This window comes from Strongylocentrotus purpuratus, unplaced genomic scaffold (genome assembly GCF_000002235.5).
Source record: "Strongylocentrotus purpuratus isolate Spur 01 unplaced genomic scaffold, Spur_5.0 spur5_contig_812, whole genome shotgun sequence".
NCBI classification, from domain to species: domain Eukaryota; kingdom Metazoa; phylum Echinodermata; class Echinoidea; order Camarodonta; family Strongylocentrotidae; genus Strongylocentrotus; species Strongylocentrotus purpuratus.
In genome coordinates this window covers 1,021,257-1,093,345 of record NW_022145516.1, presented here as the reverse complement: position 1 = coordinate 1,093,345, position 72,089 = coordinate 1,021,257, and the positions used below count along the sequence as shown (strand labels likewise).

The window sequence follows — 72,089 nt, the reverse complement described above, 5'->3', positions numbered from 1 at the left end:
GCTATTTTTTTGCATACATAATGAGCCCCATGACCTTTGACCTTGACCTTATGACCCCCCAAATCTAATGAGTTCATTGCCTCAGCAAGATACATACATGTCCTGAGTTTCATGGTAACCTGCCTATCTGTTCTAATGATGTGATCACAAGCTATTTTTGCATACATAATGAGCCCTGTGACCTTTGACCTATGACCTTGTGACCCCAAAATCTAATCAATTAATTGGCTTTGCAAGATACATACACGACATAAGTTTGGCCGGAATCCATCAATCAGTTCTTGTAATAACGCGATCACGAGCTATTTTTGCATACATAATGAGCCCTATGACCTTTGACCTTGGATCTCGTGACCCCAAAATCTAATCAGTTCATTGGCTCTGCAAGATACATACCTGACTTAAGTAGGGCAGGAATCCATCGATCAGTTCTTGAGATAACGCGATCACAAGCTATTTTGCATACATAATGAGCCCTGTGACCTTTGACCTTTGACCCCATGATCCCAAAATCTAATTATTTCATTGGCTCTGCAAGTTACATACATGACCAAAGGGCCTCAGTCGTCTTATGTGAGTCTGAACCCTTCATATTTCAATTCATTTTTCATATTGGTTTCCTAAACCATATGAATCATAAATCTACCTGGTAAGCATTGTGTCAGGTATCTAAAGGAGATCATTGTTTTCAATGTGGAAGGCAACTCAATCATACTTTTCTTTAAAAAAGACACTTGGATGGCTCTTTGTAATTCCCGTTATTCTTCAACCATGCAGTAGGATGAGAATTTTAAATGATTTTCTCCTTAACAAGTTGATCCTGGCAATACAAGTAATTGACCTAATATTATATATTTTAGTAGTGAGCACATTTTTTTTTTTTTTTGGTCCTCGAAATTTTAAAATTTGCACCCCCCCCCCTTGGGTGCTAGGGGGGGGGGGGGGCCCAATCCCCCAAAAAGGTAAAAAATCACGTGTTTTTACATGATTTTTTTTCTCAAGGGTCGAGGGGGAGAGGGAGGGGGCCCGGGCCCCCCGGCCCCCCTGGATACACCACTGGTGTCTTTGAGCCAGACATTTTCTGCCGTTTTTTTCACATACCTACATGTATAACTGAATATTTTATGCTACTTTTCCCAAAGGCTAGACAATTTCATATTTTCAGTTCAATAACAAGTTACAAAATAATTTTGCACGCTACTAGAAGCAGTGCATTTGATTGGCTGTGACATGATTTGTCATATCACTATGGCAATTGTTATTCAAAATCAGTTTTTATTTACAAAACAGGGCCCTTGGCCCGTCTTATAGACATTTGCGATTGATCCTATAATCAATCGCAAGTTTGCAGTCTCCTATTTCTCATTTGCATACATGTGATACATGCATTTGTTGATATCAATCACAATTAGGTTGCACTTAATATCAGTTCTATATAAGACGGCGCCCTGATGAACATATCATATGAGATTTATTGAATAAACGAATTGTAATAAAGTCTGGAAATGCTGAAGAGCTTGAGTGTTAACAAGTAACATATGTTCGCTATAAATACATGACAGTAAGATATCGAGCTTAAATCTGAAAATGCTGCAAAGTGGTGGTGGGGGTGCATGAAATTGATACAGTGCTGTCACCTTCTTTGGTTATAAACTATTGTCTATTACACTGTTACATGATTTAAAGGACTACAAATGTGGAAAGATAGACAAAACGTTGAAGAAAAAAAAATCAAAATCAACAGCATTCAATGGCTACAGGTTATGCATACAAACCTCGTCGTGTATACTTCCGTAACCAGATGAGTAACCTGACCTTCGCGGGTGGGTTGGCTCTCTCATCTAAAAGAGTGAGAAAGGATTTAAGAGTATTTTTAAAGCATGTGGTCCAAATATGACATGGTGAACCAAAGGAGGGTTGTTTTGGATTTGTTTAATCCCCTAAGGGGATATTACAGGAATGGGAAATTTGTGCGATTGCATTTTGATATGGAAACATAGATTTTCTGTGCTCCCATTACTTTAGAAATTAGTTTCAAGAGGTTGTGGTTCAATTATTCAGTCTAGAGTATTTTCGAACCGTTCATGTCCAGGCTTTGAGGGTATCTTTCAGGCGCGGATCCAGAATTTCTTAGGGGACAGGGCCCAACTTTTTTTTTTTTGCTCCCGAAAATTTGAAAAACGCGCCGGCTGAAAATTCGCTCAATTAGGGGGGGGGGGGGGGGGGGGTAGGGGGTCAGTGAGCACTTATTTTTGCTCCCGAAAATTTGAAAAACGCGCCGGTCGAAAAGTCACTTAGTGGGGGGGGGGGGATCAGTGAGCACATTTTTTTTGTTGGTCCTCACAATTTTTTATTTTGCACCCCCCTCCTTCTTGGGCGTCAGGGGGGGGGGGCCAATTCCCCAGAAAGGTAAAATATCACGTGTTTTTACATGATTTTTTCCCAAAGGGGGGGGGGGGATGGGGGCCCGGGCCCCCGGGCCCCCCCCCTGGATACGCCACTGGTGTCTTTGAGCCAGACATTTTCTGCCGTTTTCACATACCTACATGTATAACTGAATATTTTATGCTACTTTTCCCAAAGGCTAGAAAATTTCATATTTTCAGTTCAATAACAAGTTACAAAATAATTTTGTACGCTACTAGAAGCAGTGCATTTGATTGGCTGTGACATGATTTGTCATATCACTATGGCAAATGTTATTCAAAATCAGTTTTTATTTACAAAACAGGGCCTGGGCCCTTCTTATAGACAGTTGCGATTGATCCTATAATCAATCGCAAGTTTGCAGTCTCCTTTTTCTCAATTGCATACATGTGATACATGCATTTGTTGATATCAATCACAATTAGGTTGCAATTAATATCAGCTCTATATAAGACGGCGCCCTGATGAACATATCATATGAGATTTATTGAATAAACGAATTGTAATAAAGTCTGGAAATGCTGAAGAGCTTGAGTGTTAACAAGTAACATATGTTCGCTAATACATGACAGTAAGATATCGAGCTTAAATCTGAAAATGCTGCAAAGTGGTGGTGGGGGTGCATGAAATTGATTCAGTGCTGTCACCTTCTTTGGTTATAAACTATTGTCTATTACACTGTTACATGATTTAAAGGACTACAAATGTGGAAAGATAGAAAAAACGTTGAAAAAAAAATCAAAATCAACAGTATTCAATGGCTACAGGTTATGCATACAAACCTCGTCGCGTATACTTTCGTACACAGGCTCAGACGACTCTTGCGCTAAGAATAGCTTCATCATCTAAAAGAGTGAGAGAGGATTTAAGAGTATTTTTTAAAGCATGTGGTCCAAATATGACATGGTGAACCAAAAGAGGGTTGTTTTGGATTTGTTTACAGGAATGGGAAATTTGTGCCATTGCATTTTGATATGGAAACATACATTTTCTGTGCTCCCATTACCTCAGAAATTTGTTTCAAGAAGTCCTCTACTTTTGTGAGTAGCCGTATCAGGACAATCACGCCCTGGAAAATTCTGCTTTGGCATCAAGTTGACTTAAACATAAGCATGCAATGTATAGCAAACAAGAGAAGCAGGTTAGTGACATCCAGTTTGAGGAAAATCTAAAATTGATTTACTTATTAACAATGTTATGGGTTTCAAAGTTGCCATTGTCACTGATCAAACACACATTGGCAGCTCCATGACATACTAGTTTAGTTTGCGGTATATACATATCAGCAATTATTGTATGTTCATATTGATGTTACGTATAACAACATCAGCATAATGTGAAAGTTTATCATTTCAAAATTGCAGTTTTCCTGCAAATACTTTCTTAATTCCCGTAAATAACATCAGATTTCTTGTTTTTTTCTTGGCCTACTGTCATGACTGTAGTCCCAAGACAAAAATACTATCCAAGACAAAAATCCCCATTGAATGTCCCCATTGAAAACCAATTGAATATGTTAAGTATTGGCTGAGATATGACCTTTTGAATGAATATATTTCATATAGGAACTCAGTGTCATTTGCTCTGGCTCCTAACCATTCAATTGGTTTTCGACATTTGGACATTATTTTTGATGCTCTTTCGGAAAATGAAGAAAAAATTGAGAAATTCTAAAAGAGATTTTTGATGGCGTCACACTTCACCACTCTCATATAGAAAAAGGAAAGAACAAACCTCGGATGTGAGAGCAACTGCTAAATTTGTAGGTGAATCATCCGATCCCCGTCCTTCTTTCTGTTTTATCAACTGAAAATAAATTAAAGCATTTACATCATAATGTTATGTCCTTCCAAGTTTATTAAAAATTAAAGTACGTAGAAGATTTTAAGCATCTACGTCCATTGGTAGAGGTCATAACTTTACTTCTCATAGTCTCATAATGATACAGATGACAACTGTAGGTTCAATATAAAATAAAGTTCACTGCCTCACAAATATAATGTTCAGAACTTCAGACACCTTTCAAATCTGCAAATTTAATTAAATTGGCACTACATGGGTATGAATATCTTCAGCTGCTTTTCTAACTTGAAAAGTTGTATAATCAATCAAGCCTTTCTTCTACGAACCAAACGTAGAGAGTTGAGATAAAACAGTTGGTATTATCTGGTTCCATTCACAAACCTTGGCCTGCTCTTTAGGCTTCGTAGCTGGATCGTCATCCATCTTTGATGAAAAACCTACTAGATGACGTAACTGCATAATAGATAAGCATAAGCATGCAATGTATAACAAACAAGAAAAGCAGGTTAGTGACATCCAGTTTGAGGAAAATCTAAAATTGATTTACTTATTAACAATGGTATGGGTTTCAAAGTTGCCATTGTCACTGATCAAACACACATTGGCAGCTCCATGACATACTAGTTTAGTTTGCGGTATATACATATCAGCAATTATTGTATGTTCATATTGATGTTACGTATAACAACATCAGCATAATGTAAAGGTTTATCATTTCAAAATTGTAGTTTTCCTGCAAATACTTTCTTAATTCTCGTAAATAACATCAGATTTCTTGTTTTTTTCTTGGCCTACTGTCATGACTGTAGTCCCAAGACAAAAATCCAATCCAAGACAAAAATCCCCATTGAATGTCCCCATTGAAAACCAATTGAATATGTTGAGTATTGGCTGAGATATGACCTTTTGAATGAATATATTTCATATAGGAACTCAGTGTCATTTGCTCTGGCTCCTAACCATTCAATTGGTTTTCGACATTTGGACATTATTTTTGATGCTCTTTCGGAAAATGAAGAAAAAATTGAGAAATTCTAAAAGAGATTTTTGATGGCGTCACACTTCACCACTCTCATATAGAAAAAGGAAAGAACAAACCTCGGATGTGAGAGCAACTGCTAAATCTGTAGGTGAATCATCCGATCCCCGTCCTTCTTTCTGTTTTATCAACTGAAAATAAATTAAAGCATTTACATCATAATGTTATGTCCTTCCAAGTTTATTAAAAATTAAAGTACGTAGAAGATTTTAAGCATCTACGTCCATTGGTAGAAGTCATAACTTTACTTCTCATAGTCTCATAATGATACAGATGACAACTGTAGGTTCAGTATAAAATAAAGTTCACTGCCTCACAAATATAATGTTCAGAACTTCAGACACCTTTTAAATCTGCAAATTTAATTAAATTGGCACTACATGGGTATGAATATCTTCAGCTGCTTTTTTAACTTGAAAAGTTGTATAATCAATCAAGCCTTTCTTCTACGAACCAAACGTAGAGAGTTGAGATAAAACAGTTGGTATTATCTGGTTCCATTCACAAACCTTGGCCTGCTCTTTAGGCTTCGTAGCTGGATCGTCATCCATCTTTGATGAAAAACCTACTAGATGACGTAACTGCATAATAGATAAGCATAAGCATGCAATGTATAACAAACAAGAAAAGCAGGTTAGTGACATCCAGTTTGAGGAAAATCTAAAATTGATTTACTTATTAACAATGGTATGGGTTTCAAAGTTGCCATTGTCACTGATCAAACACACATTGGCAGCTCCATGACATACTAGTTTAGTTTGCGGTATATACATATCAGCAATTATTGTATGTTCATATTGATGTTACGTATAACAACATCAGCATAATGTAAAGGTTTATCATTTCAAAATTGTAGTTTTCCTGCAAATACTTTCTTAATTCTCGTAAATAACATCAGATTTCTTGTTTTTATCTCGGCCTACTGTCATGACTGTAGTCCTAACACGAAAATCCAATTGAATCCCCATTGAATGTCCCCATTGAAAACAAATTTAATATGTTAAGTATTGTCTGAGATATGACCATCTGAATGAATATATTTCATATAGGAACTCAGTGTTATATGCTCTGGCTCCTAACCATTAAAAGAGGGTTGTTTTGGATTTGTTTAATCCCCTAAGGGGATATTACAGGAATGGGAAATTTGTGCCATTGCATTTTGATATGGAAACATAGATTTTCTGTGCGCCCAATCCCCAAAAGGTAAAAAATCACGTGTTTTTATATGATTTTTTTTCTCAAGGGAGAGGAGGGGAGGGGGGGGGGGGGGGGCTCGGGCCCCCGGGCCCCCGGCCCCCTGGATACGCCACTGGTGTCTTTGAGCCAGACATTTTCTGCCGTTTTCACTCACCTACATGTATAACTGAATATTTTATGCTCCTTGTCCCAAAGGCTAGACAATTTCATATTTTCAGTTCAATAACAAGTTACAAAATAATTTTGTACGCTACTAAAAGCAGTGCATTTGATTGGCTGTGACATGATTTGTCATATCACTATGGCAATTGTTATTCAAAATCAGTTTTTTTATTTACAAAACAGGGCCCTCGGCCCGTCTTATAAACAGTTCCGATTGATCCTATAATCAATCGCAAGTTTGCAGTCTCCTATTTCTCATTTGCATACATGTAATACATGCATGTGTTGATATCCATCACAATTAGGTTGCAATTAATATCAGCTCTATATAAGACGGCGCCCTGATGAACATATCATATGAGATTTATTGAATAAAGAACATAAAGGAATTGTAATAAAGTCTGGAAACGCTGAAGAGCTTGACTGTTAACAAGTAACATATGTTCGCTAATACGTAAGATATAGTAGTAAGATATCGAGCTTAAATCTGAAAAAGCTGCAAAATGGTGGTGGGGGTGCATGACATTGATACAGTGCTTTCACCTTCTTTGGTTATAAACTATTGTCTATTAATCTGTTACATGATTTAAAGGACTACAAATGTGGAAAGATAGACAAAACGTTGAAGAAAAAAATAAATCAAAATCAATAGTATTCAATGGCTACAAGTTATGCATACAAACCTCGTCTTGTATACTTCCGTAACCAGACCACCCTCGGTCAGGTAGCTCGGTCATCTGAAAGAGTGAGAAAGGATTTAAGAGTATTTTTACAGCATGTGGTCCAAACATGATATGGTGAACCAAAGGAGGGTTGTTTTGGATTTGTTTAATCCCTAAGGGGATATTACAGGAATGGGAAATTTGTGCCATTGCATTTTGATATGGAAACATAGATTTTCTGTGCTCCCATTACCTCAGAAATTAGTTTCAAGCAGTCATCTACTTTTGTGAGTAGCCGTATCAGGACAATCACGCCCTGGAAAATTCTCCTCCCTAGGATAATTACCCCCATCCCTCAAAATTGCATTTGCTCTTCTTTGGAGATGTTTTGATATGCCTACATTTAGACATAGGAAGATACAAAGAATCAAGTTTTCTGTAGCATACCAACATAATAAATGGACTTGGGCAACAAATGATCGATGGCTACAAGTTATGCATACAACCCTTGAGTGATTGTAATGTTTCTTTTCTAGATCTGTGAAGCTTGATCATATGAAAAAAGTTGAGGAAGGATTTAAAGGCATTTATAAAGCATGTGATCAAAATATAATGTTTTGACCCTAAATTCCCCCTCCCCGGCGCCCCCCCCCCCCACAAAGGGGATAGTGAAGGTATGGGGGGGGGGGAGGGGGGAGTGTTTTGGAATTATGAAACTTCAGAAGAATAAATCTTTGGAAAGACAAGTAATCCCCATATGATCATATATCTAAATATTGTGCCGGGTATCTAGGTCCCAAAAGAGATCATTGTTTTCCATGGGGGAAGACTAATTTTTTTCTGACAAGGCAGACTACACAAGTATAACAATCAAATACATGGATTAGGCAGCAATGACAGATGGCTACAAGTTATGCATACAACCTCCCAATCTGTAATTCCGTAACCAGGTGACTCTTGGTCTGCTGTCTTGCTTATCTGGAAAGAGTTGAGGAAGAATTCAAGAGCATTTAAGCATGTGATCCCAACAGGACATTGTGAACCAAAAGAGGGTTGTTTTGCAGTTGTTTCCCTAAGGGGAAATTAAAGGTATGGGAAATCTTTTTTGGGAATATATGAACCTTCAGAAAAATAAACCTTTGGAAAGACAAGCACTATATGACCATTCATCTAAATATTGTGCCTGGAATGTAAATGTATTTATTCCTGTTATTTTCTGCAGACCCAAAACCATCTGTGGATCGGGAGCTAGCGGATGGGGGGGGGGGGAGCTGACGAGAAATACTATATTATATTATGAGACATTTCAATTTATGACGCATGTTAAATGTAGGCAATAGGAATTGAGGGGCATATGCACACTATAAATAATTATCCATATTTATGTACATAGATTTCTATTGTTAAATGTTATATTGTATGTTCTATCACTTGTATTTTCACTGTCAAAAAAGCCACTGGAAGCAAAATTTCTATGTAATGTTTGCATGCATGGACCAATAAAATAATCTTGAGTCTTGAATCTTGAATCTTGGTATCTAGGTACCAAAAGAGATCATCGCTTTCCATCGGAAAGACTGAAATTTCTGACAAGGCAGACTACACAAGCTTTTTGCCTCCTTATTACATAGCTTTCACAGCTTTTTAAGTGAAGGCATTCTTTATAACTATAGTCATTGCAGTGAAAAACTTGCCAGTTTATAAAGTAAAAGATCATGTTGGGTATAAACTTTGACCAGAGGTAAGAAATATAACTGAAAGTCTCAAGCACACAACCTCGAATGGGCCAGCCAGTTTTGTAGTTGAAACATCAGACCATTTTCCTCCTTTCTGCTCTATCGACTGAAAAGAAATTAAAGCATATTAATATTATAACGAGAAATACTATGTTGTAATATTTATTTTACATGCGTCATTAATTGAAATGTCTCATAATTATGAGACATTTCAATTTATGACGCATGTTAAATGTAGGCAATATGAATTGAGGGGCATATGCACACTATAAATAATTATCCATATTTATGTACATAGGTTTCTATTATTAAATGTTATATTGTATTTTCTATCACTTGTATTTTCACTGTCAAAAAAGCCATTGGAAGCAAAATTTCTATGTAATGTTTGCATGCATGGACCAATAAAATAATATTGAGTCTTGAATCTTGAATCTTGGTATCTAGGTACCAAAAGAGATCATCGCTTTCCATTGGAAAGACTGAAATTTCAGACAAGGCAGACTACACAAGCTTTTTGCCTCCTTATTATATAGCTTTCACAGCTTTTAAAGTGAAGGCATTCTTTATAACTATAGTCATTGCAGTGAAAAACTTGCCAGTTTATATAGTAAAAGATCATGTTGGGTATAAACTTTGACCAGAGGTAAGAAATATAACTGAAAGTCTCAAGCACACAACCTTGAATGGGCCAGCCAGTTTTGTAGTTGAAACATCAGACCTTTTTCCTCCTTTCTGCTCTATCGACTGAAAAGAAATTAAAGCATATTTATATTATAATGTAGCTTTCTCCCAACTCTATTTACAAGTACGAATGAGAGTTTAAGCATCTACGTCCATGAGTAGAGGCCATAACTAAGCTTCTCATGATCTCCGAAAGATATCTTGAACACACAAACAGTGGGTTCCTCATTTCATAAAGATCGTTGCCTCATATGATGTTCAGAACATCAGACATCTTCAAAATCCATGAATTCAATTCAATTTGCACTAAATGGGTATGGATATTTTCAGATGCTTTTCGAACTTGAAATGTTGTATAATCAAACCTGCTTTTCTTCTATTAACCGAGCCAAGAGAGTTTAGATGAAAAAATATTTCATCAAATGTTGGTTATACCCTATTATACACTGTTATATGCCTTAAAAAAACTAAAACTTGTGAAAAGAGGGAACAAAGCAAATGAGGAACTAATTAAAATCTAGTTTGTTCTTGTTTGGAGGTGTTGCGTAATCAGACAACTCTGGGTTGAACATCTGAAATGAGTTGAGAAAATATGGTTGTTACAGGGGTTTTTTCCCCCTGGAGATATTAAAGGTATGGGAAAATTTGTATTTTGGAATTATGAACCTTAATAAAAATTAACCTTTAAAAAGATAGAGAGAAGATCATTGTTTTAAATGGGGAAGACTGATTTCTCATACAAAGCGGATTACCCAGGGTCTTTGATTTCTTAATTTATAGCCACCACACTTGGTAATTCGCAGGTGTAACATTCTTATTATTAAATAAAGTCAAATGAAAATACATTGTTAATTGTGTCGATACAATTTATTGTAATATATTCCTTGTGTATACAATCAAGAATGTTGTAGCCTATGAATGGGAGACCCTGATTCATTTCCTTGGAGCCTCGTAACCTATACACTCTTGCGCATTTAAATAATCCATTCTAACCTGCAATTTATACCTGTCCCTGTTTATACCCACGCATATTTGCCTTTAATACTGTACGTTCTCTCATGTTTAGTTATTTCTCCCTTTTTTTTCCTGAACTGGCGGTGGTCAGTACTAAACCGGAACAGCCACCAATGGCTGCAATTCGTCGTTCAGGTTATTCACTCACCATTCTTTGTATTATTTTAGCACTTGCACAAGTCACTGCACATGCAACCACGGTGAAACGATTGTTTATATTGAGACTAGTACGAACTGAAACATTTTACATGCTTAACGTTACATATCAAACAGACTATATTATTCTACATAATATTCAAATCATTACATGGGCACATTCCTTAATTATTTAATTTGATAATTATTGTAGGCCTATATTGAATTTATTCATATGAATTTTGATTTAGAAATTAACCAAGATGTAACAGAAAATGAGTCAACATATTATACTACTGACGATTTCAACGCTGCATTTAATTTAAATGATGATAACCATAATCATCAGTCCCTTAGTTTGTTGCATATTAAGGCTAGAAGCATGAATAAAAACTTTGATTCTATGGATTTATTTTTTTCTTCTATAGAACATTTTCCGTTTTCCATATTGAAAATTATAAGCTAATTAGAGCTGATCGTAATTATGGACGAGGGGGTGGAGTAGCCTTGTATATTCATGATTCCTTAACATTTAAAGAGAGACCCGATGGCTCCGAATAGATGGCTCCGAATATTTTTTAATTGAAATTATAAATAAACAAGCTAAAAGTATACTTGTTGGAGTAAGGTATAGACCACCTCATAGTAATATTGATATGTTTGTAGATGGATTAGAAGAAAGTCTTTCTTTAATACAGCGTGAAAATGAAATCATATATCTTATGGGGGATTATAATATTAATCTACTTCTACCTGTATTGAATAATATTGGACTTAGGTTACTAACTACACTCTCTTCTTATTCTCTCCATCCACATATTAATAAAGATACCCCAATAACTAGTATAACTGAAACTTTAATAGACAATATATTATCGAACATTTTTAATGAAAACACTCAGAATGGAATATTGTATTATGATATTTTTGATCTCCTCCCTATATTTGTTGGTTGAATCATCAGACCTCTTTCCTCTTTCCTGCTCTTTTCACTAAAAAGAAATTAAAGCACATTTACATTACAATGTAATGCCCTTCCAACTTTATTCACAAGTATGTAGAAGATTTTAAGCATTCATGTCTTGTACACACAAACTGTGGGTTAGGCATAAATCAAAGATCATTGCCTCTTACAATATTCAGAACTTCAGACATCTTCACAATCCATGAATTCAATTCAATTTTGCACTAAAATGGTTTGGATATTTTCAGATGCTTTTCCAAATTGAAAGGTTGTATAATCAATCCTGCTTTTCTTCTATGAACTAAGCCAAGAGAATTTAGATGAAATATTTCATTCAAATGTCGGTTATACTCTAATACCCTTATAATGTGATAAAAAATGACTAAATATTGGGGAGGAAGGGAACAAAGCAATCAGAAACAAATCAATTTTGTTTTGTTTAAACCTATGAAATATTTTGTTCATCATGATAAAAAAATCTTTCAAATAAACAAGGTGAGCTTAGTTTGTGAGGTAGTGGTAGGCAAACTTTTCTTATCTGACGTTGGCCCTCTGCTCACTACAAGTCATGAATCTAATATTATATATTTTTCACCAACGATTCTGTTCTGGATATGTTGTAGTTCAATTAGTCAGTCTAGAGTATTTTCGGTCCAGGCTTTGAGGGTGTCTTTTAGTCAAACATTTCCTGCAGTTTTACATTTAATACCAATTTATGTATAATTCAACATTTTTTGCCACTTAAAAAAAAAAGAAGACTTTTTCATAATAGTATGTTATGGTGAATAGAATAACAAATTACAACTGATTGAACTCAAATAAATGCACATTTGACTAGCTGTAACAAGATTTGTCATAGCATGTTGGCAATACACCAGTTGACAGTTATGGGCGCCATTTTAACTTGTAGGTTAATAAACCACTGACTTCTAGAGGTCAGCGTACTAAAGAAATAAACAATGTGGAAAGAGAGTACTTAGCATTGAATATAAATTCAAATCAAATTTGGTGTTATTTGGACGTGTTTTAAACTTTATTATGCCTTAGTTCAGACATGGAATATTACAAAGAATTAAATCTTTTTAAGTATAACAGAATACATGTTGTTGTTGTTGTTGTTGGTAAATGTTTAATGGCGTTCATTCAGTAATACATGGACTTGGCAACAGTGTTCAATGGCCTACAGGTTATGCATACAAACCTCCGAAAAGCTCCTATGTCTTTGTAAATCCAACTTTTGGTAGCGTAGCTCGCTCATCTGAAAGAGTTGGGTAAAGATAAAGAGCATTTATAAAGCATGTGATCCAAACAAGAAACTGTGACCCCAAATTTTATATTCTATATAGACATTTTATAAATACATTTCATGTAAAAAAAAATCAGTCGGCGTCATTGTTTTAAGTTTCAATCCATGTTTTAGAACAGGCAACACTTTCCCTGTTGGAGCCAAGTGTGAACCTAACTAATTACCCAGTGACATGATTAAACGGCTAAAAATGGTGGGAGGACAGAACAAAATATTGAGGGCAGCGCAGCAATGATCGATGGCTACAATTATGCAAACAAACCGTTTTTCTGCAGATGTGTAAAGAGACAACTCTGGGTAGGCTGGCTTGATCATTTGAAAAAGAGTTGAGGAGGGATTCAAGATCATTTATAAAACATGTGATCCAAAGAGGATAGTATGACCCCCAAAGAGGGTCGTTTGAATAATTCTCCTCCCCCCTCTTGGATATTAGGGGTAGGGGGAATTTTTATTTTTGAATATATGAACCAACAGAAGAAAAAAATATTCAGAAAAATGAGTAACTCCATTATAATCATGTTTTGTTGGAGCTTGTTCCTCCAGCCTTATGAGTGACTCATATTAAAGGAATGGACAACATCATCGCCGATACGCTTTCTAGAGCATAGACATATCTACTAAACAGTTGTAAGTTGTAAAAAAAAAACATGAAACAGGCCCTGATCTACCCATTATACAAGATTTATAGAATAAAGAACATAAGGCTATTGTGACAAACTCTACAAAATACTAAAGAGCTTTGAGTGTTATCAAGTGACATAGTGTACACTGACATAACAGTAGGAAATATAAAACTGAAATCTAAAAAGTGCTGCAAGGTAGAGGGGGAGGGCATTGACACTGACACAGAGATCTCAGCTATGGTTAGCGATATGAAGATGAAAATTGGTACACATATTGAATAAAGTATACCCAACATTGACACAGAGCTTTCATTTAATGTTGGCAATACCCTATTACACTGTTACGTGAGGACTAAACAATGTGAAAAGAGAGTACCCCGGTAAGGTACAAAGCATTGAATATAAATTCAAATCAAATTTGATCTTCTTTGGACGTATTTTAAACTTTAATATGCCTTAGTTCGGACATGGAAAGTTCTAAAGAATTAAATCTTCTTCAGCATAACAGAATACATGGACTTGGTAACAGTGTTTAATGGCTACAGGATATGCATACAAACCTCCAACAAGTTAATTTGTCTTTGTTCGTCGTGTAGCTCTCTGATCTGAAAGAGTTGAGTAAGGATAAAGAGCATTTATAAAGCATGTAATCTAAACAGGACACTGTGACCCCAAATTTTATATTCTATATAGACATTTTATAAAAACAATTCATAAGAAAAATCAGTCGGCGTCATTGTTGGAAGTTTCAATCCATGTTTTAGAAAAGGTAACACTTTCCCTGTTGGAGCCAAGTGTGTACGTAACTAATTACCCAGTGACATGATTAAACAGCTAAAAATGGTGGGAGGACAAAACAAAATATCGAGGGCAGCTTGGCAGCAATGATCGATGGCTACAGCTATGCATACAAACCCTGTTTTCTGCAGATGTGTAAAGAGACAACTCTGGGTAGGCTGGCTTGATCAATTGAAAAAGAGTTGAGGAGGGATTCAAGATCATTTATAAAGCATGTTATCCAAAGAGGATAGTACGACCCCCAAAGAGGGTCGTTTGAATTATTCTCCCCCCCCCCCTTGGATATTAAAGGTATGGGAAATTTGTATTTTGGAATATATGAACCAACAGAAAAAAAATAATATGACCGAAAGAGGGTCATTTGAATTATTCCCCTCCCCCCCCCCCCCCTGGATATTAAAGGTACCATGTCCCTTTTGCAGGCCCAAAAAATGAAAAGCTTATCTAAGGTATATAAGTACCAAAATAGTTCATTGCTAAATCAATAAGGAAAACTGATTTCTATGACAAGGGAGATTACACAAGCTTGTTGCCTTTTTATTGTGTATTTTTGAAAGCTACTTAATTGAAGGTGATAGGCATTTCTTTTAACATACTTACGGCAATGAAATACCTTGCCTGTTCACATAGTAAAAGGTCGTGTTGGGTATAAACTTGGACCCAAAGCAAGAAATGGAATTGAAAATCTCAAGCACACAAACCAGTCTTGCAGTTGTATCATCAGACCTCTTTCCTCCCTTTTCCTCCATCGACTGAAAATATATTAAAGCGTAGACTTAGTTATATTAAAATGTGAGTTTCTACATTCACAAAATGTAATTTATAAGCTTCGTAGCCTTATTTTTCATTTCGATACAGGAACAAGAATCAGAGACTGTTTTGTTGGAGCTTGTTCCTCCAATCTTATGGACTAAGAGTGACTCATATTAAAGGAATGGACAAAATCATCGCCAATACGATTTGTAGAGCATAGGCATATCTACTGTAAAACACCATGAAACTGGCCCTGATCTACCCATTATACAAGATTTATTGAATAAAGCACATAAGAGTATTGTAACAAACTCTACAAAATACTAAAGAGCATTGAGAGTTATCAAGTGACATAGTGTACACTGACATAACAGTAGGAAATATAAAACTGAAATCTGAAAGTGCTGCAAGGTGGAGGGGGGGGTTGACATTCAGCGTGTTTCTATTAAAAGCCATTATCCGGTTAATGGCCGATAAGGGATGAATTTTGCCTAATAGAAACTGACTTGCTCCGCCATTATCCGGATAATGGCTGTGAGAGCTGTGTCGCGTTCACGGGCAAGAAGGATATTGCAGGGGAAGCTAACCGGATAACGTAAGTAGAAACTCACCTCGTTCCGGTTGAGTGCACATAGCACAGAGAAACCGGAAATCAGAGTGATCACGTGATCGGAATATTTTACATCAATGCGCGCGACACTACAATCCCAGGTTGACCAAGCAGTCCCACAATACTTTGCAGTGACCTTAGCCAAAGTTTGATGAACTTTTATTCACGGCCGTGTAATGGGAGCAGTTTTTTTATCCGGATAATGCGCGTAGATACAAACTGCCCTTCCCTGCCAATTGTAGACTATTATCTTCAACCGGATACATTCAGTATAACTAATGAAAACACGCTGATTGACACAGAAATCTCGGTTATGGTAAGCAATATGAAGATGAAAATTGGTACACATATTGAATAAAGTATACACAACATGCTTTCATCCAAAGTTGGCAATATCCTATATTGTTACATGAGAACTAAACAATGTGGAAATAGAGTACAAAGCATTAAATATAAATTCAAATCAAATATTGGTCTTCATTGGACGTGTTTAAACTTTAATATGCCTTAGTTCGGACATGGGAAGTTACAAAATATTAAATCTTCTTTAGCATAACAGAATACATGGACTTGGCAACAGTGTTCAATGGCTATAGGTTATGCATACAAACCTCCAACAAGCTCCTACGTCTTTGTAAATCCAACTCTTGGTCGCGTAGCTCGCTGATCTGAAAGAGTTGAGTTAGGATAAAGAGCATTTATAAAGCATGTGATCTAAACAGGGCACTGTGACCCCAAATTTTATATCTATATAGACATTTTATGAATACATTTCATGTAAAAAAATTAGTCGGCGTCATTGTTTTAAGTTTCATCCATGTTTTAGAAAAGTTAACACTTTTCCTGTTGGAGCCAAGTGTGTACTTAACTAATTACCCAGTGACATGATTAAACGGCTAAAAATGGTGGGAGGACAGAACAAAACATTGAGGGCAGCTTGGCAGCAATGATCGATGGACGACCATGCTCCTGAAAACTATAAAAAGGTTATACTCTGACCTCACGCCCCATGGTATTCAGAAGCCCTGCAGAAGATGAAACGGGAGAGACAACGATGTGAACGTAAAATGATAAAGTCTTCCCTCCAAGTAGAAAAATGTATTTACCAGACAAAATGCAAAGTCTACAACGAACAGATCAACCAGGCCAAGAATTAGGTCATACAGGCAAAGATCTCAGATTGCGATCAGAAAGACCTGTTCCACGTTGTACGTCAATTAACCTCACCAGTACATGCCCACATCCTTCCTCAACACGAATGTTCTGCTCAGCTTGCGAATCGGTTCACTGATTACTTCCAAGAGAAAATCAAGCATCTCTGAGATGACCTAAATCTTGTGATTCATTATGACCTATCCGTCGATATCTTAGAGACATACCAATCATCAATGCTAGAATTCGATATCACCACGGAAGATGAGATTCTCACTATTCTTAATTCTAAATTGACAACTTCCAGTGACCTCGACCCTATGCCTGTATCACTTTTGAAGAAGTGCTTTTCTGAACTTCTACCTGTGATGACTAAGATTGTCCACGAAAGTCTACAATCTGGGGTTGTTCCTGTATCACTGAAGCAAGCTGCCATAACTCCTAAGCTAAAGAAGCCTGGCCTCTCACCTGAAGTACTTGCATAATATTGGCCTATTTCTAACATCAGCCACATTAGCAAGGTCATCGAAAAGGTTGCAGTTGCCCAGATACAGGAATACCTGACATCACATGACCTGCTCTCTCAGACACATTCGGCATATACATCTCACCACAGTGTAGAAACGGCCTTACTGCGCATCAACAACGACATCTTGATTGTGTTGGACAAGCACTTGGAAGCCATACTTGTCCAATTAGACTTCACAGCCGCTTTTGACACGATCGATCACATTCTCATCCTAGATCGATTGTTCCGTCATTACGGACTCCCAGGTACTGTCCTCAGCTGGTTGAGATCGTACTTCTTACAACGGAGTCACGTCGTCAAAGTTGGGACCATTACCTCACAAACTGTCGAGGATACTATCGGGGTTGATCAGGGTTCTGTCATGGGGCCACTTACGTTCACCCTATACACCGCACCGATCAACGACATCCTTTCAGCTCACAAGCTCAATAGCATGATCTACGCAGACGACACCCAGATTTATGCCATATTTCATCCTTCAGAACGTAATGTATTCACTTACAAACTGAACGTGTGCATTGAGGACATTAGAAGTTGGGCTGTTCGAAATCAACTTGCCATAAACGATAAGATAACAGAGGTTACTCATTTCTCATCAAGATTCCTTGATCGGCCCAATCCCAGCGTTACCCTGATGGTAGGTGACACCAAAATAGCGGCATCAGCAGAGGCAAGAAACTTTGGAGCTAGCATTGACCACCAACTTACGATGAAAACCCAAATTAAGAACATCTGCAGATCTTCCATGGCTGCCATCCGCAAGATCGGACAGATCCGGATGTACCTTGAAGAAACTTGTCCATGCATTCATAATTATTTTCACGACTGGACTCATGCAACTCTCTACTCAGTTGCCTCCAAGACTCAGAAGTGAACAAACTACAACGAATTCAGAATACCGTAGCCAGAATGATTGAGCAATCCCGACGGTCAGAGCACATATCCCCCATCCTCCTTCGTTTCCACTGGTTACCTGTCAAAAAATGAATAGACTTCAAAGTTCTACTTCTCACATACAAAATAGTCCACGGCCAAGCCCCTTCATATCTATGTGAGATAATCCATCTATATGTTCATGCCCGCACTCTCCAATCTCAGCAACAAAGTCCACTACAAGTCCTACGCACGCACCCATACTCAATTCTACAGTGAAAGATCCCTCAGCTCTTATGGACCTACCCTATGGAACAACCTCCCCCTCAATATTTGTAACGCCCCGACGGTCGATTCATTTAAATCATTTCTGAAGACATTTATGTTCACTCAATAGTCTGCAATTATATGGTAGTTTATGTCAAATAATGTTATTTCCTTACTACAATAAAAGATTAAATTACTATTAGAATTGAGTTCATAAGGTTATATCATTTATATTATGTCTGATTTTGTCATCATTGTAAACGATATGTATTTCTGTTAACTCATGCATAATTAAATCTTTAGATTATTCATGTAATTTATTGTATAATCGATTGTAGTAAAGCGTAGAGAATTTATTATTATGCGCTTCATGAAAAATATCTTTATTATTTATTATTTTATGGCTACAATTATGCGTACAAACCCTGTTTTCTGCAGATGTGTAAAGAGACAACTGTGGGTAGGCTGGCTTGATCATTTGAAAAAGAGTTGAGGAGGGATTCAAGATCATTTATAAAGCATGTGATCCAAAGAGAATAGTATGACCCCCAAAGAGGGTCCTTTGAATTATCCCCCCCCCCTCCCCTTTGGATATTAAAGGTATGGTAAATTTGTATTTTGGAATATATTGCCGGCGCTCTTTGTGTCAGCCGCGCGGTACCTCTCATGTGCACGTATCTATAAACGGAAATAGTATAGTATTAATGACTGCTTTGAGAGAAATAGTTGTTTTTATACGCTCAAGGGAAGGTTAGAATTGTGCTATTGCCCGAGGCGTGCCGAGGGCAATAGCCCAATTGTAACCTTCCCGAGAGCGTATAAAACCAACTATTTTTCGAATATTAAAGCAGTCATTAATACTTTCATATGCCGAAAACAAAAGAGTCAACTAATGACACCACTTTGGCCTTTCTCTAGTTTATCTGCACGGTTGCTTTTTCTGAGTGTATCTTTGAGAGTAGACTAGATCTAGATTCTAGTCTAAGTAAGATGTTTTTACAATTTTGGGGGTGGGCCGGCCCTGTGGGAAATATGGAGAAGAACCTTCGCTTTCATTGAGCAATACCTTCAGGATCACAACAGATAAAGGTTTGAATCTCGAATTGAAAAAAAAAAATTGACTTTTTTTGCATGGTCGCGCAATGCACGTAGACTGCGTAGAGACTGCATTGCGTGCAATCTCTATGGGAAGAACTCCAGCACACAACATCGGGTGCGCGATCAGACACCCTGACTACCAGATCTACTTTCGTCTACGTCTTTGCTGGTACTCCATTTTTAGCAACTTAACACACATGTTTATGGATAATTTCACGTACCCTTTTTGTTGTCAGCTGTCAGTGAGTTTTGCATTTGATAAGTTGAAATCTTGGAAGAGTTTCTTTAGCCATTTTTGTCTTCTTCGGAATTGTCTTGTCTTGTATGAAAATACCGACCAATTCTTCGCACACGTACGGTATCCTCGATCGCTCAAACCATTGTTTAACATGTAAACCTATGGGTAACCATAGTTACTGGGATTTTAGAACTATTTTTTAGAACTATTTGCCCGGTAACCATGGTTACTGGGATTTTAGAATTATTTTTTAAAACTATTAAATGGGTTTGGAATTTTACCGGGAATTTTACAGGAATAGTTAAAGTTTATGAATGCAATTTCAACCAATCAGATGGCTGGATTTCTTAAGTAAGGTATATAATGCGCGCTATGTCTCGAATCCATATATGGCATGGTTCCAGCTGGGGCCATCGTGAGAATTCCCATTCTACTTACGGATTTCGTAGAGGATGGAAGCATAAATTGATCTGTCGCAAATAATTTTTTCTTAGCTGAGTTTTACTGAGCCTGAGGATTCTTCGTAGTGGAAATTTATTATACGTGGATTTCACATCGGATTTTTAACAGAGGAAAAGCTTCAATTTCGATTCGACTTGGTTCTACAGACTATACGCCGTAGTGGAAAGTTTATACTTGGATTTCTTCTCGGAATCTACAAAGGCTACCTCTGAGTGGAAAGTTAAGTATGACAGTGGTTTATCCATATTCACTTCTTTACGTACGTATAACTAGTATGAATTAATTGATTTGATTTGATTTGATTTATTGGTTTCTGCATCTTTTTTCTTTTTTTCATCATACATTTTCATGAATATAATATAGTTTGATACAATATTTTAAGTGTATATAATTTTATACAGATAATAAACGAATTTAAACAAATATATTGAATGCATAATTAACATACATTAGATGCAGGAGGGCTACAGAAATAAGCAAAGTAGCTTGACGTGCCCGCAGCCCTCAACTTAGATACAGCAAAACAAATATAAATAAAGAGAGTGACTTGCAGAAAAGAAAAGGAAAGTGGAGAGAAGGAGCGTTGGTAATAATACAATAAATCTTATACATCTGCTGATTGAATGCAGGTTCATTCATGAATGGCTAAATGATGCTAGGTCATGGACGATTACACATCATTGTTGAATATACAGTAAATGTACACACGAACATGAATACAGTACAATTACACACGACAGGATCAATACATGACAATAACATAGTATTAACTGACTTCTTAAAAGAATACAATGTCCTAAGGTTTCTTATTACAATGGGCAGAGAGTTCCAGATGTCTGGGCCGGCGTGTCTAATGGATTTGAGAGCCAATGCGGTTTTTGGATTTCTTAAATAGAATTTTTCAAGTTTGCCTTGTAGGGTAAAGCGTTGGTCACCTCCCTCCGTGCGTGTTTTTAGTCCGTACGGTTTTAGGGGAGGCCACGGCCGCCACGTTTTTCTGAAAACGTAGGGAGGGAGTGGCAAAAGCAGGGAGGGAGTACCGGCAACGCGCGTCACACGCACTGTGTAAGTACGTGGCCCGCACGCCACGCCTGGCCGTGAACGGTTGCGTGCATCGTACGTCGCGCACGTGGTTAGTGCGTTGTACGTGCTTACAACGTGCTTAAAACGTACGGCCTCCGTGCGGTTGCCACGTTATCGTACGGAGGCCGTACTTACAAGTGCTGCTCACGTACGGTGTCCTTACTCACTCGCATGTTGTAAGTGCGTGCACGTGCGATGAACTCGGTGTTTATATCGGACGACATTCCGATGTTCTCCAGAAGTCCCAGCTGTTGCTGCCTCAAGATGCCGCCCATTCCACCGAAGAGACTATATACTGCATAAATCAGTGCGAACAACGTGCGTTGTAAGTGCTTACTCGGTACGGTCCACGTGAGTTCTGCGTGCTCATTGGATAGCTGAACTGGGGAAGTGGCGAGTAAGCACTGACCACGCACTTATCACGTGCGCCTTTAAAAGACGCACGGAGTCAGCCTGAACGCAGCGAAAGTTCCTCATGCACTAAAAGTGCTACGGTGTGTCTGCGTGCTCCCAAATCCGTACGGAGGCGGTACTCATCACGTACGGATACCCAAATTTTGCCCACGTTTTTGCACGTAGACAGCACGCACTTGCAAGTACGGCGGGATGTGACCACCGCATAAGAGTGGGTGGTTTTACTCAAATTAAACAATGGGGGAAAGTATGAAGGTAGTAGACCATTTTGTAAGCGAAACATGAAAAGTGCTATTTGTAGAATATTTATATCATCAGCTTTTAGAATTTTAGTTTTGAAAACAAGGGATTGGTGTGGTCGCGATAGGAAGAATCGGTACATATACGCATGGCTTTCTTTTGTAACAGTAAAATGGCGTCAACGTTGCTTTTCGAATTTGCCCATATAATGTTACAATATGAAATATAAGGCAGTATTAATGAATTATATAACATAAACAGGATATTTGAAGGGACATAATATTTCAATTTACAGAGAACACCAATATTATGTGCAATAGTATTAGAAATATATTGCACATGATTAGTCCATCTCAGATTTTCATTGATCAAAACACCAAAGAATTTTGTGCTATCCTTTTTTTTCCAATAATTCACCATCCAAAGTAATTTCAATGTCAGGAATATCGTTATTTTTTCTGTGCTGAAAGTTTATATAGTTTATTTTCTTTAAATTAAGAGACAGTTTATTACTTCTAAACCATTTTGATAATTTTGTTAATTCAGCGTTAATAATTCTTAAAAGGATCTGAAAATCTGAATTGGAACAAAATGCATTGGTGTCATCAGCGAATAAAATATGCTGTAGTGCATTTGATGAATTATAAATATCATTTACATATATCAAAAATAACAAAGGGCCGAGGATTGACCCTTGTGGCACTCCACACGTTATATATACTAATTCTGGTTCATTTGAATCATAGCATACATATTGTTTTCTTTTTGTTAAATAATTTTTAAACCATTGTTTAGCAACACCCCTCAATCCATAGTATTCCAATTTACGTATAGGTATTGTATGGTCAAGAGTGTCAAATGCCTTGCTCAGATCCATGAATACTCCAATAACATGCTTATAAGTGGTCGCGGTCGAGAGTGGACGTGTTTTTCTGGAGCTCCCGTTTTCATTTTATTTTCTATTTTCTTTTCGCGAATTTTAACCTTCTAAGTTGTTTTTAACATCTCATCGTGAAAAGTAATCTTTATGCTACAAATCAAGATTAGTTTTGTGCTTTTTAATGGACATCTTCCTGCTTTACAGCGGTTTTAACTTTGGAAATTTTCGGTGAAGCAAATTTCCCGCCACTCGTCTATTCGCACAACACACAGCGTAGTGTCTTATACACAGCGACGAATACACCACGCTACACAGCGACGTATTCTACATACACGCGACGTGTCGAATATCTCCCGCGCCATCTTGGATCTTACGACATCGCACATTTTAGACTTCTACTTCGTATCGTGCACTTTTATATGTATTTTTATCGCCTGAATAAATTATTCCAAACTGATGCTTGTGGACAAAATTTTATTAGTAGACTTCAATTTTTTGAAATATTTTTAACCTCCGTCGTAAATTTGAAAGCAAGCGCTAACTTTGTTAGATAGTCTAGCACTTAGCAGCCCTACATCGACGACATGTTTCTCACCGGACATGGACGACGCGGATCCGGTACAAGATCTACTGAAAGCGAAAAGTAGCGAGAATCATCAATGCCAGCACTCTGCCTGCTCTTATTGATTTCCTTCTTCCAACTTGGACTACGGACCTACCGAGAATGTGAAAGGGACCCTTACCCTGGCATTCATGGTTTGTCAAGATACACCTAGAAGACTTACGGTAGGATTGTTCCTTTTTTTTTACTCTCACTTTGCTCCCCATCATGATATGTGCATGTTGAAAATGTCAGCATTCCAAACTGATTTACGAGCTGCGTACATAATCTCTTATTCGTCTGCACTAAATATATTTCGAGGAAATGGGCTAAAACATTCATCTACCCCCTTCCTGGGCCATCCTAGGGGTCGTCTACCACTGCTCATTATAATAAATCTATTGGCTGGGGACATTAGCCTCAACCCAGGCCCTGGGCCAAAAGTACACCAACGGCAACGTGGACGTAAGCCCAAATATCCTTGTGGGCTATGCTCGCGCGCTGTGAAAGATTCCGGCATTCAGTGCTCAGAGTGTACAAGCTGGTTTCATTTAAACTGTTCAAATGTGTCAAATAACACCTTAAATTTTCATGCTGAAAACTCAAACGCTATTTGGCTTTGCCCTCTGTGTGATGTTATGAACTCTGCTACTAGTTCATTTCTTGATTCATCAACTGACTCTGATCTGTCAGGATTAAATCCCTTTGAAAGTCTTACTTCCTTGAACGAAGACCAGTGGAACCACACGAACCCACGATCATCTAGCCCTATCCGTTCCGGACCTAGTAAGTTACCTCATAAGACTCGTAAGACTCCAATAAAAATGGACAGAAACCCTCTTCCCCCATTGAAACTCACAAGAATAGATAATACCTGGACAATTGTTGGGAAGGATGGAAAGACTAGTAAGAAAATCACTCCAAGTCCCATCGATGGAAATACACCTAAACCTAGACCAGACACCCAGAAGCAGAAAGCCCACCGAAACGTCACCGGTCACATTGGAATCCAAATTGCAATTATAAATTGTCGTAGTATTAGGGGAAAAACTGCAGGTATTACTTCGCTCATTGAAACTGTGAATCCTGATATCATTATTGGAACAGAATCTTGGCTGGACCCGTCAGTCAAGTCTGCCGATCAACGACTCCATTCCTTGTTTTGAAAGAACTGATTTGGGTACTGACTCTGAACAAATATGGTGTCAAGCTACCCTCCAAGGCCAGACGCTGCAGATAGGAAGTTTTTATCACCCACCTGACTCAAAAGTCGCACCTCTCCAGGACCTGGACTCACAACTTTCAAAAATAAACTCTTTGTTACGCTCTCCACTCATCATCCTCGGCGGCGATTTCAACGTCCCGGGTGTAGACTGGTCAGACGGAACACAAAGTGAACCTAAAGGTGCCCTCCAGGATGCCCTAGCTCAAGTTCTTATTAATAATCATTTGTCTCAAAAAGTCACCTTTCCCACTAGACGTGACGAGTCAAGTGGCACAGAAAACACCCTTGACCTGTTGTTAACTTCACATCCAGACTTAATTTCTGAAGTCTCTTCTCGTACTGGAATTAGCGATCACCTTGTCATCCTAGCAAAACTTCATACTAAGACCACGGTTCCTCCAAAACCACCCCGCAGACTTCACCTCTGGAATAAAGTAGATAATGAGGAATTCAAAGACCGGGCAAGACAGCTTGGAGAAGATTTCTTCAAGCTTCAACCAGGAAATAGATCCGTAGAAGAAAACTGGACCTGGTTAAGAGACACATTGGAAACTATTGTTACAAATAATGTTCCCCACAAGACTGTAAAGGGCCGAGCACGTACTCCATGGTTTACAGGGAAATTAAAACGCCTATGTAATAAAAAGGAGAAGCTATATATTCATGCCAAGAGAAGTGGTGCACAACGGGATTGGGACAAATTCACCAAAGCAAGAAAGCAGATCGATCGTACCATTAGAAGCGCCCACAGACAACATGTCTCTTCAATCCTCGAGGGTGATAACCCGAAGGCCTTCTGGAGGTACGTTAAATCAAGGCGGACAGACAACACCGGTGTCCAGATGCTTAAGGTAGAAGGCAAGCTAATCTCTGAAGATCTGGAGAAAGCTGAAGTCCTCGCCAACCAATTTCAAAGTGTATTTACCCGTGAAGACAAGTCACCGTCATCACTCCCCAACCTTCCACCCAGCCCTTTTCCTGATATGCCTCCCACCCGGGTTGACGTCGAAGGTGTAAAGAAGCTACTACTTAACATCAATGTCACCAAGGCCATCGGCCCGGACCAGATTCAGAACCAAGCTCTCAAAATTGCAGCAGAAGAACTGGCTCCCATCTTGCAGTTCATCTTCCAACAGTCACTCGATTCTGGTGATCTCCCACTGGACTGGAGAAAGGCAAATATCACTCCACTTTTTAAGAAGGGCTCTACCACTGACCCAGCAAATTACCGCCCTATTTCACTCACGAGTACCTGTTGTAAACTATTGGAACATATTATTGATAGTAACCTCATGAGCCACCTTAGCGAACTCGATATTCTGGCAGAAAATCAACACGCATTTAGGAGACACAGATCATGTGAATCTCAACTTATTTTGACGATAAACGACCTGGCTAAGAACCTAGATGAAAAAGCCACCACAGATTTGATAACACTTGACTTTTCTAAAGCCTTTGATGTCATCCCCCACCAGAAGTTACTTCACAAGCTAGATTATTATGGAATCCGTTCAGATAACTTAAGATGGGTGACAAATTTCCTTACAAAACGACTTCAACGCGTATGTGTAAACGGAAAACATTCCGACTGGAAGCCAGTTCTAAGTGGAACCCCGCAAGGCACTGTGCTCGGTCCCCACTTGTTCTTGCTCTTCATAAATGACATTCACGACAAAGTCAAAAGCACCACCAAGCTGTTTGCAGACGATTGCATGCTGTACCGTCCAGTGAAATCAATGAACGACGTGGACATCCTGCAACAAGACCTTGATGCAATGGTGGAGTGGTCTCAGAAATGGGGCATGAAATTCAACCCCAAAAAGTGTGAATCAATGCGTGTCACCAGGAAGAAGAAACCGGGTAAATCTTCATACAACCTCCTTGGTGTCACCCTGGAAGAATGTAAGCAGACAAAGTACCTTGGTGTTGTGATCCAGAACGACCTCCGATGGAATGGCCAAACTCACCTCGCAACAACAAAAGCTATTGGGGTTTTGAGTTTTCTGAGACGCAACTTTCATCACTGCTCAACTTCCATTAAGGAGAAACTCTATCTCACCCTCGTTAGGCCACACTTAGATTATGCAGTTGCTGCTTGGGACCCATACACAGCTAAGAACATTTCTTCTATCGAACGAGTCCAGAGGCAGGCAGCCCGTTTTGTCACAAGCACTTATCAGAGAGAAGCAAGCGTCACCCACCTTCTAAATTCTCTCAAATTCCCTCCAAGACAGACGCGAAGCTCACCGTCTAAGCTGTTTCCACAAAATGTTACATGGCCAGCTGGACATAGATCCCCGAACCCACATTAAACCTAAACCAGATCGTAGCAGACGCGGGCACTCAAGTCAGTTTGAAATACCATTAGCCAGATTGGATGTATACAAGAACTCATTTTTTCCTCGCACAACCGGAGCATGGAATAATCTCAATCCGACCTTAGTATTCCTGACTGACTCAGCAAAGTTTAAAGTAGCACTCCTTCTGAAATAAGTCCACTCTCTGCCACCACGACCTCCAGTTTAAATTCCACCAGGAATCTTTTGGAGGAACAACAACCAAGTACCAAGTTATAAATGATCAGCTAAGGCATTTGACACTCTATTAAATAATTGTAACAATGCTAACTCCGTTGAAAGAATTTTTCTAAAACCATATTGATTTTCATACAACAGTTCATCTTTTGTTAGAAAATCATACAATCTATTATAAGTCAATCTTTCTAAGACTTTAGAAATACTTGGTAAGATAGAAACAGGTCGGTAATTTGAAACTAGAGAAAAGTCGTCTTTGTTGTATTTTGGAATTACTTTTGCTATTTTCAGTGAGTCCGGAAAGACTCCTGTTGTAAGTGATTGTAAGCATTGAATATAAATTCAAATCAAATTTGGTCTTCTTTGGACGTGTTTTAAACTTTAATATGCCTTAGTTCGGACATGGAAAGTTACAAAGAATTAAATCTTCTTTAGCATAACAGAACACATGGACTTGGTAACAGTGTTCAATGGCTACTGGTTATGCATACAAACCTCCAACAAGCTCCTACGTCTTTGTAAAATCAACTCTAGTTCGGTAGGCTCGCTGATCTGAAAGAGTTGAGTAAGGATAAAGAGCATTTATAAAGCATGTGATCCAAACAGGACACAGTGACCCCCAATTTTATATTCTATATAGATATTTTATATATACGTACATTTCATTAAAACAAAATCAGTTGTCATCATTGTTTTAAATCCATGTTTTAGAAAAGGCAACACTTTCCCTGTTGGAGCCAAGTGTGTACCTAACTAATTACCCAGTGACATGACTAAACGGCTAAAAATGGTGGGAGGACAGAACAAAACATTGAGGGCAGCTTGGCAGCAATGATCGTTGGCTACAATTATGCGTACAAACCCTGTTTTCTGCAGATATGTAAAAAGACAACTCTGGGTAGGCTGGATTGATCATTTGAAAAAGAGTTAAAGAGAGATTTAAAATCATTTATAAAGCATGTGATCCAAAGAGGATAGTATGACCCCTAAAGAGGGTCGTTTGAATTATTCCCCTCCCTCCCCCCTTCCCTTGGATATTAAAGGTATGGGAAATTTGTATTTTGGAATATATGAACCAAAAGAAAAATAAATATTCAGAAAAATGAGTAACTCCAATATAATCATATATCAAAGCATTGCGCCTAGTATTTATAAGTACCAAAAGAGATCATTGTTTTCAATAAGAAAGACTGATTTCTATGACAAGGCAGATTACACAAGCTTGTTGCCTTCTATTTCTTTTAACATACTTACGGCAATGAAATTCCTTGTCTGTTTACATAGTAAAAGGACATGTTGGGTATAAACTTGGACCCAAAGTAAGAAATGGAATTGAAAATTTCAAGCACACAAACCAGTTTTGCAGTTGAATCACCAGACCTCTTTTCCCACTTCTCCTCCATCGACTGAAAATATATTAAAGCATAGACTTAGTTATATTAAAATGTGAGTTTATACATTCACAAAATGTAATTTATAAGTTTGGTAGCCTTATTTTTCAAGAATCAGAGACTGTTTAGTTGGAGCTTGTTCCCCCAGCCATATGGACTAAGAGAGACTCATATTAAGGGAATGGACAACATCATCGCTGATATGCTCTCTAGAGCTTAGGCATATCTACTGAACAGTTGTAAATTGTAGAACACCATGAAACAAGCCCTGGTCTACCCATTACATGAGATTTATTGAATAAAGAACATAAGGGTATTGTTATAAACTCTACAAAATAGTGAAGAATTTTGAGTGTTATCAAGTGACATAGTGTTCACTGACATAACAGTAGGAAATATAAAACTGAATTCTGAAAGTGCTGCAAGGTAGACGGGGGGGGGGGGGGCATTTACATTGACACAGAGATCTCTCCTATGGTTAGTGATTTGAAGATGAAAATTGGTAAACATATTGAATAGAGTATACACGACATTGACACAGAGCTAAAATCCCATGTTGGCAATACCCTATTATACTGTTACGTGAGGACTAAACAATGTGGAAAGAGAGTACAAAGCATTGAATATAAACTCAAATCAAATTTGGTCTTCTTTGGACGTGTTTTAAACTTAAATATGCCTTCGTTCGGACATAGGAAGTTCCAAAGAATTAAATCTTCTTTAGCTTAACAGAATACATGGACTTGGCAAAAGTGTTCAATGGCTACAGGATATGCATACAAACCTCCAACAAGTTCATTTGTCTTTGTAAATCCAACTCTTGGTAGCGTAGCTCTCTGATCTGAAAGAGTTGAGTACGGATATAGAGCATGTATAAAGCATGTGATCCAAACAGGACACTGTTACCCCAAATTTAATATTATATATGGACATTTTATAAATACATTTCAAGTAAACAAATCAGTCGTCTTCATTTTTTTAAGTTTGAATCCATGTTTTAGAAAAGGCAACACTTTCCCTGTTGGAGCCAAGTGTGTACCTAACTAATTACCCAGTGACATGACTAAACAGCTAAAAATGGTGGGAGGACAGAACAAAACATTGAGGGCAGCTTGGCAGCAATGATCGTTGGCTACAATTATGCGTACAAACCCTGTTTTCTGCAGATGTGTAAAGAGACAACTCTTGGTTGGCTGGATTGAGCATTTGAAAAAGAGTTGAAGAGAGATTCAAGATCATTTATAAAGCATGTGATCCAAAGAGGTTTGTATGACCCGCAAAGGGAGTCGTTTGAAGTATTCTCCATTTGTAGGCATTTGTTGGAGCTTGTTCCTCCAGCCTCATGGACTAAGAGTGACTCATATTAAAGGAATGGACAACATCACCGCCGATACGCTTTCTCGAGCATAGGCATATCTACTGAACAGTTGTAAGTTGTAAACAAAAAACATGAAATGGGCCCTGATCTACCCATTATACAAGATTTATTGAATAAAGAACATGAGGCTATTGTAACAAACTCTATGAGATACTAAAGAGCTTTGAATGTTTTCAAGTGATATAGTGTACACTGACATAACAGTAGGAAATATAAAACTGAAATCTGAAAGTGCTGCAAGGTAGACGGGGGGGGGGGGGGGGGGGCATTTACCCTGACACAGAGATCTCAGCTAAGGTTAAAGCGATATGAAGATGAAAATTGGTACACATATTGAATAGAGTATACACGACATTGACACAGAGCTAAAATCCCATGTTGGCAATACCCTATTATACTGTTACGTGAGGACTAAACAATGTGGAAAGAGAGTACCCCGGTACGGTACAAAGCATTGAATATAAATTCAAATCAAATTTGGTCTTCTTTGGACGTGTTTTAAACTTTAATATGCCTTAGTTCGGACATGGGAAGAATTAATCTTCTTTAGCATAACAGAATACACGGACTTGGCAACAGTGTTCAAAGGCAAAAGTTTATGCATACAAACCTCTAAAGAGATCCTTTGTCTTTGTAAATCCAACTCTTTATCGCGTAGCTCACTCATCTGAAAGAGTTAAGGAAGGATAAAGAGCATTTATAAAGCATGTGATCCAAACAGGACACTGTGACCCCAAATTTTATATTGGACATTTTATGAATACATTTCAAGTAAAAAAATCAGTCGGCGTCATTTTTTTAAGTTTCAATCCATGTTTTAGAAAAGGCAACACTTTCCCTGTTGGAGCCAAGTGTGTACCTAACTAATTACCCAGTGACATGACTAAACGGCTAAAAATGGTGGGAGGACAGAACAAAACATTGAGGGCAGCTTGGCAGCAATGATCGTTGGCTACAATTATGCGTACAAACCCTGTTTTCTGCAGATATGTAAAAAGACAACTCTGGGTAGGCTGGATTGATCATTTGAAAAAGAGTTAAAGAGAGATTTAAAATCATTTATAAAGCATGTGATCCAAAGAGGATAGTATGACCCCTAAAGAGGGTCGTTTGAATTATTCCCCTCCCTCCCCCCTTCCCTTGGATATTAAAGGTATGGGAAATTTGTATTTTGGAATATATGAACCAAAAGAAAAATAAATATTCAGAAAAATGAGTAACTCCAATATAATCATATATCAAAGCATTGCGCCTAGTATTTATAAGTACCAAAAGAGATCATTGTTTTCAATAAGAAAGACTGATTTCTATGACAAGGCAGATTACACAAGCTTGTTGCCTTCTATTTCTTTTAACATACTTACGGCAATGAAATTCCTTGTCTGTTTACATAGTAAAAGGACATGTTGGGTATAAACTTGGACCCAAAGTAAGAAATGGAATTGAAAATTTCAAGCACACAAACCAGTTTTGCAGTTGAATCACCAGACCTCTTTTCGCCCTTCTCCTCCATCGACTGAAAATATATTAAAGCATAGACTTAGTTATATTAAAATGTGAGTTTATACATTCACAAAATGTAATTTATAAGTTTGGTAGCCTTATTTTTCAAGAATCAGAGACTGTTTAGTTGGAGCTTGTTCCCCCAGCCATATGGACTAAGAGAGACTCATATTAAGGGAATGGACAACATCATCGCTGATATGCTCTCTAGAGCTTAGGCATATCTACTGAACAGTTGTAAATTGTAAAACACCATGAAGCAAGCCCTGGTCTACCAATTATATGAGATTTATTGAATAAAGAACATAAGGGTATTGTAATAAACTCTACAAAATACTGAAGAACTTTGAGTGTTATCAAGTGACATAGTGTACACTGACATAACAGTAGGAAATATAAAACTGAATTCTGAAAGTGCTGCAAGGTAGACGGGGGGGGGGGGGCATTTACCCTGACACAGAGATCTCAGCTAAGGTTAAAGCGATATGAAGATGAAAATTGGTACACATATTGAATAGAGTATACACGACATTGACACAGAGCTAAAATCCCATGTTGGCAATACCCTATTATACTGTTACGTGAAGACTAAACAATGTGGAAAGAGAGTACCCCGGTACGGTACAAAGCATTGAATATAAATTCAAATCAAATTTGGTCTTCTTTGGACGTGTTTTAAACTTTAATATGCCTTAGTTCGGACATGGGAAGAATTAATCTTCTTTAGCATAACAGAATACACGGACTTGGCAACAGTGTTCAAAGGCAAAAGTTTATGCATACAAACCTCTAAAGAGATCCTTTGTCTTTGTAAATCCAACTCTTCATCGCGTAGCTCACTCATCTGAAAGAGTTCAGGAAGGATAAAGAGCATTTATAAAGCATGTGATCCAAACAGGACACTGTGACCCCAAATTTTATATTGGACATTTTATAAATACATTTCAAGTAAAACAAGGGAAACGCTCTCGGCGGTCTCGCCTGCATAACGCAATTCAATATGATAAACCAGAACGTCAATGACGTAGCGCTCATCCGTAAATATCGTAAATTTTATGTGGTACACTTTTGAACTGGTCAAAAAATAGAAATTTGATGCCCTGGAAGGGACATAATTTCATTTCATTTGCATAAAGTACCATAAATAATCAATGGAGCAAAATCTCACAATTCTGTGTAGAAGTTTATTGTTCCAAATTTAGCTCTACCAGATAAGGCAAAATCGGTCAAGAAATGAGGGAAAAGAAGCAATTTTTGTTATTTTTGGAATAAATTTGCATAAATTACCATAATTAATTAATGGAGAACAATTTCAAAATTCTGTGTAGAAGTTTAGTGTACCAAAGTTAGCTCTACGATATAAAGCAAACCAAATCAAAATCGGTCGAGAAATGAAGGAGAAGAAGCCTTTTTTGTGATTTCGAATAAATTTGCATAAATTAGCATAGATAATGAATTTCACGATTCTGTGTAGAAATTTTAAATTCCCTCCTAGCCCTATCATATGAAACAATCAGAATCAAAATCGGTTGAAAAATAACGAAGAAGAAGCATTTTGAAAATCTTAAATTTGATGCCACAACAAAGTCTAAGTTTGTTGACCTTAAATGGCCTTTGACCTTAACTTAGTGACCTGAAATTCTACTCACATGATTGGGGAGACTTGATAACCCTATAGTCCAAGTTTCATTGACTAAGAACTTATACTTTCAAAATTATATCAAAAATTCAAAAACTTAACCTTAGGTTAAGTTTTCGATGATGATGCTACAACATAGTCCAAGTCTGTTGACCTGAAATGACCTTTGACCTTGACTTTGTGATCTGAAATTCTACTCACATGATTGGAGATACTTGATTACCCTATAGTCAAAGTTTAATTGACTAAGAACTTATACTTTAAAAATTATACCAAAAATTCAAAAACTTAACCTTAGGTTAAGTTTTTGATGTTGACGCCGTCGCCGTCGCCGTCGCCGTCGCCGTCGCCGTCGCCGCCGCCGTCACCGGAAAAGCGGCGCCTATGTCTCGCTTTTTGCTACGCAGGCGAGACAAAAATCAGTCGGCGTCATTTTTTTAAGTTTCAATCCATGTTTTAGAAAAGGCAACACTTTCCCTGTTGGAGCCAAGTGTGTACCTAACTAATTACCCAGTGACATGACTAAACGGCTAAAAATGGTGGGAGGACAGAACAAAACATTGAGGGCAGCTTGGCAGCAATGATCGTTGGCTACAATTATGCGTACAAACCCTGTTTTCTGCAGATATGTAAAAAGACAACTCTGGGTAGGCTGGATTGATCATTTGAAAAAGAGTTAAAGAGAGATTTAAAATCATTTATAAAGCATGTGATCCAAAGAGGATAGTATGACCCCTAAAGAGGGTCGTTTGAATTATTCCCCTCCCTCCCCCCTTCCCTTGGATATTAAAGGTATGGGAAATTTGTATTTTGGAATATATGAACCAAAAGAAAAATAAATATTCAGAAAAATGAGTAACTCCAATATAATCATATATCAAAGCCTTGCGCCTAGTATTTAAGTACCAAAAGAGATCATTGTTTTCAATAAGAAAGACTGATTTCTATGACAAGGCAGATTACACAAGCTTGTTGCCTTCTATTTCTTTTAACATACTTACGGCAATGAAATTCCTTGTCTGTTTACATAGTAAAAGGACATGTTGGGTATAAACTTGGACCCAAAGTAAGAAATGGAATTGAAAATTTCAAGCACACAAACCAGTTTTGCAGTTGAATCACCAGACCTCTTTTCGCCCTTCTCCTCCATCGACTGAAAATATATTAAAGCATAGACTTAGTTATATTAAAATGTGAGTTTATACATTCACAAAATGTAATATATAAGTTTGGTAGCCTTATTTTTCAAGAATCAGAGACTGTTTAGTTGGAGCTTGTTCCCCCAGCCATATGGACTAAGAGAGACTCATATTAAGGGAATGGACAACATCATCGCTGATATGCTCTCTAGAGCTTAGGCATATCTACTGAACAGTTGTAAATTGTAAAACACCATGAAACAAGCCCTGGTCTACCCATTATATGAGATTTATTGAATAAAGAACATAAGGGTATTGTCATAAACTCTACAAAATACTGAAGAATTTTGAGTGTTATCTAGTGACATAGTGTAAACTGACATAACAGTAGGAAATATAAAACTGAATTCTGAAAGTGCTGCAAGGTAGACGGGGGGGGGGGCATTTACATTGACACAGAGATCTCTCCTATGGTTAGTGATTTGAAGATGAAAATTGGTAAACATATTGAATAGAGTATACACGACATTGACACAGAGCTAAAATCCCATGTTGGCAATACCCTATTATACTGTTACGTGAGGACTAAACAATGTGGAAAGAGAGTACAAAGCATTGAATATAAACTCAAATCAAATTTGGTCTTCTTTGGACGTGTTTTAAACTTAAATATGCCTTCGTTCGGACATGGGAAGAATTAATCTTCTTTAGCATAACAGAATACACGGACTTAGCAAAATAGTTCAATGGCTACAGGATATATGCATACAAACCTCCAACAAGTTCATTTGTCTTTGTAAATCCAACTCTTGGTAGCGTAGCTCTCTGATCTGAAAGAGTTGAGTACGGATATAGAGCATGTATAAAGCATGTGATCCAAACAGGACACTGTTACCCCAAATTTAATATTATATATGGACATTTTATAAATACATTTCAAGTAAACAAATCAGTCGGCTTCATTTTTTTAAGTTTCAATCCATGTTTTAGAAAAGGCAACACTTTCCCTGTTGGAGCCAAGTGTGTACCTAACTAATTCTCGCTACCCTAAATAGGTACGAAAATCTCGAAATTCGCGAGACGAGGTAATTTTCACTCTCTCGGGTCGTCACTACAACTTCCGGTATAGAGTCCCATCCCGCTGGCGCTAGCGCCTGTGTTCGCTGTGCAGAGTTTTCACGCACGCTAAAATCGATGCCAATCAGTGTAATTTGTACAGATTATAATATGCAATGGAAAGCTTCGGGCAGAATTAGTGACTTTAGCACAAAAGGCCGTTAAACTCTACCGTGAAAGAGAGGGTTGTGATCACGAACGCCTGCACAGGAAGCTGTAATGTCGAAAAGCTATCCCATAATGCAATGCGCGTTTTCAGGATTTTCCCCGGATCTCGGCAGAATCGCTATTTGGGGTAGCGAGAATTACCCAGTGACATGACTAAACGGCTAAAAATGGTGGGAGGACAGAACAAAACATTGAGGGCAGCTTGGCAGCAATGATCGTTGGCTACAATTATGCGTACAAACCCTGTTTTCTGCAGATGTGTAAAGAGACAACTCTTGGTTGGCTGGATTGAGCATTTGAAAAAGAGTTGAAGAGAGATTCAAGATCATTTATAAAGCATGTGATCCAAAGAGGTTTGTATGACCCGCAAAGGGAGTCGTTTGAAGTATTCTCCATTTGTAGGCATTTGTTGGAGCTTGTTCCTCCAGCCTCATGGACTAAGAGTGACTCATATTAAAGGAATGGACAACATCATCGCCGATACGCTTTCTCGAGCATAGGCATATCTACTGAACAGTTGTAAGTTGTAAACAAAAAACATGAAATGGGCCCTGATCTACCCATTATACAAGATTTATTGAATAAAGAACATGAGGCTATTGTAACAAACTCTATGAGATACTAAAGAGCTTTGAATGTTTTCAAGTGATATAGTGTACACTGACATAACAGTAGGAAATATAAAACTGAAATCTGAAAGTGCTGCAAGGTAGACGGGGGGGGGGGGGGGGGGCATTTACCCTGACACAGAGATCTCAGCTAAGGTTAAAGCGATATGAAGATGAAAATTGGTACACATATTGAATAGAGTATACACGACATTGACACAGAGCTAAAATCCCATGTTGGCAATACCCTATTATACTGTTACGTGAGGACTAAACAATGTGGAAAGAGAGTACCCCGGTACGGTACAAAGCATTGAATATAAATTCAAATCAAATTTGGTCTTCTTTGGACGTGTTTTAAACTTTAATATGCCTTAGTTCGGACATGGGAAGAATTAATCTTCTTTAGCATAACAGAATACACGGACTTGGCAACAGTGTTCAAAGGCAAAAGTTTATGCATACAAACCTCTAAAGAGATCCTTTGTCTTTGTAAATCCAACTCTTTATCGCATAGCTCACTCATCTGAAAGAGTTAAGGAAGGATAAAGAGCATTTATAAAGCATGTGATCCAAACAGGACACTGTGACCCCAAATTTTATATTGGACATTTTATGAATACATTTCAAGTAAAAAAATCAGTCGGCTTCATTTTTTTAAGTTTCAATCCATGTTTTAGAAAAGGCGACACTTTCCCTGTTGGAGCCAAGTGTGTACCTAACTAATTACCCAGTGACATGACTAAACGGCTAAAATTGGTGGGAGGACAGAACAAAACATTGAGGGCAGCTTGGCAGCAATGATCGTTGGCTACAATTATGCGTACAAACCCTGTTTTCTGCAGATATGTAAAAAGACAACTCTGGGTAGGCTGGATTGATCATTTGAAAAAGAGTTAAAGAGAGATTTAAAATCATTAATAAAGCATGTGATCCAAAGAGGATAGTATGACCCCTAAAGAGGGTCGTTTGAATTATTCCCCTCCCTCCCCCCTTCCCTTGGATATTAAAGGTATGGGAAATTTGTATTTTGGAATATATGAACCAAAAGAAAAATAAATATTCAGAAAAATGAGTAACTCCAATATAATCATATATCAAAGCATTGCGCCTAGTATTTAAGTACCAAAAGAGATCATTGTTTTCAATAAGAAAGACTGATTTCTATGACAAGGCAGATTACACAAGCTTGTTGCCTTCTATTTCTTTTAACATACTTACGGCAATGAAATTCCTTGTCTGTTTACATAGTAAAAGGACATGTTGGGTATAAACTTGGACCCAAAGAAATGGAATTGAAAATTTCAAGCACACAAACCAGTTTTGCAGTTGAATCACCAGACCACTTTTCCCACTTCTCCTCCATCGACTGAAAATATATTAAAGCATAGACTTAGTTATATTAAAATGTGAGTTTATACATTCACAAAATGTAATTTATAAGTTTGGTAGCCTTATTTTTCAAGAATCAGAGACTGTTTAGTTGGAGCTTGTTCCCCCAGCCATATGGACTAAGAGAGACTCATATTAAGGGAATGGACAACATCATCGCTGATATGCTCTCTAGAGCTTAGGCATATCTACTGAACAGTTGTAAATTGTAGAACACCATGAAACAAGCCCTGGTCTACCCATTACATGAGATTTATTGAATAAAGAACATAAGGGTATTGTTATAAACTCTACAAAATACTGAAGAATTTTGAGTGTTATCAAGTGACATAGTGTTCACTGACATAACAGTAGGAAATATAAAACTGAATTCTGAAAGTGCTGCAAGGTAGACGGGGGGGGGGGGGGCATTTACATTGACACAGAGATCTCTCCTATGGTTAGTGATTTGAAGATGAAAATTGGTAAACATATTGAATAGAGTATACACGACATTGACACAGAGCTAAAATCCCATGTTGGCAATACCCTATTATACTGTTACGTGAGGACTAAACAATGTGGAAAGAGAGTACAAAGCATTGAATATAAACTCAAATCAAATTTGGTCTTCTTTGGACGTGTTTTAAACTTAAATATGCCTTCGTTCGGACATGGGAAGTTCCAAAGAATTAAATCTTCTTTAGCTTAACAGAATACATGGACTTGGCAAAAGTGTTCAATGGCTACAGGATATGCATACAAACCTCACACAAGTTCATTTGTCTTTGTAAATCCAACTCTTGGTAGCGTAGCCCTCTGATCTGAAAGAGTTGAGTACGGATATAGAGCATGTATAAAGCATGTGATCCAAACAGGACACTGTTACCCCAAATTTAATATTATATATGGACATTTTATAAATACATTTCAAGTAAAAAAAATCAGTCGGCTTCATTTTTTTAAGTTTCAATCCATGTTTTAGAAAAGGCAACACTTTCCCTGTTGGAGCCAAGTGTGTACCTAACTAATTACCCAGTGACATGACTAAACGGCTAAAAATGGTAGGAGGACAGAACAAAACATTGAGGGCAGCTTGGCAGCAATGATCGTTGGCTACAATTATGCGTACAAACCCTGTTTTCTGCAGATGTGTAAAGAGACAACTCTTGGTTGGCTGGATTGAGCATTTGAAAAAGAGTTGAAGAGAGATTCAAGATCATTTATAAAGCATGTGATCCAAAGAGGTTTGTATGACCCGCAAAGGGAGTCGTTTGAAGTATTCTCCATTTGTAGGCATTTGTTGGAGCTTGTTCCTCCAGCCTCATGGACTAAGAGTGACTCATATTAAAGGAATGGACAACATCACCGCCGATACGCTTTCTCGAGCATAGGTATATCTACTGAACAGTTGTAAGTTGTAAACAAAAAACATGAAACGGGCCCTGATCTACCCATTATACAAGATTTATTGAATAAAGAACATGAGGCTTTTGTAACAAACTCTATGAAATACTAAAGAGCTTTGAATGTTTTCAAGTGATATAGTGTACACTGACATAACAGTAGGAAATATAAAACTGAAATCTGAAAGTGCTGCAAGGTAGACGGGGGGGGGGGGGGGCATTTACCCTGACACAGAGATCTCAGCTAAGGTTAAAGCGATATGAAGATGAAAATTGGTACACATATTGAATAGAGTATACACGACATTGACACAGAGCTAAAATCCCATGTTGGCAATACCCTATTATACTGTTACGTGAGGACTAAACAATGTGGAAAGAGAGTACCCCGGTACGGTACAAAGCATTGAATATAAATTCAAATCAAATTTGGTCTTCTTTGGACGTGTTTTAAACTTTAATATGCCTTAGTTCGGACATGGGAAGAATTAATCTTCTTTAGCATAACAGAATACACGGACTTGGCAACAGTGTTCAAAGGCAAAAGTTTATGCATACAAACCTCTAAAGAGATCCTTTGTCTTTGTAAATCCAACTCTTTATCGCATAGCTCACTCATCTGAAAGAGTTAAGGAAGGATAAAGAGCATTTATAAAGCATGTGATCCAAACAGGACACTGTGACCCCAAATTTTATATTGGACATTTTATGAATACATTTCAAGTAAAAAAATCAGTCGGCTTCATTTTTTTAAGTTTCAATCCATGTTTTAGAAAAGGCAACACTTTCCCTGTTGGAGCCAAGTGTGTACCTAACTAATTACCCAGTGACATGACTAAACGGCTAAAATTGGTGGGAGGACAGAACAAAACATTGAGGGCAGCTTGGCAGCAATGATCGTTGGCTACAATTATGCGTACAAACCCTGTTTTCTGCAGATATGTAAAAAGACAACTCTGGGTAGGCTAGATTGATCATTTGAAAAAGAGTTAAAGAGAGATTTAAAATCATTAATAAAGCATGTGATCCAAAGAGGATAGTATGACCCCTAAAGAGGGTCGTTTGAATTATTCCCCTCCCTCCCCCTTCCCTTGGATATTAAAGGTATGGGAAATTTGTATTTTGGAATATATGAACCAAAAGAAAAATAAATATTCAGAAAAATGAGTAACTCCAATATAATCATACTAGCAGGACCCGCGGAAATCCGCGGGATTCTAGAGGGGGGCGGGGGGTGTAAATAGTATAGAGACTGTCTAAATTAAAACCACCAAGAACTTTCTTTGCCATTCAGGCCATTAAAAAATATACATGTTAAAGGCACACTGCCATACTTGTAGCTACTTGCTCCCTCTAGATAGAAAACTTCCCCAATCGGTGCCTGTTGGTCCCCCATGATCCTCTTTTTCTTATGTTAAATGAGAGCCGAGTTAATGAGATAGTCACCTATCACAGTGACCTCGACGGCTCGCTGTGTGGTCTAATCCCTTCTTGCCCAGTAGTGGTGACGGTCTTTAAGCGTCCCCGCCTGCTTCCTTTTTGGGGGCCGCCTCCTCTTTTTTTTTTTTTTTTGAAATTTTTTTAATTTTTTTTTTTTTTTTTTTTTATGAAAGAAAAAAAACAGCGTCCCCGCCCGCTTCCTTTTTGCGGGCCGCCTCCAATTTTTTTTTTTTTTTTTTTTTTTTTTTGAAAGAAAAAAAAACATGAAAAGCACTGCTAAAATGTATTTCTGATTAAAAAAAAAAAAAAAAAAAATTGTCGGCCGCCATCTTGAAAAATAGCCCGAATGTCAGGAAAAATGTACGGAGCGGCCATTTGAAAGAAAAAAAAAAGGGCCTCCTCCTTCCCATTTTTCGAAAAAACAGGACGCTATAAGCATGTTTTTTTTTAATTTGGCCTTATATTAAATAAAAAAAACAATCCAACTGTACCGGTAGTTATTCTTTCAGCCACTGGAACAGGCAAAAAATTAAGTTTTTCATTTCGGGGGCTCCATTTCAAATTTTTGGAAACTTTCGGGGGCTCTTTTTTCCATTTCGGGGGCTCTTTTTTCTGGGGCTACTTTTTCATTAATTCATCAAAGGATAAGCCTACAGTTTGTTGAGATTTGTTTAGTAGGCTAATGTTTCGGGCTTCCTGCTTCATAATTGCCTATTAAAAAAGAAACTCCTTTTTCTAGTTCAATAATTAAGACCCCGTTCTCACTCACTTTGAAAGTGGTCTAGTTAGACCGCTCCAGACCGCTCCAGAGGAACGGGTCTTGAGGAACGGTTTGCGAGCGTTCACACTCCGAGCAGTTTTTATGGCTCAAACCGCTCCACGAGTCAAAGTGGTCTTGTTGCTATGGCAGCTCAGGTAGGCGGGTCAATTTTTTCGCGCGCGGAATCCAAACCCTATGTCACCTGATGTCCCGTTCGCAACGCGTCCCGTATACATGTATATGTGTAGTGCCTGCCCGATCGCTCATCGCGCGGAACGTCATTTCCGTTCAAAGTACGCTTTCCGTTCACATTGAACGTTGGAGCGCTCTGGAGCGCTCTTAATAAGACCCGCTCCTCAAGACCACCTCGGAAGGTGGACTTCTGGAGCGGTCCAGAAGTCCGCTTCCTGGACCACTTTGAGCGTTCTCACTCACCTAAGAACCGCTCCTGAGGAGCGGGTCTTAGTTAGAGCACTCCAGAGCGCTCCAACGAAGTGAGTGAGAACGGGGTCTTAGTTTTCATGCATTGATTTGATGGAAGAACTGTAACATAATAGACCCTAGATAGTGATTATTTCTGGCCATGAATTCCGATAATCATTTTACAAAGTAAAATTTTCACAAGAAAATCAAACAGTCTTTTAAAAACGTAGACATTAGAGTCTAGTAATACTTTTACTAATTCTAAGCTCAGGTTTCGTAAATCTATTCACGAAACTATATTGAAATCGCGGCAATAATGATGCAAACTAACAGATAACAATTTCAAAGTGTCAAATCTCTTCGACTCGAATTCAACTCACACACTGCTGCATAACTGCAGCGTAACTCCAGGAAACTTCAACACCGGCGCCGCAGGCGTCGGACGCCTGCGCTACCAGTGTTGGAGCTTCCTGGAGTTAACTGCAACTCAGCTCATCTCACACACACTACACAGTGGCAATGCACTGTATTGTATGCGTGTCAGTTACGGTGATTTTGTCTGATTTTCTTTACTTTGAAGAAATGATTATCAAAATTACGTAAACATGGCGAGAACATCACAAAATAGGCTTTAGTTTCATACCTCTATTTATGGAAACTTTATAATATTGCAGCAATCGTGAATTCGTGATGGAAATTGATTGATTGAGTTTCGCGATGTTTAGTGGTTCATGGTCTAGATCCAGCTTCTACCAAAACAAAATCGACCGCCAAAAACTCGAGCCCTACGCTCCGTCTCGATCTCGCAACTGCGAAAATGTACGTGTTTTGGCGTACTTGCGTGCGACATGGTAAGCCAGGTAAGGTATGGAATATGGTTCGAGTTTTTTTACGACCGATTTTTGTGTATACAATTTTATACGGATAGTCATCGGTCGTGTGTCTACGCATGTAATGTTAAATATCCATGAGGTATCTCTGTCGTCACGCATATCCTGCATTATGCATGTCGCGTCTGTTTTCGCCCTGGACGTCGACACGGAGGAGGACCTCGGGCGGAGTGTAGCCAATTCCACAGAGTAGACTCTCCCGCGGACGATGGCACCGGGCACGGGTACCCCGAGGGGAGGGTTCAGGAGGAGATAGCCGCACCAACTTGGGTCGGCGATCTCATTAAAAAACAATAGAATACAAAGGCTCGCCGAGACGTCGCGCCCCCCGCGGAGCCTTAGCGTATTACTTATATAGAATATCAAAGCATTGCGCCTAGTATTTATAAGTACCAAAAGAGATCATTGTTTTCAATAAGAAAGACTGATTTCTATGACAAGGCAGATTACACAAGCTTGTTGCCTTCTATTTCTTTTAACATACTTACGGCAATGAAATTCCTTGTCTGTTTACATAGTAAAAGGACATGTTGGGTATAAACTTGGACCCAAAGTAAGAAATGGAATTGAAAATTTCAAGCACACAAACCAGTTTTGCAGTTGAATCACCAGACCTCTTTTCGCCCTTCTCCTCCATCGACTGAAAATATATTAAAGCATAGACTTAGTTATATTAAAATGTGAGTTTATACATTCACAAAATGTAATTTATAAGTTTGGTAGCCTTATTTTTCAAGAATCAGAGACTGTTTAGTTGGAGCTTGTTCCCCCAGCCATATGGACTAAGAGAGACTCATATTAAGGGAATGGACAACATCATCGCTGATATGCTCTCTAGAGCTTAGGCATATCTACTGAACAGTTGTAAATTGTAAAACACCATGAAACAAGCCCTGGTCTACCCATTACATGAGATTTATTGAATAAAGAACATAAGGGTATTGTAATAAACTCTACAAAATACTGAAGAATTTTGAGTGTTATCAAGTGACATAGTGTACACTGACATAACAGTAGGAAATATAAAACTGAATTCTGAAAGTGCTGCAAGGTAGACGGGGGGGGGGGGGGCATTTACATTGACACAGAGATCTCTCCTATGGTAAGTGATTTGAAGATGAAAATTGGTAAACATATTGAATAGAGTATACACGACATTGACACAGAGCTAAAATCCCATGTTGGCAATACCCTATTATACTGTTACGTGAGGACTAAACAATGTGGAAAGAGAGTACAAAGCATTGAATATAAACTCAAATCAAATTTGGTCTTCTTTGGACGTGTTTTAAACTTAAATATGCCTTCGTTCGGACATAGGAAGTTCCAAAGAATTAAATCTTCTTTAGCTTAACAGAATACATGGACTTGGCAAAAGTGTTCAATGGCTACAGGATATGCATACAAACCTCCAACAAGTTCATTTGTCTTTGTAAATCCAACTCTTGGTAGCGTAGCTCTCTGATCTGAAAGAGTTGAGTACGGATATAGAGCATGTATAAAGCATGTGATCCAAACAGGACACTGTTACCCCAAATTTAATATTATATATGGACATTTTATAAATACATTTCAAGTAAAAAAATCAGTCGGCTTCATTTTTTAAGTTTCAATCCATGTTTTAGAAAAGGCAACACTTTCCCTGTTGGAGTGTTATCAAGTGACATAGTGTACACTGACATAACAGTAGGAAATATAAAACTGAATTCTGAAAGTGCTGCAAGGTAGACGGGGGGGGGGGGCATTTACATTGACACAGAGATCTCAGCTAAGGTTCAAGCGATATGAAGATGAAAATTGGTACACATATTGAATAGAGTATACACGACATTGACACAGAGCTAAGATCCCATGTTGGCAATACCCTATTATACTGTTACGTGAGGACTAAACAATGTGGAAAGAGAGTACCCCGGTACGGTACAAAGCATTGAATATAAATTCAAATCAAATTTGGTCTTTCTTTGGACGTGTTTTAAACTTTAATATGCCTTAGTTCGGACATGGGAAGAATTAATCTTTTTTAGCATAACAGAATACACGGACTTGGCAACAGTGTTCAAAGGCAAAAGTTTATGCATACAAACCTCTAAAGAGATCCTTTGTCTTTGTAAATCCAACTCTTCATCGCGTAGCTCACTCATCTGAAAGAGTTAAGGAAGGATAAAGAGCATTTATAAAGCATGTGATCCAAACAGGACACTGTGACCCCAAATTTTATATTCTATGTAGACATTTTATAAATACATTTCATAAAACAAGGGAAACGCTTTCGGCTGTCTCGCCTTCATTAGCAGGCCCCAAAAAATGAAATCCTCTGAATATAATCACATTTTGAAGTGAATAGTGACTAAGAATCACCGGAAGAACTATTTACTATTAATTGTACCACGATCGATAACTTGAATGAAATATGAACAAATTAATAATAAAATTATTAATTCTCATATTAAGTTGTGAATATTCCAAGTCTACTGACCTTTGACCTTGTGACCTTGTGACCTGGAATTTGTGTCATATGATTTGTGATACTTGATAACCCTTGGGTACAAGTTTCATGGAATTTGAACGAACAATTTTGAAAATATGCTAAAAATCCAATATCTTGATGTTGATGCCACAACACAGTCTAAGTTTGTTGACCTAAAATGACCTTTGACCTTAACTTAGTGACCTGAAATTCTAGTCACATGATTGGGGATACTTGGTAACCCTATAGTCTAAGTTTCATTGACTAAGAACATACACATTCAAAATTATATCAAAAATTCAAAAACTTAACCTTAGGTTAAGTTTTTGATGTTGACGTTGTCGCCGCCGTCGCCGTCAACGGAAAAGCGGCGCCTATGTCTCGTTTTTTGCTACGCAGGCGAGACAAAAATCAGTCAGCGTCATTGTTTTAATTTCAATTCATGTTTTAGTAAAGGTAACACTTCCCCTGTTGGAGCCAAGTGTGTACCTAACTAATTACCCAGTGACATGATTTAACGGCTTAAAATGGTGGGAGAAAAGAACAAAATATCGAGGGCAGCTTGGCAGCAATGATCGATGGACGACCATGCTCCTGAAAAATAGAAGAAGGTTATACTCCCGACCTCACGCCCCATGGTATTCAGAAGCCCTGCAGTAGATGAAACGGGAGAGACGACGATGTGAATGTAAAATGAGATGGTCTTCCCTCCAAGTAGACAAAGATATTTACCAGACAAAATGCAAGGTCTGCAACGAACAGATCAACCTGGCCAAGAATCAGTACATACAGGCAAAGATCTCAGATTTCAATCAGAAAGACCTGTTCCAAGTTGTACGTCAATTAACCTCACCAGTACATACCCACATCCTTCCTCAACACGAATCTTCTGCTCAGCTTGCGAATCGGTTCGTTGATTACTTCCAAGAGAAAATCAAACATCTCCGAGATGACCTGAATCTTGTGATTCATAATGACCTATCGGTCGATATCTTAGAGACATATCAATCAACAATGGTAGAATTCGATATCACCAAGGAAGATGAGATTCTCACCATTCTTAAGTCCACATCGACAACTTCCTTTGACCTCGACCCTATGCCTATACCCTTTCTGAAGAAGTGCTTATCTTAACTTCTATCTGTGATGACTAAGATTGTCCACGAAAGTCTACAATCTGGGGTTGTTCCTGTATCACTGAAGGAAGCTGTCATGACTCCTAAGCTGAAGAAGCCTGGCCTCTCACCTGAAGTACTTGCATACTAATGGCCTATTTCTAACATCAGTCACATTAGCAAGGTCATCGAAAAGGTTGCAGTTGCCCAGATACAGGAATACCTGACATCACATGACTTGCTTCCTCAGACACAATCGGCATATACATCTCACCACAATGTAGAAACGGCCTTACTGCGCATTAACAACGACATCTTCATTGTGTTGGACAAGCACGTGGAAGCCATACTTGTCCAATTAGACTTCACAGCCGCTTTTGACACGATCGATCACCTTCTCATCCTAGATCGATTTTTCCGTCGTCAAGGACTCGCAGGTACTGTCCTCAGCTGGTTGAGATCGTACTTCTCACAACGGAGTCACGTCGTCAAAGTTGGGACCAGTACCTCACGAACTGTCGAGGATACTATCGAGGTTGCTCAGGGTTCTGTCATGGGGCCACTTACGTTCACCCTATACACCGCACCGATCAACGACATCATTTCAGCTCAATAGCATGATCTACGCAGACGACACCTAGATCTATGCCATATTTCATCCTTCAGAACGTTATGTATTCACTTACAAACTGAACGCATGCATTGAGGACATTCGAAGTTGGGCTGTTCGAAATCAACTTGCCATAAACGATAAGAAAACAGAGGTTACTGTTACATTTCCATCAAGATTCCTTGATCGGCCCAATCCCAGCGTTACCGTGATGGTAGGTGACACCAACATAGCGGCATCAGCAAAGGCAAGAAACTTGGGAGCTAGCATTGACCACCAACTTACGATGAAAACCCAAGTTAAGAACATCTGCAGATCTTCCATGGCAAAATCGGACAGATCCGGATGTACCTTAATTGACACTAAAACAACGAATAAACTCGTCCATGTATTCGTCATTTCACGACTGGATCGACTCATGCAACTCTCTACTCAGTTGCCTCCCAGACACAGAACTGAACAAACTACAACGCATTCAGAATACCGTAGCCAGAATGATTGAGCAATCCCGACGGTCAGAGCACATATCACCCATCCTCCTTCGTCTCCACTGGTTGCCTGTCACTGGTTGCCCTCACTCTCCGATCTTAGCAACAAAGTCCACTACAAGTTCTACGCACGAACCCATACTCAATTCTACGGCGAAAGATTCCTCAGCTACTATGGACCCACCCTATGGAACAGTGGCGGATCCAGGGGGGCCGAAACGGCCGCGGCTCCCCCTATTGGCGGCGCAAAAAAAAGGAAGAAAAAAAAGAGGAAGAAAAGAAGAGAAAAAAAGAAAGGAGAAGAGGAGAAAAAAAAGGAGAAGAGAAAAGAAAGGAGAAGAGAAAGGAAAAAAGAAGAGAAAAGAAAATAGAAGAGAAAAGATAAATAAAAAGCCCCCCCCCCCCTCCCTCTAACTCCGGGGTAGGAGGGACCGAATTTGTGTTCCCTAAATTTCCGATAAAGAGTTACTTTTCACGAAACAAAGTCCGGCCCGCAATACACAAAAATCCGGCCCGTACTGACTTTACACACCGGAGACAGAGGGGTGCTTTCAAAGAGAGGGAACATACATGTGCGTACCCTAGATAACACTGAGAGGGTGAAGGGGGGGGGGGGTGGGGAAAAGAAAAGTCGGTGAGAAAGGGGGAAAGGCAAGGAAATGGCGCTAAGTGACAGTAACGACAAATATGGGAAAACTGTAATCGGGAGATTAGGGGACATTCCAGGAGGCTCATTGGCAAACGTTATTGAATAGAGGGGGCCGGGCCGGCCGCATAAAATCTCGAGCCGCGGATTCAAAGTTAAACGTTAAGAACAGCCCCTGCGGTCATCACTCTTTAGTGAGAAATTTGAAAAAGGGCACAACATTTTGGATGTCTTTTAAATAGAAGTTATATACTCAACAGTCAAATTTTAAATTAACGGTAGGGCCGCTTGACAACTCTTATTTTGCCCTTCATTTGGATTCAGCTCGTATCGACTCGCTTGTGATTGTATTAGAACTCATGTTGGTAGTAATCATGGACAGCTAGGGGCGGCGATCCTGGGCCCGATATGGGGACAAGTCTCCCAGGAAATTTAGAAATATAGCTAGAAATAAATATAGCGGAAAGAACGTACATATCGGGCTTAGGGATTTTTTAGAATGCATAATTTCAGCATTCAACATTGCAAAATCTCGTTTGGTCGCTACGCCCCGGCCCGGCCCTCGCCCGATAACACAAAATTATGACGCTCCCGGTCGTGATTTATCCATGGTAGCTGTAATATAGAACGGTACAACGAATCGTCTTCTTTCTGCAATAATTTAATGAAATGTCAAAGCTTCCGCGCATCGCTCGGGAGGGGGGCAACTGAATTCAGACAAGGATTGGGAGTCAAGAATGGTAAAACGAATCATCTTCTTTCTCTAATAATTTAATGAAACGTCAACGTTTCCGCGCTTCGCTCGGGAGGGGGGGGGGGGGCGGGAACTCAATTCAGACAAGGATTAAGAGTCGAGAACGGTACAACGAATCGTCTTCTTTCTCTAATAATCTAATGAAACGTCAAAGCTTCCGCGCTTCGCGCGAGAATGGGGGGGGGGGGGAACTCAATTCAGACAAGGATAAAGAGTCGATGACGGTACAACGAATCATCTTCTTTCTCTAATACTTTAATGAAACGTCAACGTTTCCGCGCTTCGCGCGGGAGGAGGGGGGGCGGGAACTCAATTCAGACAATGATTAAGAGTCGGGAATGGTACAAAGAATCGTCTCCTTTCCCTTATAATTTAATGTAACGTCAAAGCTTCCGCGCTTCGCGCGGGAGGGGGAGGGGGCGGGAACTCAATTCAGACAAGGATTAAGAGTCGAGAACGGTACAACGAATCGTCTTCTCTCTCTAATAATTTAATGAAACGTCAAAGCCTCCGCGCTTCGCGCGGGAGGGGGGGGGGGGGAACTCAATTCAGACAAGGATAAAGAGTCGATGACGGTACAACGAATCATCTTCTTTCTCTAATAATTTAATGAAACGTCAACGTTTTCACGCTTCGCGTGGGAGGGGGAAAACTGAATTCAAAGAAGGATTAAGAGACGAGAATGGTAAAACGATTCGTCTTCTTCCTCTAATAATTTAATGAACCGTCAAAGCTTACGCGCATCACACGGGCAAGGGAAAACTTAATTCAGACAAGGAAGAGTCGAGAATGGTACAAAGAATCGTCCACTTTTCGTTATAATTTAATTAAACGTCAAAGCTTCCGAGCTACGCGCGAGAAGGGGGAGGGGACGGGAACTCAATTCAGACAAGGATTAAGAGTCGAGAATGGTACAAAGAATCATCCCTTTTCCTTATAATTTAATGAAACGTCAACGTTTCCGCGCTTCGCTCGGGAGGGGGGGGGGGGCGGGAACTCAATTCAGACAAGGATTAAGAGTCGAGAACGGTACAACGAATCGTCTTCTTTCTCTAATAATCTAATGAAACGTCAAAGCTTCCGCGCTTCGCGCGAGAATGGGGGGGGGGAACTCAATTCAGACAAGGATAAAGAGTCGATGACGGTACAACGAATCGTCTTCTCTCTCTAATAATTTAATGAAACGTCAAAGCCTCCGCGCTTCGCGCGGGAGGGGGGGGGGGGGGGAACTCAATTCAGACAAGGATAAAGAGTCGATGACGGTACAACGAATCACCTTCTTTCTCTAATAATTTAATGAAACGTCAACGTTTTCACGCTTCGCGTGGGAGGGGGAAAACTGAATTCAAAGAAGGATTAAGAGACGAGAATGGTAAAACGATTCGTCTTCTTCCTCTAATAATTTAATGAACCGTCAAAGCTTACGCGCATCACACGGGCAAGGGAAAACTTAATTCAGACAAGGAAGAGTCGAGAATGGTACAAAGAATCGTCCACTTTTCGTTATAATTTAATTAAACGTCAAAGCTTCCGAGCTACGCGCGAGAAGGGGGAGGGGACGGGAACTCAATTCAGACAAGGATTAAGAGTCGAGAATGGTACAAAGAATCATCCCCTTTTCCTTATAATTTAATTAAACGTCAAAGCTTCCGCGCTACGCGCGGGAGGGGGGGGGGGGGACGGGAACTCAATTCAGACAAGGATTAAGAGTCGAGAATGGTACAACGAATCGTCTTCTTTCTCTAATAATTTAATGAAACGTCTAAGATTCCGCGCTTCGCGCGGGAGGGGGGGGGGGGGGGAGGAGGGGAACTGAATTCAGACAAGGATTAAGAGTCGAGAATGGAACAACGAATCATCTCCTTTCTCTAATAATTTCATTAAACTATGAAAGGCCAAAGCTTCCGTGCTTCGCGCGGGAGGGGGTAAACTGAATTCAGAGAAGGATTAAGAGTCGAGAATGGAACAACAAATTATATTTTTCTCTAATAATTTCATTAAACTATAACATGTCAAAGCTTCCGCGCTTTGCGCGGGAGGGGGAAAACTGAATTCAGAGAAGGATTAAGAGTCGAGAATGGAACTACAAATCGTCTTCTTTCTCTAATAATTAATGAAAGGTCAAAGCTTCCGCGCTTCGCGCGTCATTTGGGGGGGGGGGGGGGGGAGGGGGGTTAGCGAGCTACCCGCATATGATTTTTTGACATCTTTTCTCGTTTATTTTGGTTATAAATAACACTTTCACAAAATACATATTTTGCTCTAATTGTTGCTCGCTCGCTTCGCTCACTAGCCGAATTGTGAAACCAGAAAGTTACTTTTTTGGATAAGAGGCTATAGCCCCCCCCCCCCCGATGAAAATGTCAAAAATTGTAATGGTATGGTGCTTCTAATATGACCTTGAAAAAAAACGGTCGGCGCAATTTTCAAACTTCCGGCCCCCCCTATTGGAAAATCCTGGATCCGCGCCTGTGGAACAACCTCCTCCTCAATATTCGTAACGCCACGACGGTCGATTCATTCAAATCATTTCTGAAGACATTTATGTTCATTCAATAGTCTGTAATTATATGGTAGTTTATGTCAAATAATGTTATTTCTTTACTACAATAAAAGATCAAATTATTTAACTATTAGAATTGTGTTCATAATTTTAGGCTTATACCGAAAGGGTGGGTAGGGTAGCGTCCATCCGTCCAAAGCCCCCCCCCCCCCTTGTTCTCCCGAAAGTGTGCGTTGACTAGTCTTCCACATCAGTCGTTTATAATTTAATTTAAGGAATAGTAATTTAAGTCGTTTAAATTCAAATAATCAAAATATAAACAGATTAAAAATTAAATCAAACTAGTTTTTACGTAGTCTTGCAGATCAGGCGTTTATAAGAATTAAATCAATAAATAACAAGAAACACAATCAAATAACTATAATATCTAAAATGTCTAATAAAGGTGTTTACCTAGTCTTGCATATCAGTCGTTTATTTATTAAAATAACAAAAAATAATATTCATTTCTTTCTATGTATAGAATTCAGAAAGCCCCCCCCCCCCCCCGCTCGCTTATCCCGAAAGGGTGCATTATGGTGGTAGGCCTACTCCGTTATTTATTTATTTATTCGTTATTTCATTTGTAAAGACTGTTAAGCATGACTAGTTTACATCAAAAAAGAATTCTATACATAGAAAGAAATGGATATTATTTATTTGACCTTTTAAAAATATTTATTAAATTCATTAATTGATGCAAATCTTATAAACAACTGATCTTCAAGACTACGTAGAAGCTAGTTTGATTTAATTTTTAATCTGTTTCTATCTTGATTATTTGAATTGAAACGACCTAAATTACTATTCCGTAAATTATATTATAAACGACTGATGTGGAAGACTAGTCAACCATTTCGGCCAAACGGGGGGGGGGGGGGGGGGGGGCTTTCTGAATTCTATACATAGAAAGAAATGAATATTATTTTTTGTTATTTTAATAAATACACGACAATCCCAACGCACCCTTTCGGCCAAACCGGGGGGGGGGGGGGGAGGGCTTCGGACGAATGGTCTCATTCAAGTCAACGCGCCACAACGCGACGCTACCCACCCTTTTATCATATATATTATATCTCATTTTTTCATCATTGTATACGATTTGATTTCTGTTAATTCATGCATAATTACATCTTTAGATTAAGCATGTAATTCATTATATAATTGATTGCTGTAAAGCGTATAGAGAATTTATTATTATGCGCTATATGAAAAATGACTTCATTATTTATTATTTTATGGCTACAATTATGCATACAATCCCTGTTTTCTGCAGATGTGTAAAGAGACAACTCTCGGTAGGCTGGCTTGATCATTTGAAAAAAAAGTTGATGAGGGATTCAAGATCATTTATAAAGCATGTGATCTAAAGAGGATATTATGACTCCCAAAGAGGGTTGTTTGAATTATTCCCCCCCCCACTTGGATATTAAAGATACTATGCCCCTTTTGCAGCCAACCTCAAATTCTGTAGAACTTTGCAGGAATTATGAATATGTCATGTATGTCCTATCTGTGAAATGTAAACGTTAGCAGTGTCCTTATATTCAAATTATGCAAGGAAACCTGTTTACTTGCTAGACTTTCTAGACACTGTCAGACACTATTGTCAGTATTGAGTGAGTGATTGACATTTTTCTTCTTGGTAATAACATACATAAAATGAGCTGTAAAGGATTTGTCTCCATCAATAACCTACTTCTTGTAATGGCCAAAATTAAAGTGATTGAATCTTTGCGCAGCATAAAACGTACGACCATGCGGTACAATGGTCTGAAAATCAAGACTATTACTTATTGGCTCTCAAGCTCCCAAGTCGATTTGGTAACTAATAGTCGTTATTTTCCCACTTAAAGACATTTTCAAGCCCCCCTTTTTTTAAGGGGAGTTCTAAATTAGTATTATCTTTCAAATGCCATTGAAATTTAACCTTTTCATTTTTTGGGCCTGCAAATGGGACATAGTACTTTTAAAGGTATGGGAAATTTATATTTTGGAATATATGAACCAACAGAAAAATAAATATTCAGAAAAATGAGTAACTCCAATATAATCATATATCAAAGCATTGTGCCTGGTAAAGAGATCATTGTTTTCAATAAGGAAGACTGATTTCTATGACAAGACAGATTACACAAGCTTGTTGCCTTCTTAATGTATAACTGTCAAAGCTAATTAATTGAAGGTGATAGGCATTTCTTTTAACATATTTACGACAATGAAATACCTTGCCTGTTCACATAGTAAAAGGTCATGTTGGATATAAAGTTGGACCTAAAGTAAGAAATGGAATTGAAAATCTCAAGCACACAAACCTTGGGTGGGCTAGCCAGTTTGGCAGTTGAATCACCAGACCTCTCTTCTCCTTTTTCCTTGATCGACTGAAAATAAATTAAAGCATAGACTTAGTTACATTAAAATGTGAGTTCATACATTCATAACATGTATCTTATTTCCAACTTTATTCACAATTTGCTAACACTCAATCAGGCGTTTTATAGCGGCAACTCCATCATTCTTTTCTTTAAAACAAAATCGAAATGATTTTCTCCTTTAATAGAAAGTTGATCTTGGCACTGCAAGTAATAGATCTAATATTATATATTTTTCACCAATGATTCGGTTCTGAACATGTTATAGTTCAATTAATCAGCCCTGAGTATTTTCATACCATTCTTGTCCAGGCTTTGAGGGTGTCTTTAAGTCAGACATCTCCTGCGGTTTTCCAGTACAAATTCATGTATAACTGAATATTTTAAGCTACTTGTCCAAAAGCTAGACATTTTATATTTTCCGATCAATAAAAAGTTCCAACTGAAGCTACTAAAAGCAATGCACATTTGATAAGCTGTGACAAGATTTGTCATAGCATTTTGGCAATTTTATTCAAAATTAGTTTTATGAAAAGGGCTCTGATCTGCCCATTATATGATATTTATTGAATGAAGAACATTGTAATAAACTATAAAAATGCTTAAGAGCTTGGGTGTTATCGAGAAGCATATGAACACTGACATAACAGCAGTAAAATATCAAGCTGAAATCTTAAATCGATGCAAACTGGAGGGGGTGGGGTTCATGACATTCATAGAGAGCTTTCATCCAATTTCAGTTAAACCCTACTACACTGTTATGTGAGGACTGAATAACGTGGAAAGAGGGGACAAAACATTGAATACAAAATCAAAATCAACTTTGTTCTTCTTTTGAGGTGTTTGAAACTTTTAATATGCCTTAGTTTGGACATGGGAAAATACAAAGAAATAAATCTTCTTTAGCATTACAGCTACACGTGGACTTGGCAGCAGTGTTCAATGGCTACAAGTTATGCATATAAACAAGTTTCAAGTTTCAAGTTTCAAGTTTATTTGTCTTCCAGAAAACACATGTGACAAAATATAATAGAGTATAATCATAACAGTACAATGTAGAACAAAGGAAGACGAGGAGACCTTGGTTGAAGCACAGCTTGTTAAGTTAAGGCCCCCTCATATGATGTGACAAAGATAACTTATTTATGAATACAACAACAAATATGGAATATATAAAACTATTTACAAAATACTCTCAGAGAACAACTACCCAACGTTGCATCTAATATGATCTAATATGGACAAACCCAAGCCGACACCAAGTCGAGACATCAATGAGTTATTGCTCTCTGAGTGCAGAGGTCAAGTAGGAATATATGGTATATGTAGTATGTACAGATGAGAAAGAAGAAGAAAAAAGAAAAGGGATAAAGGGGGTTATATGTCAAAGTCAAGAATTAACGAAAAAAAGATCAAGAGTAGAGTTAAATATGCTACAGTACACTAACAATAAAGCTTGATAACACATTCATGTGTCATCGACATACTTGTCAAGAAAATATGACTTAAGTCTACGTTTAAAAACTGAGATACTTGAAGCATTTGTTATGGTAGTATCAAGTGAATTCCAGAACCTGGGGCCAGTGGACATTAGTGTATTCAAAGTGAAGGTTGTCCTTGCATATGGTAAATGGAGAGCAGAAGCCTGTCTAGTATTATAGCTGTGAATTTGGTTATTTCTTCTAAAGATTTGAGCAAGGGCAGGAGGGAGGTCTCCAGAGTGAATGCTAAACATGAGCATTCCAAGTTGCATTGAATATAGATCTTCTAGTTTTAGAATACTGTTTTCATAATAAAGTAGATTTGTATGTGCACGATAATTTGCTTTACAAATTATTCTAATAACCCGCTTCTGCACAACAAAAAGCCTGTGGATTTGAGTTTTGGATGATTTGCCCCATGCCAACATACCATAATTGATATATGATAAAATAAGAGTAGAGTACAAAATGAACAATACCTCTCGAGGTAAACATGATCTCAACTTATAAATAACACCAGTATTTTTTGACACCTCTTTACTTAATTTGTCCACATGAGTTTTCCAATTCAGTTTCTCGTCTATGTATATTCCAAGAAATTTCGTTGAAGTTACTCTCTCAATTGGGTTATTATTGAATGCCACTTCGCCTGGCAAAATATTAACTGAATTACTGAACAGTATATAATTAGTTTTCTGAAGATTCAAGGATAACTTATTAGCATTAATCCACTTCATTACTTTTCGAAACTCTTCATTAACAGTTTTCAACAATGTTTGTGGACATCTATGAGAAAAAAATACACTTGAGTCATCAGCAAAAAATATGAATGATAATACACTTGATGAGCGTTGAAAATCATTAATATACAAAATGAATAAAAGTGGTCCCAAAATGGATCCCTGGGGAACACCACATGTTACTTTTTGGGGACTAGAGTCAATTCCATTTAAGGACACATATTGCTTTCTTTCAGTTAGATAACTTCTAAACCAATCCAAGGCGACTCCCCTGACACCATAATGACATAATTTACTTAAGAGAATTTCATGGTCTACAGTATCAAAGGCCTTGGAAAAGTCTAAAAATGTACCAATGGTGTGTAAGCGACTATCTAAGGCAGAAGCAAGTTTATCTATAAGGTGTAAGATTGCATGTGTTGTTGTATGCTTCTCCCGAAAACCAAACTGATAATTACTGAAGACACATGTTTTGTTTAAAAATGTTATAGTTCTTACATAAATAATTTTTTCCAGAATTTTTGAAAAACAGGTTAACAAAGAAATCGGACGATAATTTGTCAGTAATTGAGAGTCACCTTTTTTAAAAATTGGTACAACTTTTGCTATCTTCATGTTTATCGGTACAACTCCGCTTGACATAGACAAATTAAAAATATGAACTAGTGGTTGAAGGATACCGACAATAACTTGCTTAATAAGTTCGTTCCCAATATGATCATACCCAGGACTTTTCTTGTTCTTGAGGGCTCTAACAATACCAAGCAATTCTTCTTCATTTGTGGGCACCAGAAATAAACTTTGCATGTTAGGTTCTACTAAGTAATCATGAAAATCAGTTTGACTGTTAGGAATATTTTTTTTCAGATTCGGACCAATATTACAAAAATATTCATTAAACTTTTCCACTATAATATTTTTATCTTCAACCATTTGGTCATCTATATTCATTTGTATTATACTTGTTACTTTAGATGCTTTTTGAAATACATTTCTTATCACCTTCCACGTGCCCTTGATATTATTGTAAGTTGCTTTAAACTGTGCTAAATAGTATTGTTTTTTGGCTGCACGCAGCACAGAAGTCAGAGTATTTCTGTAAACGGAATATTTCCTTTTTAGAGCTACCGTCCCTGCTTTCTTATACTTATAAAACAGCTCATTTTTCTTATTTATTGATTTCAGCATAGCATTGGTGACCCACGGCATACGTGGAGTTCTTCTACGGTTGTTTTTACTCTTTACTACTGGAATATTAGCATCATACAACAATAAAAACCTATTCATGAAAATATCGAAGGCACTCTCATCACACTGATTCAAAAGAACATCACTCCAGTTTGTCGCCAATAACGCCTCTCTAAACTGATTAATATTTTCTGGGGTGTTTCTTCTAACATAAATGTTCTTATGGGTGACTACAAGTTTTTTTCCCAAAGGAATTACAGTATACACAGGAAAATGGTCAGACAAGTCCGACACAACAATAGTAGATAAGGGAAAAGGTTGTAAGTTACTAAAGATATTGTCAATTAGAGTAGCAGAGGAAGCACACTGCACTGCACACTGCACACTGCATTCTGTAGTAGCGTAATTTAAGAGCATTTATAAAGTATGTGATCCCAACAGGACCCAAAAGAGGGTTGTTTAGAGTTGTTTCCCGAAGGGGATATTAAAGGTACATGTATGGAAATTTGTGTTCTTGGAATATATAAACTGTCAGATAAAAAAAACCTTTCGAAAGACAAGTAACCCCTATACGATCATATATCTAAACATTGTGCCTGGTATCTAAGTACACACAGAGATCATTGTTATCCATTGGAAAGACTTATTTTTCTGACAAGGCAGATTGACAAGCTTTTTGCCTTGTTATTATATACATGTAGCTTTCACAGCTATTTAACTGAAGGTGATATGTATTTTTACCATATGTATGGCAACTAAAAATCTTGCCTGTTCATATAGTAAAAGGTCATTTTAGGTATAAACTTGGACCCAAAGTAAGAAATGGAATTGAAAATCTCAAGCACACATACCTTGGATGGGCCAGCCAGTTTTGTAGTTGAATCATCAGACCTTTCTCCAACTTTCTGCTGAGTTTCCCCCAGGAGATGTTTTAGGTATTGGAACATTGTGTTTTGGAATAATGAACCTTAACAAAAATAAACTTTTAAAAAAATGGAGAGGAGATCATTTTTTGTAATGGGGAAGACTGATTTCTCATACTAGGCGGATTACCCAGGGTCTTTTTGTTTTTAATTTATAGCTACCACAGCTACTTGAATGAAGTTAATAAGATTTTTTTGTCCATACTTGTGACAACGAAATACCATTTTGGCTGTTCTTACAGAAAAAGGTCCTGTTGGGTATAAACGTGGAACTAAAGTAGGAAATGGAATTGAAAATTTCATTCACACAAACCTTGAATGGGGAGGACAATTCTGTAGGTGAATCGTCAGATCTCTTTCCTTCTTTTTGTTCCATCAACTGAAAAGAAATTAAAGCATATTTACATTATAATGTTACGTCCTTCCAACTTTATTACAAATTAATTACATACATGTAGTAGGGTTTAAATATCTACGTCCAGAAAGGTACACATGAAAACTGCAAGTTCAGCATAACATAAAGTTCATTTCCTCACAAATTATAATGTTCCGAACTCTAAACTCCTCCGAAATCTATGAAATTATTTGAATTCGCACTACATAGGAATGAACATTTTCAGACGCTTTTCAAACTTGAAAAGTTGTAGAGTCACTCCTGGGTTACTTCTTTGACCTAAACCAAGCGAGCTGAGATAAAACAGGTGGTATTCTGGTTCCATTCACATACCTTGGCCTGCTCTTTAGGCTTCGTAGCTGGATCGTCAGCCATCTTTGATATCTACAAGATAACCTGCATGGAGGATAGAAATAGAATTCAGGTTGACAGACAGTGGTAAAATCTATCGTTTATGGCAGCAAGAGCACTTGTCAAGCAAGAAGATGCGGTGACTGTCCTAATCTTATTTTGCCTGATTCGATTGGTTAAAAGGGAAATTCCAGTTTGGCATCAAGTTGACTTAAACAGAAGCCTACAATGTATTACAAACAAGAGAAGCTGGTCAGTGACATCCAGTTTGAGGGGGAAAAATTATTTACTTATTAACAATGTTATGGGTTTCAAAGTTGCCATACATCCATCACAAATTGGCAGCTCTATGACATATACCAATCTAATTTGCGTTCTATATATCAGAAATTATTTTATGTTCATATTGATGTTATGTATGATAACATCATTATAATGTAAAAGGCTTATCATATCAGAATTGCAGTTTTCATGCAAATACTTTCTCTATCATAGTAAATTACACCATAGTTCTTGTGTAGGCCTACAGTCATGACTGTAGCAGGAATGAAACTTACACGTTAGAGGGTTATAAGCTGTTATAAGGTGTTTTTCTTAAATGTAAAGACCAGTATTGAAATGCCCCAATTATAAAAAAAAAAATGAACTGGAAGCTCTTATTACCAATCATGTGGAAGTATATGTTTTGACTAATACATGATGATACAAATTTTGCCGGGAAACCGCCTATTAATTGATATATTTGGTAAATTAGTTTATCTATTGGTATGTGAGAGATAAACGCACGTGTCGCGCACGTGTGCGTAGTCCCATATACATCTTTATGTGTACAGTGCTTGTAACTTTACGAAGACTGGGCAATATTTCTTATCATTTTGATGATTCCAGAACCTTGCAGTACACACTAATACTTATATTCTAGATGATCAACCTTTTCTGATCGATTCCACAACGTTTCTTTCACAATGCAATCGCATGACCACAACTGGTCTTTATCTTTAATAAGAAAAAGTATTCATATATCCCTGTGTTTTAAACTCGGCATGTGTGTAGAATGCACAGGCCTCTTATCCAAAGTTAGAATCGGCAGAGGCACACGGCCGTCTTAGGAGACTTTCTCCCATTTGAGAGCTCGTCTTTTATAATGAAGACTTACATGTAGTATACAAAATAACAAAAGAAACAACGTCCCTGCCAAATTTTGCGTGTGGATCATAGCAGAAAATACTTTAAAACCAAAACTAGACAGTCAAAAGGGGTACTTTTTCTTGAGTAATCTGTTCATCATATTGTCATTTTGAGCTGAGGCATTTAGCAGCAAACTTATGTAAACAAAACAAATTGGTGTCCCAAATGGGAACTTAACAAAAGTCTCTGACATTAGAGATAGCCATGGACATTTACTGATAGTACAACCTTGTATAGTCAGTCAAAATCTGGTTTAACAAATAATTGCAACAAAAGATTATTGAACGGTTTCCAGTAGTGTTTGACATCAGGAAGAACATACTAAAGAAGATTCGACCCCAGGAAAGTGGTTATTTTCAAAATGCCGTACAAGATGGCCGCCAATACTTTATAATAGCCATAAATCATGATATATCCATCTAATAGACGTGACTTTGGTATCTAGGATTTGGGAGACGTACGTTATGGCCACCAGGAAACCTGAATATTACAAGATGGCATCCAAAATGGCCGCCAGTCTCTTAAATATATACAGTAAAGCTATAAATAGCAAGTTTAAAAATTTGTTTCAGATGTAAGGATAAACACTGGTATGTTTTGAAATAAAAGTCGCGATGTAATGTTAGTGTCTACACCTAGGCTTCAGGGGTCGACAAATCCATTATACTGAATAAAATGTGCTATGACCACCACCCGCAAATTCATGATGGTGTCCAAAATAGCCAATAAATAACTTTCATGACAGGATTTGGGTGTGTGTGTGTGTTTTGTGTTTTTTTTTTTTAAATAGACAAGTATGCAGTTGTGAAGATTAAATGTATTTTTGAGGTATGGGTTTTCATTGATATATACAAAAAGAATACATTCTTAGTTTTGTAGGTTGGTTGTTACTGTGTTCTCCAATTTGGCTGCTGGCACTGGCATGAATGCAAGAAACATGTGTCATCGAGGTGGACATGGTCGCCTTAGAGAAGTAATTTACACTTTCCTTCATTTAGCCGTCCAAAATGGCCTGCGGCATTTGGAAACAACATTGAATCATTAGCTCCAGTATGACATTGGTTTCTATCCCCTGTTTGCCGGAAGAGAGTAATTGACCAACTTAATTGTCTTAAAGCAGACAGGAATCATGACAGCATAATCCCTTAAATCCCCAAAAGAGAGTTATTAATCCTATAACAAATGTCTTTCGTAATTTGTTAAAATGTGAGTTTATACATCTAAAAATGTAATTGATAACTTTGGTAGCCTTATGTTTCGAGATAGAGTCCAAGATTTCCAACATTATGGCAATCAAGATGGTTTACTTTTTCCTGATTAAGTGACTTTAAGAAGTTTTGGGTCATACTGACTGTTGTTTGAATCATCGTTCAATTTACCCGGCATGGTTCCCATTATCTGTTAATTTTGGACTCGTGTAGAGCATTTACATTTGTATCAATGTAAACGTCACCCTACCAAACTTTTATTTTTTTCTTCAAAAGAGGATGGACCATAATTAGACATAATAAGCAGGGCTGTCAACCCTCCGTCATGGAGTCTCACGCCACCACGCTCATTCTCCCGCCGCCCCAAAAGCTGGTAGCGGGAGATTCCCGCCACTACGCATTCTTCCCGCTCTCCCGCCAAACCGTACCGTATACCAAAACAATTTTTTTTTCAATTGTGCTCTTCCCCCCTCCCCCACCTCTTATTCAGCGGCTGGCTGAGTCGTTGCGAATTTTTCCCGCTTATTCAGCGGCTGGCTGGATTTGGCACTTAATATTTTCTCAAAAAAAAAATCTCCCTCTAAGCAGTTTTCCAGAGTTGACAGCCCTGACTAAGTACCCCTAGGACTTTTAGCAAAATTGCATAAGACCAATACTTAAAAAGCATGGAATAGAACGGGATAATCATTTTGCAGTAGGCCAATTTAAGACCTATAAAATTATATCCATATTAAAGAAGTGTTATGACAATGTCACAATGAATGAATGAAAGAAAATCCAAAGAAAAACATATCAAGTGGAACATTTAACATGCAGCCTTACGGCCTCCCAATCTCTCACATATCTCCTCTCCAGCGCATCCAAAATTCAGCAGCTAGATTGATCACATTAAGTAGGAAATATGACCATATATCACCGGTTCTTTGCTTACTTCATTGGCTACTGGTCCATTCTCGCATTACTTTCAAGATCCTACTTGTTTCATACAAAGTAGCACATAACCTTGCCCCTAAATATCTTCTTGACCTAGTCTCCCTTTGATCCTTCTCTTCTACCAGAAATCACAAATTCAAGGAAAAGTATTCCAGAGACAACACTTTTATGAAAAACAACTGGGTAAATGTTTTTTCTTCAAATATGGCCCTAGTATAAATTCGCGGTTGTCTGTATTTATTATATGGCTATGAATAATACTCATTTCGAGGCGTTCAGTTTATAAAAAGTCAATTTTTGTCGCTCGCTTCGCTTGCAAATGAATCGTCAGAACATTACACTCAACGACAAAGTATGATGTAAAGCAGTGCCTACATTCAAATTCATGTAAAGATAGAAACAATGTCGAAAATGATCCTTGATAACGTATTAACTAGAATATTTTGGATTCAATGTCTCTAGTGTATTTATCAAACTTTGTGGGTTTTCCTGTTTTCTGGAAGTGTCATTTTTATTTGTGCCCCCTCTTTAAGATGTTCCACCACCTTTGAGATACAGTTATTTCAACAGTGCTTCCATAGGTATTGGTTTTCTTATAATATTATAGAAAAATAGTCGGCCTACAAACATTAAGTTTGCTATGCCATTAATATGTAAAACATTGAAATCTAGATAATCAGAAATACATGTACACACGTGGGGGAAGAGAGAGAGAGAGAGAGAGAGAGCAGAGGGAGAATAAGAAAGACGCTGAGGGTATCTAATACATACATAGCAAAAGCGCCTCAGTTTATACACAAGAAAATAGAAGAAAAATATACTGCTCAAATTCCGCTTCATTCACATCGGAAAATTATATGACCTTCTTTTCTCCTCATGTTTGCCTCTAACACTTCCTCCACAAAGTTATAAATACACCCCATACTATATAATCTACCCACATACAATCCTTTGTTCTCTTTTACATTTTTATCTCACTTCCGTGTTTAAAATCCCAATTTGTTCATACTCAATCAAAGCAGCACACGATATAATCTCACCCAAGCTAGACTTCAGCTGCTATTCTAACCTTCGATAATGACAACTTTGTTGGAAGAAGAAAAATTCATCAATATCTACTCCTAATTTGTGCTTCAGACGCAATCAAAATGGCACCGAGTTGCATAGCGTCGAACTTCAAACTAATGCGCATTTGGCAGTGATATGCATGTACACTTTCTAGAGCAACTCACATTATATGCATGCATACAATGCAAACGAAATGGCAAGCAAGAAGAAAAGAATATGACAATTGATAGGCACCGTTGCACTTTGTAAATAAAATGATATGAATATGAATAACAGCAGGCTTCTATTTGGGACCACGTTTCATTAATCGCCGTATCAGTGACAAGGTAGAAATCTGATAATATAATATGCTACTGAAATCCTTGCATTTTTCAATTGGCTGTGAACAATTTTGTTACAGCAGTTTGGCACTTGAAATTGATAACAAGTTTAAAGAAGATTGGGCCTAAAAAAACATTTTAGCGCTAGCCATAGGATGCGAATGATCTTGCTTTTCAATGGACGTGTTAAAACATTTTATGCATACTTTTTTAAACAAAAGTTTCTCTTGACGACTGAAAAACTCGCCAGAGGGTTTCCCGACATGAAAATGAATCGTCGGAACATTACACACAACGACAAAGTATGATGTGGAAGCAGTACCTACATGCAGATTTATGTAAAGATAGAAACAATTTCGAAGATGATCCTTGATAATGTATTATCTAGAATGCGGGCCCAGGTTCAATGTTCACCCTTTGTGGGTTTTCCCTCCTGGTTTTTTTTAAGTGTCCTTTATGATGGTGCCCCTCCCTTTTAAAGATGCTCCATCACCCTTGATATACATTTATGTCACCAGTGTTTCCAATTTATAGGTTCTCTGTATTTGATATATGCTACTGGAATCTTGCCATTTAATTTGTCGTGAACACATTTGTTACAGTAATATGACACTTGTTATTCAATTTAAATGAAAACAGAGCCTAAAAAGATTAGCATTAGTCATGGGGTGTGAAAGATCTTGCTTTTCGTGGACGTGTTAACACATTTTATGCATAATTTTTTTAACAAATTTCTCTTGACGACTTATAAACTCGCCAGAGGGTTGCACGACGTGAACACAATTATTTGCGGGGACCCACCGCACCAGAGTCGTGTTTCCGAGAGTAAGCACTTCCTTCGTCAAGCTGGGGTTTACACTGCGCAGTAGCAAACTACGCACCTATACGACGTTTCGTTAAACGTTTCGGGATAACAAAATGTGTGTGTGGACACGCTGTATATGTCTATTAACATGATAAAAACAGATATTCAGGAGCAGAAATGATGCGTAGCAGTTTGTACAAAAAATAAATCGAATAGTTAATGGCCAAGAGAACAACAAGTTTAAATATAAAAGTTTGTATTTCAAATCCAATAGAACGATGCAAAATGAAAGAGATAAAAAATGCTATGATATGACCATGGAAGTTATTTGTGTTTGCTTTTGTGTGTGTGTAGTAGAGAGATGAAATTGAGAAACATTAGTATGAAAATGATAGAAATTGTGAGGACGGAAAGGACATGTAGAGAGTTCATGAGATAGATAATAAGAGCGACATTTAATTTTTTTCCTTCTTTTTAACACGCAAAAATTGAATTAACATGCGACTTCGAAGTATAGTGTGCAGTGCGAGTGGAAATCCTAGTAATGAATTTAAACTTTAAACTTCTTATCTGTCACATACACTCTCGTACAGAGTGTTAAACCTAAGCAATGTCATTATGCTCCATGCCTTTCTAACTACCCAGTACTACAGCACACCCCCTAACCACTGCGTCATACCTTCATAGCTTACCCGAGTATTACAACATTCCAACAGAGTGTGGAATCATGTCATGCTTTATGATATGGAGGTCAAAGGTGATCATATTCTACTCAATCTGATAATTTATGCATATAAGAATGTGTCATCGCTCGCTTTCAGGTAGGCACACAATGGAATATCATATGAACGGGTTTTTTTTCCACCTTTGCGTAGGCCTACTCCATATGAGTGCACAAATAGAAAGGAAGACAAATACAGATCTGATGTCATCATGACTACTACATGAGAACACCTTTTCTGAGGCTCTGAAACTGTTTACGGAACAATGGACGTTTAAATGCACGTGATTTTGCTAATGTGAAGAGTCATATGAAGTATTAGATTTAAGCGCTCTTTTATACCTTTTTGCTTACATTACACCAAAAAAGGGCAGTCTGTTGCATATAAGGAACAGATGTATTCCCAGCAAACAAGGTGTGTACTAAATAAACACCGTCTGATGTCTGTATGAAAGCTTGCCTTTTAAGTTTAACTTTATACCTCCTTATCACCACTGTTTCTTTCTTCTCACGCATCCAACGGTTTGCCCACCTTTAATACTCAGAGAGTAAGAGAGAGAATGTGTGAGTCAGAGGGAGAGGACTGTAGAGAGAGACAGAGAGAGAAAGTTCGAGCTTGGAGAGGGTGGGTTGGATCCCCCAAATAATATTCCATTTAAAAGAAAAAGATTCCAGCCCGGACAAATTTAATGGCGGATATTGTTTGAAATATATATTAAATTATTTTGTATAGAGTTTATTGAACTCAGCCTTACAGCGAGGGAAGAGCCTAGTAATTATCGGCTTGTATCTCATATTCTAGTTTCCGTTGCATTTTGTTACTGATCTTTACAGGTCAGAAGATATTTACAATTTGTAAAGTTGATCATCCCAACTTTCTTTCTGTTTCTTTTTCATTACTTGCCTATTCTCTTATCAACTCTCTCTCTCTCTCTTTGTTTCTTTTTCTTTTCGCCTGTCGCTTAGTTAATCTAGATCAATTTCCCAATTAAAACTCAGCTACTTTATAGCCCACCACATAACAATTGCTCTAGCTATGTCCCTCCTCCCCCCCCTCTCTCACTCGTTCTCTCTCTTCTATAACTAGCTTTTCGCTCACACACTCTCTCTCTCTCTCTCTCTCCGTGTCTCTCTCTGTCTCTCTCTCTGTCTCTATCACATGCCAATCTTTCAATCAATTGGTTATGCCATACAACTTGTTGTTCCGCCATTGACTTGGTCTATGGCAAAAATTACCGAAACAACATTATTTGGATGATTGCATTTATTACTGAATAAACAGGTTTCATGATCCCTAAATACATTCAAAGGTTTGCCCCCTTTTTTGGCTCAGTGAGTTAGAGATAAAGAGAGGGAGAGGGAATGTGTGAGTCAGAGAGAGAGGTAGTAAGAGAAAGCTTTAGTTTAGATAGAGTGGGTTTGGATTCCCCAAATATTATTCCAATTAGATTCCCAGAACAAATGTTTGGTGAGTATTTCAACAAAACAAACAATTATTAGTATTTTCTTTTAAAATTTTAATTACTTTTTTTTAAAGTTCTGATCAACCTCAATCTTATAGCGAGGGAGGAGCCTGGTAATTATCGGCTTATATTTCTAATTTAAGTCCCTTTGCATTTTATTACTGCACTTTATAGGTCAGAAGATAATTAAAAAATGTCAGCTTGCTCATTCCCACTTTCCTACTGTTTCGTTTTCAATACTTGAATACTTGCCTACTCTCTTATTCACTCTCTCTCTCTGTTTTCATCTCTTTTCACCTGTTCAATTGCTGTCGCTTAGTTAATCTTGATCAATTTCCCAATTTTAACTCTACTTCATAGCCGATTTATAGATCAAAACATTACAACTGCTCTATTCATGTCACTCCTCCCCCGTCCTCTCTCATTCTTCTATTACTACCTTTTCTCTCACCCCTCTCTCTCTCTCCTTCTTTCTCTCCCCGCGTCTCTCTCCCTCTATCACATACCAATCTCTCTACCAATTGGTTATGCCATACCGCTTTCTTTTTCTCATTTACAGCATGGGGGGGGGGGGGGGGGGGGGGGGGTAAGGGGGAGAGGATGTTTTTTTAGGGCGAGGGGAGGGTGTTTTAGGCGGAGAGAGAGAGTTTGTGGTATTTTAAGTTCTATTGTTTCCGTTCTGTCATTATTTGTCATATTATTCGAAACGAATGAGCTCGTTTTGTATTTTCTATAAAATCTAATTTTGCTTTCCATGAATTCGTTGAATAGAACCTAGTAACTCCATGAATAGAAGCACAATAAATAATATTAACTAAAAATAAAATGTGAAGGATATAGGTGAGGGTGTTCTTTCGTATGTTGTTTACGTATGTGGGTGTGCATGTGTACGTGTGAGGACGAGTGGGTTGCTTAGTTGGGTTTGGGTAGTAAGGATGAGGTTATGATTTGTTGTATATTTTAACCGATTTCAGTCAATTTCGGTTATGTTTTTGTCGTAATGTATTAAGTTAATCAAATTGTTATTACGATGAGAAAGAATTGTTTTTTGAAGAATTTGTTGTATTGTTTTGATATTGAATGTAATCTAAATAAATAATTACGGGGAAAAAGTATGTGCGTGTGTGTGTGTTAATTTTCTTTTTTTCAAACTTGTATCCATATTATGAAATAACCCGGGTGTGGAACGGACCTTTAACGTCACCATCCGAAAGACGTGACTCAGTTTCGCAAACCCGGTTCCTATTAGAGACAGTACGTAGACGAAGTCAGAGAACATAGACATTATGATTACCAACTCACATCACTAATAAGGGCACTGATAATGATGACACTTAACAATAGGCCTATTTACTTTTGACAGGTATTCATCTCATATTTAATTTATACAAAACTTAATAACAGTACTACTTTGATGTATTTCAGGAATAGGTCTATACAAAATACAAATAAATTTACATCATATCTTGAGAAAAGAAATACATGAAGTACTGACAACAATTCTTACAATTCATCTCGGGAGTATCAAAATACAAATGCATATAAACCTCTAATACAGTACCTTTAGAAGACAAACAAAATCTGTTATAATTGTCGTCTACTTATAGATATCTTTTAGAAATTTGCAATCACATTTCACATATATATATTTCAGTATGTTTAAAGAAGAACCCATTACTTAGGGCCTTTATGTTTTTCATCACAGGTACGATATTTTGTTGAGATATCCTGACGATTAAAAATTAATGACATATGTTTGGGATTCTCTTTTATCAAAACCTATAGACACTGTGCAAGATATCAAGCATATTTGGCGATTACATGAAAATAAAATTCACTTGGCAAAGTGAATGACTCAATGAGAATGATTGAAAGAGCTCCAGAAATATCATCCTCGTGTGCAGTAATACTTACTAGCAATATAACATTTCATAAACATTTTCTTTGTATCACTAAAAGGCTCGATCAGATAATACGCAGCAAAAAAGGGTTTTTAAATATTTGTTTTATGGTGACGGAAGGTGTAGTACGCTTCCCAAAATGTATGTTTGTGTACTACAGAGCTCAAGCAATATGCGCAAGTCCCTTGTTGTGCGAAGTTGCTATTAGTGTATACGTTTAAAAAAACGCGGCTCACGCGGCTGCTTTATTTTCCCGGCAGTTTACTGCGCTATATATACCCGAACAAGCCTTTACCTGTTGAATAACTGGAATGCACATGCATTCAACATTTTATATATTGACATACATGTATGAAGATAGTATTCATGACGGACAGAAGAGTACACTATAAAGAGAATGAAATAATTTCAGCACACACACTTTTGAAAGACTGGAATATCAAAGGAAATTAAAATGGAAGGCTGTTATTAACCAAATGAAAGACTTTTGGCACAATCTTTGAAGGAATTCTCTCAAGTATCAATAACAGATATTAGAGCATTCATAGTTTCATAACGAACACTAAAGAGATATTTAAATGTATACATTTCACTGTTTGACATGATATATGGATAATAGGAGATTGTAATTTACACGTTTGAAATACACAGATCACAATTTACAAAATAGAAAATACTTTAGGATATCTATCCTTGTAATAACATGTAAAACTTAAAAATGTCTTCATGGAATATATCAAAATATGTGTAAAACAAAGCTTGTTCTGCTTGTTAGTGTCGGTTTGCATGGTGATGTAGATATACAGTAGGTTTGCGGGTGCACCATGTGTGAGAGAGAGAGAGGGTTGAGGAGTCCTGAAAAGGACTCTGACTCAGTAATCTTTCTTGGGGGTGTGGTAGTCCTGAAAAGGACTGTTTGTTATCTTTCTTAGCATATAGTCCTAAGGAGAACTATAGCGCTTGGAGAGGATGAGTGGCTGACGACGGATAGTCAACCACGTCGAGCCACTCATCCTCTCCAAACGCTATAGTTCTCCTTAGGACTATATGCTAAGAAAGATAACAAACAGTCCTTTTCAGGACTACCACACCCCCAAAAAAGATTACTGAGTCAGAGTCCTTTTCAGGACTCATCAACCCTCTCTCTCTCTCTCACACATGGTGCACTCGCAAAGCTATTGTAAAGCTTGTTCTCTTATTTGTTTATATCTGAACGCTCAACATTATATCTGCACACATAGGATATATATATAGCCGGTAGCAATTTCACTACCTTATTTTTAATATTTGATTGTAATCATGTTATGTACAGAATATGGCAATCCAACTTTTGCACCCTTCTATAGGCAATACTTCAAACTATTAATGATAATGAAAAAGCTTTTATGTAGATAATTTCCTCACTGCAGAATATTTTGTAACAATTCGCAATCGTATTTCACACTTGATAAATATATATTTCAGTATTTTATGTTTAAAGAAGAAGTGCTTCTAAGGGTTTATGTTTTCCATCTCAGGTTCGATATTTTGTCGTAATATCCTGAAGAGACAATTACGTTAATGACACTTTGAGATTATGTTTTATTAAACAAAAAATCCAAAATGGAGGGACTTATAATGATCAGTCACTTTTAAACAATCACAGAATACTTGGGAAATTATTTTTGTAATATTACTTTTCCTTACTCCACCAATGGTGAGAGTATCATGAGGATTAACATCGTAAATGTCTTTCATAGTTTCATTTGTCTTTTTGTATTTTGCTAAAAATTTCAAATGTAAACTACTGTCATTGCAATATGGTTTATACATTGTAATGTATTTCTTTCAAATCCTTATGGATTGGAATTTAGGGATGAGTATAAATGTATCAGATTAGCGAGCAAGTAGATGTATATACAATTCATTTCATTTCATGTCACTTTGTCTTTATTTTACAACCCATGATAAAAAACATTGTATAAAATATAACGTATATAAATCTGATGGTATACAAATAAATACAAATAAATATTGAGTGGTAAGTATTATGATGTACAATAAAACAGTTCGCAAGGCATTCTCAAAAAAGGCCTTTCGAAAAAGAGTAAGCTATGATCTTCAAAATAAAAAATTTGCAGCAAATACAGCATTCCTCATAAAAGAAGCAATCACAAACGGATTTGCAATTACAAATTATAGATGTACCTGTGCAGATACCATTACATAGGGAATTCAACATGACTACCCGTCTATCTAGTACCATGAATGCAAACTTGGGCCCGTGTTTTTTAAGGCACATTCAATTCTAGTACTTAATGATCACAGAGACTTTCAAAAAATAACATAAGGCAATTTCATTAGTCTTGTCCATCATCACAATTGAATATGTGAACATTACAATGACATATTACATGATATGAACATGGTTTATATGGGCTATAGAAGGAATGTTGAAATTCTCATGAGTTGATTTGTCCAAAATCTTTGTGATGATATTTTAAGTACTAAAAATTGAATTATATCATCTTAGATCAGGCTTATGTACAGAATCATGCATGATACTTGTGAAGCCAATGCAATTACTGATTACTTCACTTCAAAGTGCAGCAATGTTTAATACTCCATTCATATTTCAGAAGAAGAAAAAAATATACATACAAATACCTATAAAACATCATGTTAAAAATACTTTCCTACAGATAGTACATTACATAGAAAATTATGCAAAACAAAGCATCATTACAATAGCAATAGGAATAGCAAATATTTTACTTCATAAACATCATTTGACTCATTGTCTACTGAAACCATGTGGTTCCTGTGTTATGCTTATGGGAACGAGTGAACTTTAGTGAAAACCAGTAGTCAATGGGTTAATGCATAGGCTTGAAAGAATGTGCTGAATATAGCGCAAACTCATAGTAGACATAAATGAAAGTCCAACATAGCACTTTAACAGCGGCAAGTAAATTCTAAGGGTATTTAAAGTTCAATGTGCCATCCTAGAAATGTTACTATGTACATCAAGGCTCCAGCAATGGGGAACTTTGGCTATGCAACCATTGCACTCTCATATATATCTCATGCATATCATTTGAACAATGCAGTCCACAATTGAGAAGCATATAAATTGCATCTCATGACGTACCAAATAGCTCATCAGCGAGATAAATTTGACCAGCTTCCTCTAGAACATCCTTCAAGGCTTCACACACTTTGCCTTTGGGTTGCTTTTGTCTCCAGTCTCGGAGCATTGATAGTGTCACCATGTATGATGAATCTTTATTATCGTTGAAATAATGTTGGATATTTCCTGGTTTAAGGCCGAGAGCCTTCCCAAGATCATCTATCTCATCACGCTTGGCAACTCTTCGAGCAACAGTGGTCAGCTTTTGTTCAAAGTCGTCCTGTTTACCTGAACTGTTCCTGAAATAAATCATAAAAAAGGGATTATAATATGTATCTTAAAAATAATTATAATATGTATGCAGACAAATAAAACGTAGCCAATGGCTACATGTGTACTTTAGCAAAAGATTATTCCCAGACCCTAATTTGCTTGAAGGGGTTAATGCAACAGATATGGAATACTCCCCAGGGAGTAGAGAGGGTGCACATTGTGCGTGAAGGAATCTGATAACCTGAGTAATATCTCTAAAGCGCTTAGAATTTGTGTTGTTGTTGA

The 72,089-nt window shown here is 37.7% G+C and overlaps 1 protein-coding gene across 1 annotated transcript; it reads right to left on the bottom strand.

Moving 5' to 3' along the window:
* Positions 1 to 27,983: 27,983 nt before the first annotated feature.
* Positions 27,984 to 58,865, bottom strand: LOC115921148 (centrosome-associated protein CEP250-like). The gene is made up of 17 exons (XM_030978293.1): positions 58,798 to 58,865; positions 58,384 to 58,449; positions 53,682 to 53,747; positions 44,829 to 44,885; positions 44,151 to 44,207; positions 43,331 to 43,381; positions 39,791 to 39,847; positions 38,590 to 38,646; positions 37,770 to 37,820; positions 35,333 to 35,389; positions 34,523 to 34,573; positions 32,569 to 32,625; positions 31,744 to 31,794; positions 30,889 to 30,945; positions 29,685 to 29,741; positions 28,865 to 28,915; positions 27,984 to 28,061 (listed from the first exon to the last, which is right to left on the bottom strand). The coding sequence occupies exons 1-17, from the start codon at positions 58,837 to 58,839 to the stop codon at positions 27,984 to 27,986; spliced, it is 963 nt and encodes a 320-aa protein (XP_030834153.1). The 5' UTR covers positions 58,840 to 58,865.
* Between the last annotated feature and the right edge of the window lie 13,224 nt (positions 58,866 to 72,089).

Coding starts and splice junctions, on each gene's coding strand:
- LOC115921148 (XM_030978293.1), bottom strand. CDS start 58,839: ATGGCTGACGATCCAGCTACGAAGCCTAAAGAGCAGGCCAAG. Junction 58,450..58,797: donor AGCCTAAAGAGCAGGCCAAG/GTATGTGAATGG, acceptor ATTTCTTTTCAG/TTGATGGAACAAAAAGAAGG. Junction 37,821..38,589: donor GACAAATGAACTTGTGTGAG/GTTTGTATGCAT, acceptor ATATATTTTCAG/TCGATGGAGGAGAAGTGGGA.